Raw genomic sequence first — 72089 nt, 5'->3', positions numbered from 1 at the left:
CCCATCATTGGTGTCAGTAGGAGAAATAGTTCCTCATCATTGGTGTCAGTGGGAGGAATAGTGCCCCATCATTGGTGTCAGTGGGAGGAATAGTTCCTCATCGTTGGTGTCAGTGGGAGGAATAGTGCCCCATCATTGGTGTAAGTGGGAGGAATAGTTCCTCATCGTTGGTGTCAGTGGGAGGAATAGTGCCCCATCATTGGTGTCAGTGGGAGGAATAGTGCCCCATCATTGGTGTCAGTGGGAGGAATAGTGCCCCATCATTGGTGTCAGTGGGAGGAATAGTGCCCCATCATTGGTGTCAGTGAGAGGGATAGTGCCCCATCATTGGTGTCAGTGGGAGGAATAGTGCCCCATCATTGGTATCAGTGGGAGGAATAGTGCCCCATCATTGGTGTCAGTGGGAGGAATAGAGCCCCATCATTGGTGTCAGTGGGAGGAATAGTGCCCCGTCATTGGTGTCAGTGGGAGGAATAGTGCCCCATCATTGGTGTCAGTGGGAGGAATAGTGTCCCATCATTGGTGTCAGTGGGAGTAATAGTGACCCATCATTGGTGTCAGTGGGAGGAATAGTGCCCCATCATTGGTGTCATTGGGAGGAATAGTGCCCCATCATTGGTGTCAGTGGGAGGAATAGTGGCACATCGTTGGTGTCAGTGGGAGGAATAGTGGCCCATCGTTGGTATCAGTGGGAGGAATAGTGCCCCATCATTGGTGTCAGTGGGAGGAATAGTGCCCCATCATTGGTGTCAGTGGGAGGAATAGTGCCCCATCATTGGTGTCAGTGGGAGGAATAGCGCCCCATCATTGGTGTCAGTGGGAGGAATAGAGCCCCATCATTGGTGTCAGTGGGAGGAATAGCGCCCCGTCATTGGTGTCAGTGGGAGGAATAGTGCCCCATCATTGGTGTCAGTGGGAGGAATAGTGTCCCATCATTGGTGTCAGTGGGAGTAATAGTGACCCATCATTGGTGTCAGTGGGAGGAATAGTGCCCCATCATTGGTGTCATTGGGAGGAATAGTGCCCCATCATTGGTGTCAGTGGGAGGAATAGTGGCACATCGTTGGTGTCAGTGGGAGGAATAGTGGCCCATCGTTGGTGTCAGTGGGAGGAATAGTGCCCCATCATTGGTGTCATTGGGAGGACAAGTGCCCCATCGTTGGTGTCATTGGGAGGAATAGTGCCCCATCATTGGTGTCAGTGGGAGGAATAGTGCCCCATCATTGGTATCAGTGGGAGGAATAGTGGCCCATCGTTGGTGTCAGTGGGAGGAATAGTGCCCCATCATTGGTGTCGGTGGGAGGAATAGTGGCCCATCGTTGGTGTCAGTGGGAGGAATAGTGGCCCATCGTTGGTGTCAGTGGGAGGAATAGTGCCCCATCATTGGTGTCAGTGGGAGGAATAGTGCCCCATCATTGGTGTCGGTGGGAGGAATAGTGCCCCATCATTGGTATCAGTGGAAGGAATAGTGCCCCATCATTGGTGTCAGTGGGAGGAATAGTGCCCCATCATTGGTGTCAGTGGGAGGAATAGTGCCCCATCATTGGTATCAGTGGAAGGAATAGTGCCCCATCATTGGTGTCAGTGGGAGGAATAGCGCCCCATCATTGGTATCAGTGGAAGGAATAGTGCCCCATCATTGGTGTCAGTGGAAGGAATAGTGTCCCATCATTGGTGTCACTGAAGAGAATAGTGCCCCATCATTGGTATCAGAGGGTGGAATAGTGTCCCATCATTGGTGTCAGTGGGAGGAATAGTGCCCCTTCATTGGTATCAGGTGAAGGAATAGTGGCCCATCGTTGGTGTCAGTGGGAGGAATAGTGGCCCATCGTTGGTGTCAGTGGGAGGAATAGTGGCCCATCGTTGGTGTCAGTGGGAGGAATAGTGCCACATCATTGGTGTCAGTGGGGGGAATAGTGTCCCATCATTGGTGTCAGTAGGAGAAATAGTTCCTCATCATTGGTGTCAGTGGGAGGAATAGTGCCCCATCATTGGTGTCAGTGGGAGGAATAGTTCCTCATCGTTGGTGTCAGTGGGAGGAATAGTGCCCCATCATTGGTGTCAGTGGGAGGAATAGTGCCCCATCATTGGTGTCAGTGGGAGGAATAGTGCCCCATCATTGGTGTCAGTGGGAGGAATAGTGTCCCATCATTGGTGTCGGTGGGAGGAATAGTGCCCCATCATTGGTATCAGTGGGAGGAATAGTGCCCCATCATTGGTGTCAGTGGAAGGAATAGTTCCTCGTCATTGGTGTCAGTGGGAGGAATAGTTCCTCGTCATTGGTGTCAGTGGGAGGAATAGTTCCTCATCATTGGTGTCAGTGGAAATGCTACTAATTCACCAGGAGCAACTCTGGGAACACAGAATAAATGTCATGTATTGCACCGTGCCCAACCTTGGCGGGGGGGGGTTGCATTTGTTTTCTTTCTTTTTAAGACTTTTTTTCCTTTATTTTCACCTGGTGAACCTGCCAGTAACACATTTCCCATTCCTGGGGTGACAACACTCCCTCACTGTACTGTATCCAAAGGGGAGTGGCGTTGTCACTCTAGGACAGGAAGTGTGTCAGGACTACAGAACACCTCCTCTTCTCTTCAGACCGCACCGGAAGAGGGATACAATGTAACAAATATCCATACATCCACATCAGAGTCCCCCCCTTACATCAGGTTCCCCTTTAGAGTCCTCCCCTGCATCTGGGTCATGATAAGAGTGATAAGAGTCCCCCCTTTACATCGGGGTTCCCTTTTGATCCCCTCCTTACATCAGGTTCCCCGTCAGAACCTTCCTTATATCAGGTACCCCATCAGAGTCCCCCTTATATCGGGTTCCCTTTAGAGTAACAATAAATATATAAAATAAATATATGAAATAATAAACAAAAATATCAGATAAATATATAAAATAATAAATAAATAAGAAAATACAGTAAATATATAAAAAAATGATAACATAAAACATAACTTATTTTAAATATAAATACACCACCGGCATACTGCTGGATGATAACAATAATATAAAATAAATATACAAAAATATAAAATACATATATGAATAATAATGAATAATAATACACACAAATGAAAAAAATAAATATGTAAATTAATAAATATATTAATAAAAAAAAACAAGTATATAGAAAATATATAAATAAATATATAATAATAAATAAATAAGCAAATATATAAAATAATATATAAATTATATTAAATATAAATACGCCGCTGCCGTACTATTGGATGATCACAAATTATAAAATAAATATATGCAATAAAAAATAAATAATGATATAAAATAATGCATAAATAAGCAAATAAAATGAATATCTAAAATAATAAATAGATTGAAAATAAGTACCACCATACTATTGAATGATAACATAAATGTAAAATAAATATATACTATAATAAATATGTCAAATAAATGTATAAACTAATAAATATATCAAATACACCACCACCGTACTATTGGATGACAACAAAAAATGTAAAATAAATATATAATATTAATAAATCTGTCAAATAAATGTATAAAATAATAAATATATAATATTAATTGATAACATAAATGTAAAATAAATATATAATATTAATAAATCTGTCAAATAAATGTATAAAATAATAAAAATATAAAATAAACCACCACCATACTATTGAATGATAACATAAATGTAAAATAAATGTATAAGATAATAAATATATCAAATACACCACCATACTATTGGATGACAACAATAAAATGACATATATAAAATAATAAATAAATACACAAAATAAATCGGTAAAACAATAAATATATATAAATATATTTTAAAAAGCCTCAGGGCTCCAGTGCCTTTCCTTCACTTTCACAAACAATAAACACCTGACAGGGGTTCTAATCCTTTCACGCTCCACATAAAACAACAACAACAAAACTTTTAACTCTCCACCCGCCCTGATCCCAGGTCTTGTTATAACACACAGTTGGGGGGGGGGGGTGTTATTTACTAAAGCTAGAGAATGCAGAATGCAGGTCTGCATAGAGACCAATCAACCAATCAGCTTGCAGGTTTCATCCTCATAGCTTCATGGAACAAGTTGAAGTTCAAAGGTGATTGGCTCCCATGCAGAGCTGCACCGGATTCTGAGTGCTCTAGGCAGGGGCGGACTGACAACTCATGGGGCCCCCGGGCAATAGGGGATCATGGGGCCCCTGTGTCCTTGCCCAAACTCAAAGCCAGGGGTGGACTGACAACTCATGGGGCCCCCGGGCAATAGGGGATCATGGGGCCCCTGTGTCCTTGCCCAAACTCAAAGCCAGGGGCGGACTGACAACTCATGGGGCCCCCGGGCAATAGGGGATCATGGGGCCCCCAGGCAATAGGGGATCATGGGGCCCCCGGGCAATAGGGGATCATGGGGCCCCTGTGTCCTTGCCCAAACTCAAAAAAGCCTAAGAAAAAGGTACCAGGGGCATCTCATGGGGCCCCCTACTGACCCCGGGCCCTCGGGCAGTGCCTGAGTTTCCCAATGGTCGGTCCACCCCTGGCTCCAGGTTTAGTAAATCTCCCCCAAAGTGTATTTCTCCTTCTCATCGCTGAGATTTCCATCTGTCGGCTCTCAGCATCACCAGACAGTCCCGGCAATAGATACATTCCATCACATCCTCCTCATTTCCTGCAGAAACAAACAAACGATCGTCCGCGCACAACGAGCAGCCTGACACCCAACCAGAGATCGCTCCGAAAAGGTGTCACTGGGGTGCAGGAAATGTGCAGAACTCTCGGTGGAAGCTCAGAGATCGCTGCATCCAACCCCCCATCACACAAAACTCTCATTGGAAACACATGCGCCAGGAAGATTCACCTGCAGTGAATGTTTGGTGAATGTCACATTCGCTGCTTTATAAATAAGCCCCCAATAATAATTGCGCCCCCCCTCCCCCGTCCCAGCGATCCCTTCACCTCCAGATCCGGAGGATCGATCTTCCTACAAGCCGCCGTTACAAATTTTCAAACCTTTTCAGAATATTGGAGACTAAATGTCACTTTTAGATGAAGAGTTAAATCTCGTCTCACCGTTATTCCCGCCGATCGATCGATCTCCCGCCGTCGCCTCCCTCCGCCTCCCTCCGGCTCCCTCCGGCTCCCTCTCTCTCCTCTCTGCCTCAAACTAATTTTTGGAAACCGAGAAAAAAGAGAAAAAAAAAAAATTGCAAAGACAGGAAGTGGGGACAAGCCGAGATGAATGTGAAACACTAAACCCAAACCGCCAGGAAAGAGGCTGAAGAGGGAAGGGGGGTGATGGGGGGGGGGGGGGGGCAGGACTGGGAAAACTGCCACTTTGGTGAGGTCCAGACGTGCCACGGGGCAAAATCAGGGCACGCTGGATTCACCGGGGGGGAACGAAAAAAAAATTGGCAAGGAGATCAGATGGCTGTGAATGTTCTGGAGGAATTTCTAAAGAAAATTCTGCGAATGGAGACAATGGAAAAAGAGATAAAGTTCAGATGGAGAAGAGGGGGGGGGGGGGTAAAAGCTGAAGTTCATTCCACTTATATTTTGCCTTCCCTGGTTCCCCCTCCTCCCATCATCATCAGGATAATGACATTTTTAAATAAAACTATTCCATTTTTACTACTTACTTTATCATCACTGGGTCTCTGTGCTTCTCTATGCAATGAAGGCAGATTATGGCTGGTGGGAGGGTCCGGCAGGGGGCTGTACATAGCTTCCTGAAACACATTCCAGCACCCCACCTCAGTACACTTCTCAAGAGCCCTCAGTCCTGGTGCAAGCGGTGGGCTGGCTAGTGGGAAGACTTATGGAAAGATCAAAATGCCTCGCTGGGCTGTTGCCGGGTTGCAGGTGTGAGTGTTGCCGGGTTGCAGGTGTGGCAAAGTCACTGGGGGAGGGGAGATTGAGGAAATGCCCCCTCCTGCCTGCAGCAGACCAATGGCATCATCTCAGCCTAGGCAAAGTCACTGGGGGAGGGGAGACTGAGGAAATGCCCCCTCCTGCCTGCAGCAGACCAATGGCATCATCTCAGCCTAGGCAAAGTCACTGGGGGAGGGGAGACTGAGGAAATGCTTCTTCCTGCCTGCAGCAGACCGATGACATCAACTGAGCCTAGGCAAAGTCACTGGGGAAGGGGAGACTGAGGAAATGCTTCTCCCTGCCTGCAGCAGACCGATGGCATCATCTCAGCCTAGGCAAAGTCACTGGGGGAGGGGGGACTGAGGAAATGCTCCCCCCTGCCTGCAGCAGACCGATGGCATCATCTCAGCCTAGGCAAAGTCACTGGGGGAGGGGGGACTGAGGAAATGCTCCCTCCTGCCTGCAGCAGACCAATGGCATCATCTCAGCCTAGGCAAAGTCACTGGGGGAGGGGAGACTGAGGAAATGCTTCTTCCTGCCTGCAGCAGACCGATGACATGAACTGAGCCTAGGCAAAGTCACTTGGGGAGGGGAGACTGAGGAAATGCTCCCTCCTGCCTGCAGCAGACCGATGACATCAACTGAGCCTAGCTCAACGATGGCTTTATTATGGAAAAATGATGGCCCTAAAATTTGTTCCTTCTGCTGCAGATTGTGATATCGGGAAGCCTTTTGCAGAAAGATACATTAGGATTCTACTCCTGGATGGGTCTGCAGCCTCCTGTCACATGGTGCCGCATTGTATAAACTCCTCCTCCATTGTATGCGTTGGCCTTGGTAGCGCAGTGGGTGGAGCTTGAACCCGGGAACACGCGGCGGTCCCCATTGTTTGTATTCAGTGAGGATAGCGGCAGCCATCAGGACCGGCAGCTGCAGCAGATGAATGCCAGTGTAGCGCTACCCTTGTAGGAGCCGCTGGACAGGGAGGTTCCTCGACCTTCTCCAGATCCTCAGCCCTTCTGACGCACCAGACTGAGCGCAGAAACGTCGCAGGGAATCACTGGAAGTCATACCTAGTGCCCAGCGCTGCATCAAAGAACAAACCGCGCCGATTCCAGGCGCAAGCAATGACAAGCAGACCCCTAAATATGATCGATCCCCTTCATGTGCAGCACTTCTGCCGATCCCAAACTCTAAGGTACCAAATCTCTCTCAGGGCAGAGAAGAACGGCAGTTCATAGTGCAGTGAGAGCGCAAACTGCCATTTATTCACGGCAATGCACTTACATTCCTCAGTATGAAAGACAGCATGTCAATACAATGTCTCCAGCCAACAAGATGGCTGTGGTCCGTGACGCTGCGTGATGACTTCACTACACCCTACGTGTTTCGTCACTCCGACATCTTTTTGATGACCCCTAAGAATCCTGCATCACCCAGTGACCCCTGAGAACCCTGCATCACTCAGTGACCCCTGAGAACCCTGCATCACTCAGTGACCCCTGAGAACCCTGCATCACCCAGTGACCCCTGAGAACCCTGCATCACCCAGTGACCCCTGTGCATCCTGTGTCACCCAGTGAACCCTGAGAATCCTGTGTCACCCAATGACCCCTGAGAATCCTGTGCCACTCAGTGACCCCTGAGAATCTGCATCACCCAATGACCCCAGAGAATCTTGTGTCACCCAGTGACCCCTGAGAGTCCAGAGTCACTCATTGGCCCCTGAGAATCTGCATCACCCAGTGACCCCTGAGAATTCAGTGTCACCCAATGACCCCTGAGAATCCAGTGTCACTCAATGACCCCAGTGCATCCTGTGTCACCCAGTGACCCAACAGGTACAGGAGACACAAGCAAAGTCAGCCACAGGCACAAAAGACACAGAGAGAGTCAGTAACAGGTACAGGAAACACAGAGAGAGTCAGTAACAGGTACAGGAGACAGGGGAGAGTCAGTAACAGGTACAGGAAAGAAGGGGAGAGTCAGTAACAGGTACAGAAGACACAGAGAGAGTCAGTAACAGGTACCGGAGACACAGAGAGAGTCAGTAACAGGTACAGGAGACACAGTGAGAGTCAGCAACAGGTACAGGAGACACAGTGAGAGTCAGCAACAGGTACAGGAGACACAGTGAGAGTCAGTAACAGGTACAGGAGACACAGAGAGAGTCAGTAACAGGTACAGGAGACACAGAGAGAGTCAGTAACAGGTACAGGAGAGAAGGGGAGAGTCAGTAACAGGTACAGGAGACACAGGGAGAGTCAGTAACAGGTACAGGAGACAGGGGAGAGTCAGTAACAGGTACAGGAGACACAGTGAGAGTCAGAAACAGGTACAGGAGAGAGTCAGCAAAAGGTACAGGAGACACAGTGAGAGTCAGTAACAGGTACAGGAGACACAGTGAGAGTCAGTAACAGGTACAGGAGACACAGTGAGAGTCAGAAACAGGTACAGGAGAGAGTCAGCAAAAGGTACAGGAGACACAGTGAGAGTCAGTAACAGGTACAGGAGACACAGTGAGAGTCAGTAACAGGTACAGGAGACAGGGGAGAGTCAGTAACAGGTACAGGAGACACAGTGAGAGTCAGTAACAGGTACAGAAGAGAAGGGGAGAGTCAGTAACAGGTACAGAAGACACAGAGAGAGTCAGTAACAGGTACAGGAGAGAAGGGGAGAGTCAGTAACAGGTACAGGAGACACAGGGAGAGTCAGTAACAGGTACAGGAGACAGGGGAGAGTCAGTAACAGGTACAGGAGACACAGTGAGAGTCAGAAACAGGTACAGGAGAGAGTCAGCAAAAGGTACAGGAGACACAGTGAGAGTCAGTAACAGGTACAGGAGATGGGAGAGTCAGTAACAGGTACAGGAGACGGGAGAGTCAGTAACAGGTACAGGAGACAGGGAAGAGTCAGTAACAGGTACAGAAGACACAGTGAGAGTCAGCAACAGGTACAGGAGACAGGGGAGAGTCGGGAATAAGTACAGGATACACAGGAACAGTCAGTGACAGGTAAAAGAAACAGGGTGATAGTCAGCAACAGGTACAGGAGATACAGCAGAGAATCTGCATCACCCAGTGACCCCTAAGAATCCTGTGCCACCCAGTGACCCAACAGGTACAGGAGACACAATCAGAGTCAGCCACAGGCACAAGAGACACAGGGAGAGTCAGCAACAGGTACAGGAGACACAGAGAGAGTCAGCAACAGGTACAGGAAAGAAGGGGAGAGTCAGTAACAGGTACAGGAGACACAGGGAGAGTCAGTAACAGGTACAGGAGACACAGTGAGAGTCAGTAACAGGTACAGGAGACACACAGAGAGTCAGTAACAGGTACAGGAGACACAGAGAGAGTCAGTAACAGGTACAGGAGACACAGTGAGAGTCAGTAACAGGTACAGGAGACACAGTGAGAGTCAGCAACAGGTACAGGAGACACAGTGAGAGTCAGCAACAGGTACAGGAGACACAGTGAGAGTCAGTAACAGGTACAGGAGACACAGAGAGAGTCAGTAACAGGTACAGGAGAGAAGGGGAGAGTCAGTAACAGGTACAGGAGACACAGAGAGAGTCAGTAACAGGTACAGGAGAGAAGGGGAGAGTCAGTAACAGGTACAGGAGACACAGTGAGAGTCAGTAACAGGTACAGGAGACAGGGGAGAGTCAGTAACAGGTACAGGAGACACAGTGAGAGTCAGTAACAGGTACAGAAGAGAAGGGGAGAGTCAGTAACAGGTACAGAAGACACAGAGAGAGTCAGTAACAGGTACAGGAGAGAAGGGGAGAGTCAGTAACAGGTACAGGAGACACAGGGAGAGTCAGTAACAGGTACAGGAGACACAGTGAGAGTCAGCAACAGGTACAGGAGAGAGTCAGTGACAGGTAAAAGAAACAGGGTGATAGTCAGCAACAGGTACAGGAGATACAGCAGAGAATCTGCATCACCCAGTGACCCCTAAGAATCCTGTGCCACCCAGTGACCCAACAGGTACAGGAGACACAATCAGAGTCAGCCACAGGCACAAGAGACACAGGGAGAGTCAGCAACAGGTACAGGAGACACAGAGAGAGTCAGCAACAGGTACAGGAAAGAAGGGGAGAGTCAGTAACAGGTACAGGAGACACAGGGAGAGTCAGTAACAGGTACAGGAGACACAGTGAGAGTCAGTAACAGGTACAGGAGACACACAGAGAGTCAGTAACAGGTACAGGAGACACAGAGAGAGTCAGTAACAGGTACAGGAGACACAGTGAGAGTCAGTAACAGGTACAGGAGACACAGTGAGAGTCAGCAACAGGTACAGGAGACACAGTGAGAGTCAGCAACAGGTACAGGAGACACAGAGAGAGTCAGTAACAGGTACAGGAGAGAAGGGGAGAGTCAGTAACAGGTACAGGAGACACAGAGAGAGTCAGTAACAGGTACAGGAGAGAAGGGGAGAGTCAGTAACAGGTACAGGAGACACAGGGAGAGTCAGTAACAGGTACAGGAGACACAGTGAGAGTCAGCAACAGGTACAGGAGAGAGTCAGCAAAAGGTACAGGAGACACAGAGAGAGTCAGTAACAAATCAGGAGACACAGAATCAGTAACAGGTACGGGAGACACGGGGAGAGTCAGCAACAGGTACAGGACATTTCGGGGGGGGGCGGGGGGGGGAATACATTGTAACATGACAACATGGGAGACATTTCAGGGGGGGACATACAATATAACATGACAACATGGGGGGGGGGGAAATACATTGTAACATGACAACATGGGGGACATTTCGGGGGGGGGATACATTGTAACATGACAACATGGGGGGGAATATATTGTAACATGACAACTTGGGGGGAAGGAATACATTGTAACATGACAACATGGGGGGCATTTCAGGGGGGAGGGGAATACATTGTAACATGACAACATGGGGGGCATTTCAGGGGGGAGGGGAATACATTGTAACATGACAACATGGGGGGCATTTCAGGGGGGAGGGGAATACATTGTAACATGACAACATGGGGGGCATTTCAGGGGGGAGGGGAATACATTGTAACATGACAACATGGGGGGCATTTCAGGGGGGAGGGGAATACATTGTAACATGTACCTGTCCCGCTCGGGCCGCTCGGACGCCCCCCAAAAAAGGCCGCCGCATTACTCATAGTACTAATGTTTGTGTCCCAGCTGAGTCCAGGATCCGCTGCTGGCTGTTCGGTTGCTAGGACCACCTGGTGTCTAGCAACCAGTGATGCCAGCTTCTGCGGCAGCAGCTGCCCAGAAAGGGGAGGCGGGAACTGGATTTGAGTCTGTGGGGGGAGACCAGGGAAAGAACCAGTTGGGCTGTCATGAGGGAGCTGCCGATGCGGGGGACAGAGAGGACGGCAGCTGAGCTGGTGTTGGACAACAGAGTGCCCTCAGAGGGGGCGGAGGAGGCCACGTCCTTAGATCTCAGAGGTTCAGGCTGGGACTTGTGGTCCTTCACTTTTGGTGGATGCGACCTCTCTAAAAGTTAAGAACTACAAGTTCCAGCATGCACCCCTGAGAGCTGAGGACACCCCCCCCCCAACTCCTGAGATCTAAGGGGTCACATGCTTGGATCTCAGATGTTCATGCTGGGACTTGTGGTCCTTCACTTTTAAAGGTCGTGACTCCCCCAAAATTGAAAGTCTAGAAGTCACAGCATGAGCCCCTCAGAGCTGAGGAAGTGACTCCCCCCCCCCAGTAGCATGAACAGTACCAGCAGAAGGGACTCGGAGTGCTAACAGTCCATGACATGCCCTGGGTGCTGACAACCCAATCTAGAGGAAAATTTGGGGATCTCTTGATACCACGCCAAGGTCAGGGAGACCAAGAATGATCGCAGCCACAACTTCCAGAAGAATTGTCCCGGATACAAAGAAAACCCCCCACATGTCACCTCAGGAGAAATCCAGGCTCCTCTGGAAAAAGATGGTGTGGTTGTCTCAAGGAGCCCAATACGACGGTACGTGAACAAAAATGAGCTGCATGGCCGAGTTGCCAGAAAGAAGCCTTTACTGCGCCAATGGCACAAATTATTATTATTTGTATATTAGATTTATTATTTAAATAATACACATCTAGTTTATGTTATATTGTCTATATTTACTATTATTATATTTGTATTATATTATTTTACTTATCGATTTTCATCCATTTTTGTATATTGTTATATTATTATTTTTATATTATATTTATTACTTAAATAATATGCCTCTAGTTTATGTTATATTATTTATATTAACTATTGGTATATTTTTTATAATATTAGTAAATTTTATTTATAGATTTCCATCCATTTTTATTATCATATTTGTGTTCATTATATTTAGTTTATATGTTGAGCTATTTACCATCATTATGTTTTTATTATAATATTGTATTATATTATTCATCAAAGTTCATCCTTTTGTAAATCCCCATCTTCCTCTTTATATATCTATATTGTACAGTATATACATCTTGTCTTTTGCTATAGATTCATTTTTTCTGCAATAAATAACCCGCTGGGTTTGCGCTCCTCGTCACGTTGCAGTTTTTCCTCCTCCACAACACGCCGGGCCATAAACTGACGCCAATCCCCGCCGGGAGGAACCTTTAATGGTTTAATCCGACCTTTTCCCTTATACGGCCATCAGGAGGTTTTATGGATCCTTATAAAATAAAAGCCATTATCGTCCGATTGATAAAACATCTGCATTCCAGCTGCGGGGGTGGAGGCGGGGGGGGGGGGTGCAGAGAATGTAAAGCGCAGAGGCGTTGCACAGAGGACGCCACAGAGAGGTGAGGATCGTCTGTCCGGAGACGGGCCGGGAGAGGGAGGAAAAACAAGACGTCCCGGCTGGAGGACGGAGGAAGACGGTGAAGCCGAACAGCAGGAAACGCTCTGCGAACTCTAAAATAAATACGCTGCGCATGATCTCATCGCATGGAATGTGCCGCCGCCGCGATATAGAGGAGCCGCCGGATTATAGAGTGTGCCGCCGCTGACCGCCGCATTGTAGAGTGTGCCGCCGCCGACCGCCGCAATATAGAGTGTGCCGCCGCCGACCGCCGCAATATAGAGTGTGCCGCCGACCGCCTCAATATAGAGTGTGCCGCCGACCGCCGCAATATAGAGTGTGCCGCCGACCGCCGCAATATAGAGTGTGCCGCCGACCGCCGCAATATAGAGTGTGCCGCCGCTGACCGCCGCAATATAGAGTGTGCCGCCGACCGCCGCAATATAGAGTGTGCCGCCGACGACCGCCGCAATATAAAGTGTGCCTCCGCCGCCCGCCGCGATATAGAGGAGTCGCTGCAATATAGAATGTGCCGCCGCCGCCGACCGCTGCATTATAGAGGCTCATCGCCTGCATCATATCTTTGATCTGTTACTACCAATTCTATCTATATTTAAATCCCCCTTCTAACCTCCCCTTCGGTCTTGCACAGGTGTACTGGCTCCTCCCCTTCAGTCTTGCACAGGTGTACCGGCTCCTCCCCTTCGGTCTTGCACAGGTGTACCGGCTCCTCCCCTTCAGTCTTGCACAGGTGTACCAGCTCCTCCCCTTCAGTATTGCACTGGTGTATCGGCTCCTCCCCTTCAGTCTTGCACAGGTGTACCGGCTCCTCCCCTTCGGTCTTGCACAGGTGTACCGGCTCCTCCCCTTCAGTCTTGCACAGGTGTACTGGCTCCTCCCCTTCAGTCTTGCACAGGTGTACCAGCTCCTCCCCTTCAGTATTGCACTGGTGTATCGGCTCCTCCCCTTCAGTCTTGCACAGGTGTACCGGCTCCTCCCCTTCAGTTTTGCACAGGTGTACCGGCTCCTCCCCTTCAGTACTGCAGATGTATCTGCTCCTCCCCTTCAGTACTGCACAGGTGTATCGGCTCCAACCCGTCCAGTATTGCACAGGTATATTGGCTCCTCCCCTTCAGTCTTGCATAGGTGTACAGGCTCCTCCCCTTCCAGTCTTGCACAGGTGTACTGGCTCCTCCCCTTCAGTACTGCACAGGTGTATCGGCTCCTCCCCTTCAGTATTGCACAGGTGTATCGGCTCCTACCCTTCCAGTCTTGCACAGGTGTACTGGCTCCTCCCCTTCAGTATTGCACAGATGTATCTGCCCCTCCCCTTCAGTCTTGCACAGGTGTACCAGCTCCTCCCCTGGACTGAAATGTCTTCCTCTGATGTCACTGCACACTGGGAGCATCTCACAGTGTGCATTAGAAGCTGCAGCCAGTCAGATAGATCTCCACCCCATTTCCTGGCTGGAGGACATCCAGTATCATCAAGCTCTCCCCTCCCCCAGCCTGACTGTGCCTGGCCCCGCCCTTTTCATTAATTGGATTTCAGTTATTTCAATCATGGACAGTCAAGGTTACTTGGGGGGGTAAGCAAGCATATTTGCATAACTCCTCCCAAAAGCCCACCCACTGCTTGTATCAGGACTGAGGGCACTTGAGAGTAGCACTGAGTCGGGGTATTGGCATGTTTTCAGGAAGCTATGTACAGCCCCCAGCTGGCCCCTCCCACCAGCCATGACCTTGTATTGCATAGTGAAGCGCAGGGACCCAGTGATGCCATCAGCACACAGTAGAGTGGCTGCTAACAGACCAGCACAGTAATGCACATCTGTCTCTGTGTAGTGTCATGCAGTGCAGTTGGGGCAGGGGAGGTAAAATATAAGCAGCTTCAAAGTCTACATGGCAGCCCCTGCTGCAGCCTCTAACCTTGTGCCTACAAAGTTACAATGTACAGTCTGATCACTGGGGGAGGGGAGACTGAGGAAATACTTCCTCCTTCTTCTACAGAGTTACAATGTACAGTCTGATCACTGGGGGAGGGGAGACTGAGGAAATGCTTCCTCCTCCTTCTACAAAGTTACAATGTACAGTCTGATCACTGGGGGAGGGGTGACTGAGGAAATGACTCTTCCTCCTTCTGCAAAGTTACAGTGTACAGTCTGATCACTGGGGGAGGGGACTGAGGAAATGCCTCCTCCTCCTTCTACAAAGTTACAGTGTACAGTCTGATCACTGGGGGAGGGGAGACTGAGGAAATGCTGCCTGCAGAGTGACCCCCCCCCCCCTCTGACTTTTCCCCCCAAAGTAGTGAATTCCCTGGTGCAGATTCCTCTCTGTATCTCCGGCGCTCTTGTTTAGGAAGTGAAGCCGAAACGCGATGAGGAGTATTATTACCTCCTCTGGATATCGGGGAGATGTTTGAAATTCCACGTTTGCTGCTTTCCAGACGTTTCCGCTGAGAAGATTTGTGTCCCGGAGCGTGAATATGGAGATGTGCGGCCATTGTTGTGGAATTGTCAGAATGCAGAATGGAAAATCCTGCGACTCTGGCGGTGCACAGTACGAGGTGCGAGATGTGCGGTGCGGGGTGCGAGCTGGGAACTGTGCGGTGCGAAGTGTGAGATGTGCGGTGCGAAGTGTGCAGTGCGAGGTGCAAGGTGCGATGTTCGCGGTGTGAGATGTGCGGTGCGGGGTGCGAGCTGGGAACTGTGCGGTGCGAGGTGTGAGATGTGCGGTGCGAAGTGTGCGGTGCAATTTACGTGGTGGGAGGTGCAAACTGCGTGTTGCGAGGTGTGAGATGTGCGGTGCAAGGTACGAGGTTGCGCGGTGCGAGGTGCACGGTAACTGGTGCGAGGTGCACGGTAACTGGTGCGAGGTATGAGGTGCGCAGTGCGAGGTGCAAGGTGCACGGCGCGCAGGACGGAGGTTTTTGCCATTTACAGCTGAACTCTGGGAGCAAAAAAATTTCACACAAACATACTCAATAGCCACAAAGGACAGAAATATGTTTTCTGTGCCCCAAATTCCTTTGCAAACCCAGATTTTACTTTGTAAAAGTAGCAAACATCATCACTGAGCTGTACATAGGCTGTGCAGAAAGTGAAGCTGTGGGAGGGGCCCAACAGGCCCCACCCACTACAGAAAACTACATGAGGGGGCAGAGACAAGCCCGGTCACTCGGAGGCGGTCTTTATTCCAGGAGCTCCTGCACGCCTCCTTCTTCCGACACCCATCTCCTGCACTCCTCCTTCTCCCGACACCCATCTCCTGCACTCCTCCTTCTCCCGACACCCATCTCCTGCACGCCTCCTTCTTCCGACACCCATCTCCTGCACTCCTCCTTCTCCCGACACCCATCTCCTGCACTCCTCCTTCTCCCGACACCCATCTCCTGCACTCCTCCTTCTCCCGACACCCATCTCCTGCACTCCTCCTTCTCCCGACACCCATCTCCTGCGCTCCTCCTTCTCCCGACACCCATCACCTGCACTCCTCCTTCTCCCGACACCCATCTCCTGCACTCCTCCTTCTCCCGACACCCATCTCCTGCACTCCTCCTTCTCCCGACACCCATCTCCTGCGCTCCTCCTTCTCCCGACACCCATCTCCTGCGCTCCTCCTTCTCCCGACACCCATCACCTGCACTCCTCCTTCTCCCGACACCCATCTCCTGCACTCCTCCTTCTCCCGACACCCATCTCCTGCACTCCTCCTTCTCCCGACACCCATCTCCTGCGCTCCTCCTTCTCCCGACACCCATCTCCTGCGCTCCTCCTTCTCCCAACACCCATCTCCCCATCCGCCTGTTTTTGGTGTAGAGGATCGAATCAGATGCCGGTGGGTGTCACCGGTCACTTAACGCTGACACCCACCGGTCCATAGAGGTGCATGGATGGTCCGATCGAGTCCGTCTTAAAAACTGACATATGGACCCAATCGGGCCGTCAGTATGAAAGGGGGCTTATTATACTGGGATATATCTTGCTGCATTTTGTTGCATCTCATTGTATCTTCTTGTGTCTTGTATTATCTTGTGGTATCTTTTGCATCTGGTTACATATAATTACATAGTTAGTCCGGCTGAAAAAAGACAAAAGTCCATCCAGTTCAGCCATTAAAACAAAAAAAGTTATAATCCTACACCCACAGTGGATCCAGAGGAAGGCAAAAAACCCAGCAAAGCACGATCCAATCTGCTCCTGCAGGGAAAATTCCTTCCTGATCCCCCGAAAGGCAATCGGATATTCCCTGGATCACCTTTCCCTATAAATGTTATATCCAGTTATATTCTGTGTATCCAAGAAAGAATCCAGGACTTTCCTACAGCAATCCACTGACCTGGCCACAACCAACTCTGGAGGGAGTCTATTCCACATTCACACAGCTCTTACTGTGAAGAAACCTTTCCGTGTTTGGAGATTACATTTCTTTTCCTCCAGACGTAAAGAGCGCCCCCTTGTCCTCTGTGATGACCTCGGGGGGAATAACTCTACACCGAGTTAATTATATGAACCACTGATGTATTATACATGGAGATCATATCCCCCTTATGTATTATACATGGAGATCATATCCCCCCCTTATGTATTATACATGGAGATCATATCCCCCCTTATGTATTATACATGGAGATCATATCCCCCCTTATGTATTATACATGGAGATCATATCCCCCCTTATGTATTATACATGGAGATCATATCCCCCCTTATGTATTATACATGGAGATCATATCCCCCCCTTATGTATTATACATGGAGATCATATCCCCCCTTATGTATTATACATGGAGATCATATCCCCCCTTATGTATTATACATGGAGATCATATCCCCCCTTATGTATTATACATGGTGATCATATCCCCCCCTTATGTATTATACATGGAGATCATATCCCCCTTATGTATTATACATGGAGATCATATCCCCCCTTATGTATTATACATGGAGATCATATCCCCCCTTATGTATTATACATGGAGATCATATCCCCCCTTATATATTATACATGGAGATCATATCCCCTCTTATGTATTATACATGGAGATCATATCCCCCCCTTATGTATTATACATGGAGATCATACCCCCCCTTATGTATTATACATGGAGATCATATCCCCCCTTATGTATTATACATGGAGATCATATCCCCCCTTATGTATTATACATGGAGATCATATCCCCCCCTTATGTATTATACATGGTGATCATATCCCCCCTTATGTATTATACATGGAGATCATATCCCCCCTTATGTATTATACATGGAGATCATATCCCCCCTTATGTATTATACATGGAGATCATATCCCCCCTTATGTATTATACATGGAGATCATATCCCCCCCTTATGTATTATACATGGAGATCATATCCCCCCTTATGTATTATACATGGAGATCATATCCCCCCTTATGTATTATACATGGAGATCATATCCCCCCTTATGTATTATACATGGTGATCATATCCCCCCCTTATGTATTATACATGGAGATCATATCCCCCTTATGTATTATACATGGAGATCATATCCCCCCTTATGTATTATACATGGAGATCATATCCCCCCTTATGTATTATACATGGAGATCATATCCCCTCTTATGTATTATACATGGAGATCATATCCCCCCCTTATGTATTATACATGGAGATCATATCCCCCCCCTTATGTATTATACATGGAGATCATACCCCCCCCCTTATGTATTATACATGGAGATCATATCCCCCCCTTATGTATTATACATGGAGATCATATCCCCCCCTTATGTATTATACATGGTGATCATATCCCCCCTTATGTATTATACATGGAGATCATATCCCCCCCTTATGTATTATACATGGAGATCATATCCCCCCTTATGTATTATACATGGAGATCATATCCCCCCTTATGTATTATACATGGTGATCATATCCCCCCCTTATGTATTATACATGGTGATCATATCCCCCCTTATGTATTATACATGGAGAACATATCCCCCTTATGTATTATACATGGAGATCATATCCCCCCTTATGCATTATACATGGAGATCATATCCCCTCTTATGTATTATACATGGAGATCATATCCCCCCTTATGTATTATACATGGAGATCATATCCCCCTTATGTATTATACATGGAGATCATATCCCCCCTTATGTATTATACATGGAGAACATATCCCCCTTATGTATTATACATGGAGATCATATCCCCCCTTATGTATTATACATGGAGATCATACCCCCCCTTATGTATTATACATGGAGATCATATCCCCCCTTATGTATTATACATGGAGATCATATCCCCCTTATGTATTATACATGGTGATCATATACCCCCTTATGTATTATACATGAAGATCATATCCCCCCTTATGTATTATACATGGAGATCATATCCCCCCTTATGTATTATACATGGAGATCATATCCCCCCTTATGTATTATACATGGTGATCATATCCCCCCTTATGTATTATACATGGAGATCATATCCCCCCTTATGTATTATACATGGAGATCATATCCCCCCCTTATGTATTATACATGGAGATCATATCCCCCTTTATGTATTATACATGGAGATCATATCCTCCTTATGTATTATACATGGAGATCATATCCCCCCCTTATGTATTATACATGGAGATCATATCCCCCCCCCTTATGTATTATACATGGAGATCATATCCCCCCCCTTATGTATTATACATGGAGATCATATCCCCCTTATGTATTATACATGGAGATCATATCCCCCTCTTATGTATTATACATGGAGATCATATCCCCCCTTATGTATTATACACGGAGATCATATCCCCCCCTTATGTATTATACCTGGAGATCATATCCCCCTCTTATGTATTATACATGGAGATCATATCCCCCCTTATGTATTATACATGGTGATCATATCCCCCCATTATGTATTATACATGGAGATCATATCCCCCCTTATGTATTATACATGGAGATCATATCCCCCCTTATGTATTATACATGGAGATCATATCCCCCTTATGTATTATACATGGAGATCATATCCCCCCCTTATGTATTATACATGGAGATCATATCCCCCCTTATGTATTATACATGGAGATCATATCCCCCCTTATGTATTATACATGGAGATCATATCCCCCCCTTATGTATTATACATGGTGATCATATCCCCCCTTATGTATTATACATGGAGATCATATCCCCCCCTTATGTATTATACATGGAGATCATATCCCCCCTTATGTATTATACATGGAGATCATATCCCCCCTTATGTATTATACATGGAGATCATATCCCCCCCCTTATGTATTATACATGGAGATCATATCCCCCTCTTATGTATTATACATGGTGATCATATCCCCCCCTTATGTATTATACATGGTGATCATATCCCCCCCTTATGTATTATACATGGAGATCATATCCCCCCTTATGCATTATACATGGAGATCATATCCCCTCTTATGTATTATACATGGAGATCATATCCCCCCTTATGTATTATACATGGAGATCATATCCCCCTTATGTATTATACATGGAGATCATATCCCCCCTTATGTATTATACATGGAGATCATACCCCCCCCCCTTATGTATTATACATGGAGATCATACCCCCCCTTATGTATTATACATGGAGATTATATCCCCCCTTATGTATTATACATGGAGATCATATCCCCCTTATGTATTATACATGGAGATCATATCCCCCCTTATGTATTATACATGGAGAACATATCCCCCTTATGTATTATACATGGAGATCATATCCCCCCTTATGTATTATACATGGAGATCATACCCCCCCTTATGTATTATACATGGAGATCATATCCCCCCTTATGTATTATACATGGAGATCATATCCCCCTTATGTATTATACATGGTGATCATATACCCCCTTATGTATTATACATGAAGATCATATCCCCCCTTATGTATTATACATGGAGATCATATCCCCCCTTATGTATTATACATGGAGATCATATCCCCCCTTATGTATTATACATGGTGATCATATCCCCCCTTATGTATTATACATGGAGATCATATCCCCCCTTATGTATTATACATGGAGATCATATCCCCCCCTTATGTATTATACATGGAGATCATATCCCCCCTTTATGTATTATACATGGAGATCATATCCTCCTTATGTATTATACATGGAGATCATATCCCCCCCTTATGTATTATACATGGAGATCATATCCCCCCCCCTTATGTATTATACATGGAGATCATATCCCCCCCCTTATGTATTATACATGGAGATCATATCCCCCTTATGTATTATACATGGAGATCATATCCCCCTCTTATGTATTATACATGGAGATCATATCCCCCCTTATGTATTATACACGGAGATCATATCCCCCCCTTATGTATTATACCTGGAGATCATATCCCCCTCTTATGTATTATACATGGAGATCATATCCCCCCTTATGTATTATACATGGTGATCATATCCCCCCATTATGTATTATACATGGAGATCATATCCCCCCTTATGTATTATACATGGAGATCATATCCCCCCTTATGTATTATACATGGAGATCATATCCCCCCTTATGTATTATACATGGAGATCATATCCCCCTTATGTATTATACATGGAGATCATATCCCCCCCCTTATGTATTATACATGGAGATCATATCCCCCCTTATGTATTATACATGGAGATCATATCCCCCCTTATGTATTATACATGGAGATCATATCCCCCCCTTATGTATTATACATGGTGATCATATCCCCCCTTATGTATTATACATGGAGATCATATCCCCCCCTTATGTATTATACATGGAGATCATATCCCCCCTTATGTATTATACATGGAGATCATATCCCCCCTTATGTATTATACATGGAGATCATATCCCCCCCCTTATGTATTATACATGGAGATCATATCCCCCTCTTATGTATTATACATGGAGATCATATCCCCCCCTTATGTATTATACATGGTGATCATATCCCCCCTTATGTATTATACATGGAGATCATATCCCCCCCTTATGTATTATACATGGAGATAATATCCCCCTCTTATGTATTATACATGGAGATCATATCCCCCCTTATGTATTATACATGGAGATCATATCCCCCCTTATGTATTATACATGGTGATCACATCCCCCCTTATGTATTATACATGGTGATCATATCCCCCCTTATGTATTATACATGGAGATCATATCCCCCCCTTATGTATTATACATGGAGATCATATCCCCCTTATGTATTATACATGGAGATCATATCCCCCCTTATGTATTATACATGGTGATCATATCCCCCCTTATGTATTATACATGGCGATCATATCCCCCCCTTATGTATTATACATGGAGATCATATCCCCCTTATGTATTATACATGGAGATCATATCCCCCCCTTATGTATTATTCATGGAGATCATATCCCCCCCTTATGTATTATACATGGAGATCATATCCCCCTTATGTATTATACATGGAGATCATATCCCCCCTTATGTATTATACATGGAGATCATATCCCCCTTATGTATTATACATGGAGATCATATCCCCTATTATGTATTATACATGGAGATCATATCCCCCCTTATGTATTATACATGGTGATCATATCCCCCTTATGTATTATACATGGAGATCATATCCCCCCTTATGTATTATACATGAAGATCATATCCCCCCTTATGTATTATACATGGTGATCATATCCCCCCTTATGAAATTATACATGGAGATCATATCCCCCCCTTATGTATTATACATGGAGATCATATCCCCCCCTTATGTATTATACATGGAGATCATATCCCCCCCTTATGTATTATACATGGAGATCATATCCCCCCCCCTTATGTATTATACATGGAGATCATATCCCCCTTATGTATAATACATGGAGATCATATCCCCCCTTATGTATTATACATGGAGATCATATCCCCCTCTTATGTATTATACATGGAGATCATATCCCCCCCCCCCTTATGTATTATACATGGAGATCATATCCCCCCTTATGTATTATACATGGAGATCATATCCCCCCTTATGTATTATACATGGATATCATTTCCCCCCTTATGTATTATACATGGAGATCATATCCTCCCCTTATATATTATACATGGAGATCATATCCCCCCTTATGTATTATACATGGAGATCATATCCCCCTTATGTATTATACATGGAGATCATATCCCCCCTTATGTATTATACATGGAGATCATATCCCCCCCTTATGTATTTTACATGGAGATCATACCCCCCCCTTATGTATTATACATGGTGATCATATCCCCCCTTATGTATTATACATGGAGATCATATCCCCCCTTATGTATTATACATGGAGATCATATCCCCTCTTATGTATTATACATGGAGATCATATCCCTCTTATGTATTATACATGGAGATCATATCCCCCCCCCCTTATGTATTATACATGGAGATCATACCCCCCTTATGTATTATACATGGAGATCATATCCCCTCTTATGTATTATACATGGTGATCATATCCCCCCTTATGTATTATACATGGAGATCATATCCCCCCTTATGTATTATACATGGAGATCATATCCCCCCTTATGTATTATACATGGTGATCATATCCCCCTTATGTATTATACATGGAGATCATACCCCCCTTATGTATTATACATGGAGATCATATCCCCCCCCTTATGTATTATTCATGGAGATCATATCCCCCCCTTATGTATTATACATGGAGATCATATCCCCCTTATGTATTATACATGGAGATCATATCCCCTATTATTTATTATACATGGAGATCATATCCCCCCTTATGTATTATACATGGAGATCATATCCCCCCCTTATGTATTATACATGGAGATCATATCCCCCTTATGTATTATACATGGAGATCATATCCCCCCTTATGTATTATACATGGAGATCATATCCCCCCCTTATGTATTATACATGGAGATCATATCCCCCCTTATGTATTATACATGGAGATCATATCCCCCTTATGTATTATACATGGAGATCATATCCCCCTTATGTATTATACATGGAGATCATATCCCCCTTATGTATTATACATGGAGATCATATCCCCCCTTATGTATTATACATGGAGATCATATCCCCCTCTTATGTATTATACATGGAGATCATATCCCCCCCCCCCTTATGTATTATACATGGAGATCATATCCCCCCTTATGTATTATACATGGATATCATATCCCCCCTTATGTATTATACATGGAGATCATATCCCCCTTATGTATTATACATGGAGATCATATCCCCCTTATGTATTATACATGGAGATCATATCCCCCTTATGTATTATACATGGAGATCATATCCCCCCTTATGTATTATACATGGTGATCATATCCCCCCTTATGTATTATATATGAAGATCATATCCCCCTTATGTATTATACATGGAGATCATATCCCCCTCTTATGTATTATACATGGAGATCATATCCCCCCTTTATGTATTATACATGGAGATCATATCCTCCTTATGTATTATACATGGAGATCATATCCCCACCTTATGTATTATACATGGAGATCATATCCCCCCCTTATGTATTATACATGGAGATCATATCCCCCCCTTATGTATTATACATGGAGATCATATCCCCCCCTTATGTATTATACATGGAGATCATATCCCCCCCTTATGTATTATACACGGAGATCATATCCCCCCTTATGTATTATACACGGAGATCATATCCCCCCCTTATGTATTATACACGGAGATCATATCCCCCCTTATGTATTATACACGGAGATCATATCCCCCCCTTATGTATTATACATGGAGATCATATCCCCCCTTATGTATTATACATGGTGACCATATCCCCCCTTATGTATTATACATGGTGACCATATCCCCCCTTATGTATTATACATGGAGATCATATCCCCCCCTTATGTATTATACATGGAGATCATATCCCCCTTATGTATTATACATGGAGATCATATCCCCCCTTATGTATTATACATGGAGATCATATCCCTCCTTATGTATTATACATGGAGATCATATCCCCCTTATGTATTATACATGGAGATCATATCCCCCCTTATGTATTATACATGGATATCATTTCCCCCCCTTATGTATTATACATGGAGATCATATCCTCCCCTTATATATTATACATGGAGATCATATCCCCCCTTATGTATTATACATGGAGATCATATCCCCCTTATGTATTATACATGGAGATCATATCCCCCTTATGTATTATACATGGAGATCATATCCCCCCTTATGTATTATACATGGAGATCATATCCCCCCCTTATGTATTTTACATGGAGATCATACCCCCCCTTATGTATTATACATGGTGATCATATCCCCCCTTATGTATTATACATGGAGATCATATCCCCCCTTATGTATTATACATGGAGATCATATCCCCCCTTATGTATTATACATGGAGATCATATCCCTCTTATGTATTATACATGGAGATCATATCCCCCCCCCCTTATGTATTATACATGGAGATCATACCCCCCTTATGTATTATACATGGAGATCATATCCCCTCTTATGTATTATACATGGTGATCATATCCCCCCCCTTATGTATTATACATGGAGATCATATCCCCCCTTATGTATTATACATGGAGATCATATCCCCCCTTATGTATTATACATGGAGATCATATCCCCCCTTATGTATTATACATGGAGATCATATCCCCCCTTATGTATTATACATGGAGATCATATCCCCCCTTATGTATTATACATGGTGATCATATCCCCCCTTATGTATTATACATGGAGATTATATCCCCCCTTATGTATTATACATGGAGATCATACCCCCCTTATGTATTATACATGGTGATCATATCCCCCCTTATGTATTATACATGGAGATTATATCCCCCCTTATGTATTATACATGGAGATCATATCCCCCTTATGTATTATACATGGAGATCATATCCCCCTTATGTATTATACATGGAGATTATATCCCCCCCTTATGTATTATACATGGAGATCATATCCCCCCTTATGTATTATACATGGAGATCATATCCCCCCTTAATCTCCTCTTCTCAGTAGAGAATACATTCAGTTCCTCTAATCTTTCCTCATAGCTGATCTCCTCCATGCCTCGTATCAGTTTGGTTGCCCTTCTCTGTACTTTCTCCAGTTCCTCAATGTTCTTTTTGTGAATTGGAGCCCAAAACTGAACTGCATATTCCAGATGAGGTCTTACTAATGATTTGTACCCGGGGGGGGGGGGGGTGATATCTCTCTCTCTGGAGTCTATACCTCTCCTAATACTAGAGAGGATTTTGCTTGCTTTAGCACCCTCGGCTTGTGAACCCCCCAGATCCTTCTCTACCACTGAACCCCCCAGATCCTTCTCCACCATTGACACCCCTAGTTGTACCCCCCCTAGTATGTATGATGCATATTCTTAGCCCCCACGTGCAGACCTTACATTTATCAACATTAACCCTCATTGGCCCCATAGTCCCCCAATCACACAGAGCATTGAGGTCGGCTTGTAAGTTGGAGACATCCTGTAAGGACGTTATTCCCGGCACAGCTTGGTGTCATCTGCAAAGACTGGAATGGGATTTATAATCTCACACCCCATATTGTTTATATATATATGAAAAAGTAAGGGTCCCAACACTGAACCTTGGGGTACCCCACTAATAACACTGAACCTTGGGGTACCCCACTAATAACACTGAACCCTGGGGTACCCCACTAATAACACTGAACCCTGGGGTACCCCACTAATAACACTGAACCTTGGGGTACCCCACTAATAACACTGAACCTTGGGGTACACCACTGACACCCCCAGACCATTCAGAGTATGAATCATTAACCACTACTCTCTGAATACAATCTTTTAGCCTTTTCTATCCATTTACATCCAGATTTTACACTTTACCTTACACATTAGCCATGTGTGGGGAACTGTGTCATCGCTTTTGCAAAATCCAAGTATACCACGTCCACCGCCACCCCTCTGTCCAAGTATACCACGTCCACCCCTATGTCCAAGTATACCACATCCACCGCCACCCCTCTGTCCAAGTATACCACGTCCACCGCCACCCCTCTGTCCAAGTATACCACGTCCACCACCGCCCTCTGTCCAAGTATACCACATCCACCGCCACCCCTCTGTCCAAGTATACCACATCCACCGCCACTCCTCTGTCCAAGTATACCACGTCCACCACCGCCCTCTGTCCAAGTATACCACGTCCACAGCCACCCCTCTGTCCAAGTATACCACGTCCACCACCACCCCTCTGTCCAAGTATACCACGTCCACCGCCACTCCTCTGTCCAAGTATACCACGTCCACAGCCACCCCTCTGTCCAAGTATACCACGTCCACAGCCACCCCTCTGTCCAAGTATACCACGTCCACCACCACCCCTCTGTCCAAGTATACCATGTCCACCGCCACCCTCTGTCCAAGTATACTACATCCACCCCTCTGTCCAAGTATACCACGTCCACCGCCACTCCTCTGTCCAAGTATACCACGTCCACAGCCACCCCTCTGTCCAAGTATACCACGTCCACCACCACCCCTCTGTCCAAGTATACCATGTCCACCGCCACCCTCTGTCCAAGTATACTACATCCACCCCTCTGTCCAAGTATACCACATCCACCGCCACCCCTCTGTCCAAGTATACCACATCCACCGCCACTCCTCTGTCCAAGTATACCACGTCCACCACCACCCTCTGTCCAAGTATACCACGTCCACAGCCACCCCTCTGTCCAAGTATACCACGTCCACCACCACCCCTCTGTCCAAGTATACCACGTCCACCACCACCCTCTGTCCAAGTATACCCCGTCCACCATCTTGCTGTATCTTGTTGTGTCTTCTTACATCTTGTGGTATTTTCTTGTATCTTGCTGTAAGAGGTTTACACTTATAAGTGACACATAAATGTTGATTCCTGATGATTTTGATGAATTGCTAGAAGAGGGTGTCATCCTGTCTGTTGTAATACGCAGTGTGGACGTTCTCAGGAATATGTGGAAGGTCCCCAGAGTCATTGTCCCTTCTCTGACAACACGGGGGTCACTGACCCCAATTTCAGCACAACCTCTTCTAACAGGAACTGATAACATTCCACAAGTGTCTCTGCATCCTCAGCTTCACAAGTGTCCATCACCCGCCTGTGGGAAAGCGGACACAGTGCTGCCAGAAGCCAAATTCATTCAAGTGAAGGAACAGGAATGAATCTGAAACATTCTATATGGCCAATGGTGGAAGTGTCCAATTCAGGGAAATGTGTATGTGCGCATGCGTGGGTGAGCACAGATACAATGAGGGATTGGGGTTTCCACAAGTCCAGGGGTTTCCAAGCAATCACTTCTATGACCGGCTGTGTGCCCCATCTACGGCTCCCCAGTGACATAAAAACACAGACTGCAGGCTTCACCCCGATGACGTCGCTTCTTTGTAAATACTTTACTCAACCAAAAACAGTGTACAGCATGAGAGTTGCCTGCGACCCAAGGGATGAAACATGCTGGACCTTTCTCAGGCAGGGATATACTGTGCACTGTTTGTGGTTGAATAAAGTTTTACCAAAGATGTGACATCATCGGTGAGTAGCCTGCTTGGTATTAGGAGCATGGATGGGCTCCATTTGCCAGTGACCCCATTATCTTCAGGACCCCAGTTTTCATGTCTCCAGTGTCCCCCAGTGTCTTCAGTGACTCTATTATCTTCAGTGACCCCAGGATGCTTGTGACCTCAATGTCTCCAATGACCCCAATATTTTCAATCACCCCCATTATTTCCTGTGACCCCCCCAATGACCCCTATTATTTAGCGTCACCCAAGTGCTTCTGAGTCTCCAGTGACCCCTATTATCCCCAGTGATCCCAGTGCTCCTCTAGTGACCCCATTATCTTCTGTGACCCAGATGACCCCCATGATCTTCAGAGCCCCAGCTCTCCTCTGTCTTAAGTGTCCCCTAGTGTCTTCAGTGACAGCATTATCTTCAGTGACTCCCCATTAACCCCAGTGCTCCTGTTTCTCTAGTGTCCCCTTTAGCGGTCCCAGCATTCTTGTGTCTCCAGTGACTCTTGGTGCTCCTTTGTGTCCAGTGTGTCCCTCTTATTTCAGTGACCCCGGCTCTCCTGTGACCCTGATGACCTTGAATAGAACAAGTGACCCCCGTGTTTCCTGTAGCTCCCAGTGTTTCCATGACCCAGACGCTCCTGTGAGCCCAATGACCCCCATTACCTTGAGTGACCCCAGTGCTTCTGTGTCTCCAATGTCTCCTGTGATCCCAATGGCCCTCAGTATCTTCAGTGATATTAGCACTCCTGTTTCTCCAGTGATCCCAGTGATCCTTCAATGACCCTCATTATCTCCAGTGATCCCAATGATCGTCTAATGACCCCCATTATCTCCAGTGACCCTCTAATGACCCCCATTATCTCCAGTGATCCCAATGATCGTCTAATGACCCCCATTATCTCCAGTGACCCTCTAATGACCCCCATTATCTCCAGTGACCCTCTAATGACCCCCATTATCTCCGGTGATCCTTTAATGACCTCCATTATCTTCAGTTACCCCAGTGACCGTCTAATGACCCCCATTATCTCCAGTGGCCCCAGAGATCCTCTAATGACCCCCATTATCTGCAGTGACCCTCTAATGACCCCCATTATATCCAGTGACCCTCTAATGACCCCCATTATATCCAGTGACCCCAGTGACCCTCTAATGAACCCTATTATCACCAGTGACCCTCTAATGACCCCCATTATCTCCATTGACCCTCTTATGACCCCCATTATCTACTGTGACCCTCTAATGACCCCCACTTTTTACAGTGACCCCAGTGATCCTCTAGTGATCCCCATTATCTCCTGTGACGCTCTAATGACCCTCATTATCTCCAGTGACCCCCCAGTGACACTCTTGTGACCCCCATTATCTCCTTTGACCCCAGACTGTCTCGGTGTCCCTGGTATTCTCCTGTATTTCTTGTCTCTCTCCGTGGCTCCTGGTCTGTGACATGTCATTGGTATGAATACATTTTAATCCTGAAAGCAGAGGACACGTGACCCCAATCCTTCTCCTCCTTCTGCATGGCCCGGCGCGGTGGGCGGGGTTAAACTGCAGTATGTCCTGTTGACGTAATAAATCGCCATCCCATGTCTGACATATTCCCCCTGTTTGGGGAGGGGATCCTGACTGACCGGTCTGGCCACACCCCTGAGGAGCGCATCGCCCGCCCACAGAAGAGGTATAAAACGAATCCAGAGAATACGATGTCCGGGGTTCTGATCAATATTAATGTGGTGTGTTGAATCTGATTGGAGGTTGCTGACCGGACCATCCCAGGAGGAGCCTCTGTGAGGTGAAAGGTGGAGGTGCGTCCAGGTAATGTCACCACCCTATACCGTTGCGTTGTATTTAGCGACTGTCATGAAATACATTATATATACATAGACCCTATTTACTAAACATATCTGGGAGGGCGGATCCGTAATCACATATATTCTATCTGCAGGCAGAGTTCGGGACTCAGTCAGGCCCCTCCCACCGCCCCACTTCCGGCAGCCGCCATCTTGTGTGTGGAACGCTCAGCCCGACAACCACGCACGGCCGGACGGAGGGAGGCGGGGCCTAGTGACGCCAGACAACTCGGAACGCTCCTGGTCCCAGCGAATAGGCGGGGCAGGGCGGGGTCATTAGTCCGCCCGAGAGGCACGTGACTGGAGGCGATACATTGTATCGGAGGTGAGAGGGAGGAGCCGGCTGTGCGGTAAAGGCAGTAATTGGACCCCCCAACTCTACACAGGACAACTCCCCCCCATCTTCAGCTCAACCATTGGACCCCTCAGGCGTGTTAGCCCTGCCCCCCCCCTCCCCGAGTGTGTTAGCCCTGCCCCCACACACTCCTATCACCAGCCCCCCCAATCCCCAGTTAACCCATTGGACACCCCCAAGTGTGGTAGCCCAGACCCCCCCCAATACTTTTATCACAAGCCCCTCCAATTTCCAGCTTAACCAATGTACCCCCCCCCCAGGTGTGTTAGCCCAGCCCCCCCCCCAACACTTCTATCACCAGACTCCTCTAATCCCCAGTTTAACCATTGGAGCCCCCCAAGCGTATTAGCCCAGCCTCCCCCAGGTGTGTTAGCCAAGCCCCCCCCAGGTGTGTTAGCCCAACACTCCTATCACCAGACCCCCCCCCCCATTTCCCAGGTTAACTATTGGACCCCCAAGGTGTGTTAACTCTGCCCCCCTTTAGGTGCTTTAACCCTACCCCCCCAGGGGTGTTAACCCTCCCCCCAGCACTCCTATCACCAGCCCCCCCTTCCCCATATCCCCAGTTTACCATTGGACCCTCTAGGTTTGTTAGCCCTTTCCCCCAACACCCCTATCACCAGCCCCCCCTCACCATCCCCAGTTAAACTATTGTGCCCCCCAGTTGTGTTAGCCCAGCGCCCCCCTTTCCTCCAGGTGTGTTAGCCCTTCCCCCAACACTCCTATCACCAGCCCCCCCCCCATCCCCAGTTTAACCACTGGTCTCCCCAGGTGTATTATCCCTGCCCCCCACCCCCCGGTATGTTGCCCCCCCCCTCCCTCAGCTCCCCCCCCTGGTATGTTACCCCCCCCGCCCGTATTGGGTGTATTTATCATCCTGGGTATAGAATCCTAAGCTGGACTGTAGGGATGTGATGTCTGTGGATCCCCCCCCCCGGTCACAGGCCGCCTTCCCCGGGAATATTCACCTTCCAGTGTTGCGGCCATTTCCTGGGGGGACTGGGGAGGTATTTGGTGCCTCGTGCCTCCTCCATGTGACCTCCCTCTGTCTCCATAGGACATGGTGGATGGCGGCTCAGTACAGGCGGATGGAGGAGTCTCTGCGGAGGACCTCTGAGCGGTCCAGGGAGGTTCTGGAGAGAGCCAGGCGCCGGGAGGTGGACTGGGGGGCCCCACACAGACAGGAGGGGATCCGGACGCAGGACGCTGAGGTATGACCAGACATAATGAAGTCTGTAGGGAAGCCGGTGACCCGGGTCCTCGGTGTGTAATCGACGATCTGTACAATGTGTGTTCTGTGTGTTGTCTCTGCAGGACGATGGGGATCCGGTCACCCTGGAGGAAGCCTTCACCGCCATGTCACACTTCATGCGTCACACCACACAGCTCTGCAAGGTAAGCCGCTGCCAGTCACATGACGTCCACAGAGATCTGACATTCCTTATTTTACACCCAGTGGAGTCATAACTGGGTATCTGTGCTTCTCTATGCAGTCCAGGCAGATCATGTCTGGATCAATTGCTAAATGTCCCCCAATATGTATTCCCTAGGTGCCTTATCTGTGACTGCAGTACCGGTATTCATCAGCAGAGGGCAGTCTGATGACCCATTTGATAAATGTCTTCCAATGTATATTTCTTGTAATATAATATGCTGCCTCGTATATCACTGCAGTACCGGTGTTCATCAGTAGAGGGCAGTCTGGAGGTACAATTGATAATTGATCCCCAATATGTATTCCCCATAATATGACGTATAGTATATTACTGCAGTACCCATAATTACCAGCAGGGGGTATCATGATATCACAGAATTAGTAAATGACCCCCAATGTGTATTCTCCATAATAGGTTTCAGTGCCTCATGTCACTGCAGTACTGGTAATCATCAGCAGGGGGCAGCGTTGTCACATTGGATGTTCCCTATAATAATTACAGAGCCTTGTACAGTCTGTCCTGCAGTCCTGGCATCCATCAGTAGAGGGCAGTCTGAGGGTAACATTAACCCCTTGCCCTCCAGAGGATTTGCCCCCACTTCATGACCTGACCATTTTTTGCGACATGGCGCTGCATTAATTTAACTGACAATTGCGCAGTCATGCAACGCTGCTCCCAAATTATATTTACGTCCTTTTTTTCCCCCCCCCCACAATTAGAGCTTTCTTTCGGTGGTATTGGATCTCCTGTGTGTTTTTTATGTTTTGCGCTATAAACAAAAAGACCGACAATTTTGGAAAAAAAAATATTAAAAAATATTTTGGACTTTTTGCTATTAAACATGTCCAGTAAAAAAATTTAAAAAAATAAAATTTCATCATAAATTTTCGCCAAAATGTATTCTGCTAAAAAAAAAATCCCGATACGTGTAAATTAAATGGTTTACGTGAAAGTTATAGCGTCTACAAATGGCGGTATAGATACTGGGATTTTTTTTGTATACTAGTCATGGCGGCGATCAGCGACTTATAGCGGGACTGCGGTGGACATTCTTACACTGCGGAGAACTGACTAACTGCCACTGACATCCCCAGTGACACCAATACAGTGATCTGTGCTAATACAAAGCACTGACACTGTACTAATGGCACTGGGCAGGAAGAGGTTAACATCTGGGGCGATCAAAGGGTTACCTGTGTGTTGGGAGACATGCTGCTGTGCAGAGAGATACAAAGCAGCATGTCCATGCTGGCAGGAGAGAGATCTGTGTTGTGTACATACAGACCTCTCCCCTGTCAGTGTTACTATGTGTATTCTATATATCAGGCCTTGCATGTCACTGCAGTACCAGTAATCACCAGCTGGGGGCAGTGCGACGTCACAATTCATAAATGTCCCCCTATGTGTATTCTATAGATCAGTCCTCATATGTCACTGCAGTACCAGTAATCACCAGCTGGGGGCAGTGCGACATCACAATTGATAAATGCCCCCCCCTCCCCATTTGTATTCTATATATCAGGCCTTGCATGTCACTGCAGTACCAGTAATCACCAGCTGGGGGCAGTGCGACGTCACAATTCATAAATGTCCCCCTATGTGTATTCTATATATCAGGCCTCCTATGTCACTGCAGTACCAGTAATCACCAGCTGGGGGCAGTGCGACGTCACAATTGTATCTATTTGGGCTCCTGATGATGTCCGTGTTGTTGATCTATCAGGCGTATCACAGCTGTATACCACCCCGGGGGATCGATGAACAGGAAAAGCAGCATATTGGCCGATTTCACGTCAGAAGATCGCAGTGGGCGGAGCAGAGGACGGGATCACGCCCGGTGAGCAGCGCCGTCTCAGAAAATTATTAAAACCCAAATAAAAATGTCAGACACGCCCTCCACCCGTGTCCCTCCAATCCCATGAGGTCACATGACGTGTCTTTCCTTTTTCATTCTCATCTGAAGGGGCCCTACGCCAGGAACAATGGAGGAAGTGTTGGGGGCCGAGCCATTGTTTAGGTGGACGTCGGATATGCTTGTGTTTCAGGCACTGGGGGAAGATGAGAGAGGTGTGTGTAAGGCGGGTGTACGAGGGCGACAAAGAGGAATAAATGTACTTGGTCTTCTTGGTAAAGGATTAGATATGAGGTAGGTGGTCACAGTGACCTTCAAATGGTGAGGTGGTGTGACCGGTCCTCTTCACCGCAGTAGGGATTATCATGTGACCGATCCTCTTCACCACGGTAAAGATTAAGATCATGTGACCTGTCCTCTTCACTGCGGTAATGATGAAGGTCACGTGACCGGTCCTCTTCACCACAGTAATGATGGTCACGTGACCGGTCCTCTTCACCACAGTAATGATGGTCATGTGACCAGTCCTCTTCACTGTGGTACTGATGAAGGTCATGTGACCAGTCCTCTTCACCACAGTAATGATGGTCACGTGACCGGTCCTCTTCACCACAGTAATAATGAAGATCATGTGACTGGTCCTCTTCACCGCAGTAATGATGGAGGTCATGTGACCGGTCCTCTTCTCCGCAGTAATGAAGAAGGTCATGTGACCGGTCCTCTTCGCAGTAATGAAGAAGGTCATGTGACCGGTCCTCTTCTCCACAGTAATGAAGGTCATGTGACCGGTCCTCTTCTCCACAGTAACGAAGGTCATGTGACCGGTCCTCTTCACCACAGTAATGATGAAGATCATGTGACCGGTCCTCTTCACCACGGTAATGATGATCATGTGACCGGTCCTCTTCACTGTGGTACTGATGAAGGTCATGTGACCGGTCCTCTTCACCACAGTAATGATGGTCACGTGACCGGTCCTCTTCACAGTAATGATGATCATGTGACTGGTCCTCTTCACCGCAGTAATGAAGAAGGTCATGTGACCGGTCCTCTTCACCACAGTAATGATGAAGATCATGTGACTGGTCCTCTTCACCGCAGTAATGATGAAGCTCATGTGACTGGTCCTCTTCACCGCAGTAATGAAGAAGGTCATGTGACCGGTCCTCTTCTCCGCAGTAATGAAGAAGGTCATGTGACCGGTCCTCTTCTCCGCAGTAGAGAAGAATGTCATGTGACGGGTCCTCTTCTCCGCAGTAATGATGAAGGTCATGTGACCGGTCCTCTTCACCGCAGTAATGATGAAGGGAATGTGACCAGTCCTCTTCGCAGTAATGTTGAAGATCATGTGACCTATCTTTCTCACTGCGGTACTGATGAAGGTCATGTGACCGATCCTTTTCACTGTGGTACTGATGAAGGTCATGTGACCGGTCCTCTTCACTGTGGTACTGATGAAGGTCATGTAACTGGTTCTCTTCACCGGGGTACTGATGAAGGTCATGTGACCAGTCCTCTTCCCCACGGTACTGATGAAGGTCATGTGACCGGTCCTCTTTACTGCTGTAATAATGAAGGTCATGTGACCGATCCTATGATGACATTGTACCATTCTCCACAGAACTTGCCATCCAACCCCCTACCACCGCCTGGCAAGAAGAGGACGGACCCCCGGGACATCTACATCGAGGTGGCCCCTGGAACGTACCGCATATCCGCCGGCTCTCCGGACTGTCAGGCACAGACTCAGATTGTGAACGTCACCCCCGGGCAGAGTGTTGACTTGACTTTTCATGTCTAGCCGGGATTGGCCGATCACTGGGGATCCCCGCGGTGCCATGCTCCGCCCTTCTCCTGTAGGAGCGCCCTGATTGGGCCGTACTGCTGATGGCGCTGTGTGATTCTACAGTTATCCTTGCCTGGGGGGGGGACGGGGTTTCACTGGCTCTTAATGTATCACCCAGGCATGCTAGAACGGCATACAATAACCGAGAGACCGGCTTAGCCTGCCGTGAGTGCTGCTTCCAGTGTAATGAATTGGGACCTTTTTCTGTTCTCTGCATCTGACAATCACTTTATTTATCGTCCTCTGAACAGATCTGACCAATAGCGGCTGAGAGGGGGAGGAGTTTGTTGGTGGAATGAATGTTTTTAGTAACCGTTTGGGATTGTATTAGTAATAGAGTGTAATTTGTGCTGCTGGCCAGCGGGGGGCGACACCTGTGAAGATCTCCTTTTCTGTAATTTATAATAAACATTTTATACTTTTATCTGAGCCGAGTCTAACAGTGAAAATGATTGTATAATGCACAGAGACACGCCCCCGAGGAACCTTCCCCTCTCCTCGTCCTTCCTCCACTGAAAGGTAAAAGTTATTCTGCTTTTAATTTGCCTTCCCTGGTTCCTCCCCCACCCTCCATTTTTAGATAAAACCTTTCTGTTTTTGTTACAATCTCTATTTTTGATACATTGATGTCACTACTGGGTCTCTATGCTTCTCTATGCAATGCAAGCAGATTGTGGACAGTGGGAGGGGCCGGCAGGGTGCTGTACATAGCTTCTTGAAAACATCCCAGCACCCTGTCTCTGTACTCCTCTCAAGAACCCTCGGTCCTGATGCAGGCAGTGGGAGGAGTTATGCAGATATTAAAATGCCTTAATGGGTGGAGTCAGCTTGGAGGAGTGAGCTTTCCTAGGTAGTCTGTATTTGCATAAGTAACACCCACATGCTGAGCCTCCATGAAGGGGAGGAGCTGGTACAGTTGTGCAAGAGTGGAGGGGAGGAGCCGGGACACCTGTGCAAGCCTGAAGGGGAGGAGCCGGGACACCTGTGCAAGACTGAAGGGGAGGAGCCGGGACACCTGTGCAAGACTGAAGGGGAGGAGCCGGGACACCTGTGCAAGACTGAAGGGGAGGAGCCATGACACCTGTGCAAGCCTGAAGGGGAGGAGCCGGGACACCTGTGCAAGCCTGAAGGGGAGGAGCCGGGACACCTGTGCATGACTGAAGGGGAGGAGCCGGGACACCTGAAGATGGAGGTCGGATTTAAGTGTAAAATAAAACTTTATTTGTATTGATATTTCATTCATTTTATATTCTAGAAGAATTGCAGAGAAATCTCGAGGAGGATCTTCAGAATCAGAATATTTGGGATCCGTCGTTCCCGCGGAAACATCCGAATTATTATTAATGTCGGGAACGTTACAGCTCATCTATTGAAGAATCAGATTTACATGGAGTGATCCTCGAAGGAACAATGTGGGCGGGAACATGAGGACCCCCACATGCTGTGCTGGATATCTTCATCATCCAATTGATGCAATTCTACTCCTCCAACTCCCGAGATCTTCCCCTCCCCCCCTGCTCCGCCAGGAGAACCTTCTCCGCCACTTGTCTGTAGTGATCCTCCGTCCTCCTGCGCTGGGCTGCCTGTGAGAGACCGAGTACATAGACACCGAGATCATACAATGTTACATTTTTACAGGAAATATCTGTTCTCTGTACAGCACTGCGGTATATGTCAGAGCTATATAAACGTATAATAATAATGGTGTGTCACTGTGGGGGAGGGGACATTAGAGTGTAAGCTCCTCTGGTGCACAGACTGATGGGACTGTGGGGGAGGGGACATTAGAGCGTAAGCTCCTCTGGTGCACAGACTGATGGGACTGCGGGGGAGGGGACATTAGAGTGTAAGCTCCTCTGATACAGAGACTGATGTGACTGTGGGGGAGGGGACATTAGAGCGTAAGCTCCTCTGGTACAGAGACCGATGTGACTGTGGGGGGAGGGGACATTAGAGTGTAAGCTCCTCTGGTACAGAGACCGATGGGACTGTGGGGGGAGGGGACATTAGAGCTTAAGCTCCTCTGGTACAGAGACTGATGTGACTGTGGGGGAGGGGACATTAGAGCGTAAGCTCCTCTGGTACACAGACTGATGGGACTGCGGGGGAGGGGACATTAGAGCGTAAGCTCCTGTGGTACAGAGACTGATGGGACTGCGGGGGAGGGGACATTAGAGCGTAAGCTCCTCTGGTACACAGACTGATGGGACTGCGGGGGAGGGGACATTAGAGCGTAAGCTCCTGTGGTACAGAGACTGATGGGACTGCGGGGGAGGGGACATTAGAGCGTAAGCTCCTGTGGTACACAGACTGATGGGACTGCGGGGGAGGGGACATTAGAGCGTAAGCTCCTGTGGTACAGAGACTAGTGTCAGTATATAGCGGTGATTTCACGCTCACCAGTTGCTCGATCTCCTTCTGCTCGCTCGTCGCACATTTCTCGAACTCCCTCTGGTCGATCTTCTCTCGCACTCTCCTCAGGTGATCGATCCTTCGCTGTTCTCTCTTCTTCTCCTCGGCAGCCACCGTCTGGTTGCGCTCTTTGCACTCCTCGCTGGCGGCCATCTTGGCCTTTATACTGGTGATCTCCTCTGTCTCTCGCTCCTTCGCCTTCCGCTCCTCGTTCTGCAGGCGCTGCAGCGTCTTCTTCCTGCGCACAGACATTGCTGTCAGATGATGTCATCGGGAAAGATTGGAAAGTCTAGCGATGTCTCTGGATTGTTTCGGGGGGGGGAGAGGATTTTCTCCACCATGCTTCACATTATGGATTCATGGGCGTTGTTGCTTTTGCAGTGCAGCCACATGACACTGAACTGGACAAAGAAAACTCAGAGCTCGTGACTCTAAAGCAGGCCATACACTGTACAATCTGTGACTGCAGACGGAGCAGGGTGGATTTGAGGTCTGGTGTAATGTTCTGCTGTCAGCAGGGGGCGCAAATCAAATCTGCAACCTATGCTGCTGAAGCAGTCTGCAGCTCATGGATGGGCGGGGCTGCATGGCCTTTTCACCTTGACAGCGAAAGGGCATTCCTCTAGCCCCGCCCCCCGGACAGTAATTTTAGTATAATGGGGAGGAGCAGAAAGTTTCCACAATGGCGGTACCTGTGCGCCTCTTGGCTCCGGCTGTACTTCTTCCCAGACTCCTCTTCTCTCTTCTCCTCCCACTGCAGATGTCTCTCCTTCTGCTCCTGCTGCTTCTCGAGGATCGCCTGCTTACGGCGCAGCTTCCCTGCTTCTGATTCGCCCAGGCGCTCAGCGACAGGTCGTGACGGTTGCTGAGAAAAAAAATTTGTTGGGGAATATTTGTAAAGTGTAATTTCACTCTCTCCATCTCCATGAACTCTCCTGACGCTGCCAAGATCGGTACATAGATAGGAAGGGAGATTGGATTTACTCGATTGAAACTTTTTTTTCAAAATTTTTTTCAGTGACTTCCTGGTTTCTGGCCTAGGCCACAATGATGTCATACATCCCAGGAGTCTTCAGGAGGAGAGGAGGGGCTTTCACAGTTAAGCACACCCTCCTACCTGCGATAAGGGCAGATGGACTCCAGGAAGTAAATGCTACATGAATCGTCTGCCCTTATTCAAGATGGCCGCAGATAGAAATACTAGTGGAGGGGTAAAGTGAATTTTTAATACCTCGTCAGCACAAATAAAATCAAACAATGAAAACCCGGCTACCGAAATAATATAAAACACGAGTATGAACCGCACTTCAAACCGAACCGAACCAGGCGAGGAAAGGTCCATCAAGAGAACAGAATGATTCAGTCTGCGGCTCTTCTTAACCGCCAATCAATGAATAACACCCTCCCAACCCCCACCAATATAGATATGTCTCCCTATAGCCAAACGTTACTCTGAACTGAGAAAACTGGGGAGCAGGAAGTCCTTTTGGACACTAGATGGCAATAAATGTCATAGGAATTTGCTATTATACTTGGCACCATCTACTGGACAAGTGTGGTATTTTCCTTGGCACCATCTACTGGACAAATGTGGTATTTTCCTTGGCACCATCTACTGGACAAATGTGGTATCTTCCTTGGCACCATCTACTGGACAAATGTGATATCTTCCTTGGCACCATCTACTGGACAAATGTGGTACTTTCCATTTTTAAGTATAACTAAGGGCAAAACATTTTTTTATTTTTGAACTGAGGAGCAGGAAGTCCTTTTGGCCACTAGATGTTGATAAATGTCATACGAATTTGCTATTATACTTGGCACCATCTACCGAACAAATGTGATAATTTCCTTGGCACCATCTACTGAACAAATGTGGTATTTTCCTTGGCACCATCTACTGGACAAGTGTGGTATCTTCCTTGGCACCATCTACTGGACAAGTGTGGTATCTTCCTTGGCACCATCTACCGGACAAGTGTGGTATCTTCCTTGGCACCATCTACTGGACAAGTGTGGTATCTTCCTTGGCACCATCTACTGGACAAGTGTGGTATCTTCCTTGGCACCATCTACCGGACAAGTGTGGTATCTTCCTTGGCACCATCTACTGGACAAATGTGGTATCTTCCTTGGCACCATCTACCGGACAAGTGTGGTATCTTCCTTGGCACCATCTACCGGACAAGTGTGGTATCTTCCTTGGCACCATCTACGGGACAAGTGTGGTATTTTCCTTGGCACCATCTACCGGACAAATGTGGTATTTTCCTTGGCACCATCTACTGGACAAGTGTGATATCTTCCTTGGCACCATCTACCGGACAAATGTGGTATTTTTCATTTTAAAGTATAACTAAGGGCAAAACCTTTTTAATTTTTTAGGTTTTTTTTGTTTTTTTTTTGCCAAATTCGTGAGATTCATCCTCTCTACTTTTCCTGTTACCACAGAGAGTGAGAAAAAAGGGCAACAATTAATGTTGTCACCAGAACAGGAATAGAGGGGAAACCCTCCAATGGGGACACTAGTTCAGGGATTCCCTCACTTCGGAAGGATTTTCCCTCGCTTCCTGTTTTGGCCATTGGGACAGGAAGTGAAGGAAAATCTCCCCAATGGAAAAGATGGTAAAAAAAAAAAAAACAGATGGGGTTATAGCCCCTCCCCCTTACTCTATACAAAATGCCTTTAATTCTACTGTAACTGTTGATTGGTGACAAAAGTCCTCAGAAACCCTCCTGATCCTCCAATGTAAATCTTGCTTTCTCAAAGTGAAAGGTTGCCAATATGGGGTGTATTTATAAAAAAAAAAATGCATTGTAATTCGCCCATTAAAAGGACAAAATAAAAAAACAAACAAAAATATAAAAAAACAAATGTTAGGTTATGTCCTGGGCTGGTTGATTTGATCTTAAAATGAAGAATACTGCATTTGGCCATTAGATGGCGCTAAGTATCATTGGAATTTCCTATGATACTTGACACCATCTAATGGCCAATCGTGGTATTTTCCATCTTGGATTGAATCTCTGGACTGAATCTGATCCCCTCCGGGTCTTCCCTCCATACAATCACTAGGATTTCATATTCTTTACCATAGCGGGCCTTTCACTTACCCTCTCAGCTGGGACAAAATCGGTGTGGACCAAAACGTCTTTCACCGTGAGGCGCCTGACTGGTGAATCCACGATGGTATCAAACAGAGCGCTCCGATTGGTGGACTGGAAAGCATCCGACACGGGAGCTCGTGAATCCTCCGGGGACTGTTTACCTTTTGACTTTATAATTCCTGAGACAGAAAATTATATGAGATTCTCCAACCTGATTATATCCGACATCTGCTACAGTGAGCTGGGAGATGCCTCTACTACAGGAGTGACATCACCGCCCTCCAGATATAAGATATATTATACAGAGTGACATCACCGCCCCCCGGATATAAGATATATTATACAGAGTGACATCACCGCCCTCCGGATATAAGATATATTATACAGAGTGACATCACCGCCCTCCAGATATAAGATATATTATACAGAGTGACATCACCGCCCTCCGGATATAAGATATATTATACAGAGTGACATCACCGCCCTCCGGATATAAGATATATTATACAGAGTGACATCACCGCCCTCCGGATATAAGATATATTATACAGAGTGACATCACCGCCCTCCGGATATAAGATATATTATACAGAGTGACATCACCGCCCTCCGGATATAAGATATATTATACAGAGTGACATCACCGCCCTCCGGATATAAGATATATTATACAGGAGTGACATCACCGCCCTCCGGATATAAGATATATTATACAGAGTGACATCACCGCCCTCCAGATATAAGATATATTATACAGGAGTGACATCACCGCCCTCCAGATATAAGATATATTATACAGAATGACATCACCGCCCTCCAGATATAAGATATATTATACAAGAGTGACATCACCGCCCTCCAGATATAAGATATATTATACAAGAGTGACATCACCGCCCTACAGATATAAGATATATTATACAGAGTGACATCACCGCCCTCCGGATATAAGATATATTATACAGGAGTGACATCACCGCCCTCCAGATATAAGATATATTATACAGAGTGACATCACCGCCCTCCAGATATAAGATATATTATACAGAGTGACATCACCGCTCTCCAGATATAAGATATATTATACAGGAGTGACATCACCGCCCTCCAGATATAAGATATATTATACAGAGTGACATCACCGCCCTCCAGATATAAGATATATTATACAGAGTGACATCACCGCCCTCCAGATATAAGATATATTATACAGAGTGACATCACCGCCCTCCAGATATAAGATATATTATACAGGAGTGACATCACCGCCCTCCGGATATAAGATATATTATACAAGAGTGACATCACCGCCCTCCAGATATAAGATATATTATACAGAGTGACATCACCGCCCTCCAGATATAAGATATATTATACAAGAGTGACATCACCGCCCTCCAGATATAAGATATATTATACAGGAGTGACATCACCGCCCTCCAGATATAAGATATATTATACAGAGTGACATCACCGCCCTCCAGATATAAGATATATTATACAGAGTGACATCACCGCCCTCCAGATATAAGATATATTATACAAGAGTGACATCACCGCCCTCCAGATATAAGATATATTATACAGAGTGACATCACCGCCCTCCAGATATAAGATATATTATACAGAGTGACATCACCGCCCTCCAGATATAGGATATAATACGCTGGCACGGTGACACACCCGGTTTTCGGTAGGAGGGTTCCGGTTGTCCGCGTTTCCAGTACTTCCAGTCCGGTCGGTCGCCGGCGTCTGATTTCGGCTTCTCCCATAGGCTAGAATCTGTGTTGACCGCGCTGTCCACCAGGGTGCGATATGTGGTCTCTGACAGGCCCGTCTCATCATCTGTGTCCTCATCCTCCAGGAGATCTTCATCCTCGCTCTCAGAGGTCGATGAGAAACGGCGGCCGCGGCTCCTGGGACTTCTCCTCCCTCCGATGATTGAACGTTCATCCTTCTCAGGTTCCTTCTTGTTCTGGATGTAGACGGTGGTCCTGGGTGTCAGCGCCCACCAGTCCTGGCACTTGGGGTCCCAGCAGCAGGTGCAGGTCGGGTGGCTGGGGAAGCAGCAGCAGTTGCAGTGTTGGTGGGGGAGGGGGGCGTGGTGGGGGAGGTGGGGATGGACGGCGTGATGGCGCCATCCATGGTGGAGATCTGTGGTGCACACAGGGACGGGAACTGTGGTACAGCGGTCGGTGATGACGTAGGTGGTGCTGCTCGGGGGTTGGTCCTCCCGGAGTTGGCGACCGGTGATAGGTCGATGCAGCTTGTCTACGATCCTATGGTGAACCGTCGGCGAAATCCACACAGCCACGCCCAGTGGGACCTTGACTTTCTTCCCATTCCAGAAACAAACCGTCAGCTCCTCGTCCTCAGTCACTGCGAGAGATACGTTTAGTTTTTAATAAAATATATAAATGAACAAAAAGGAAATAAATCAATTTACCTAAATTTTATATATATTAATATTAAGTACAGAAATTATTATTATTATTATTATTATACAGTATTTATAAAGCGCCAATAGTTCGCTCAGCGCTGTACATTACAGAGGGGGACAGAACATGTGACAGAACAATACCAATACAATGTGATACATGAGGGGATCGAGGTCCCTGCTCCTTGGAGCTTACAATCTAGGAGGGAGGGGGTGGTGGCACAGGAGGAGATAGCTGTGGGGGATGGAGTGGTAGGAAGAGTGGAGGAGGTCGGCAGGTTAGCAGGGGGTGGGGTAGGCTTCCCTGAAGAGATGGGTTTTCAGGGTGCGCCTAAAGGAGAGGAGAGTAGGTGATAATCTGATGGGTTGGGGCAGGGAGTTCCAGAGGATGGGTGACACCCTGGAGAAGTCCTGGAGGCGGGCATAGGAGGAGGAGACCAGGGAACTAGAGAGAAGGAGGTCTTGTGAGGAGCGGAGTGTGCGTGTTGGGCGGTACTTGGATATTAGGTCAGTGATGTAGTTCGGGGCAGTATGGTGGACGGCTTTGTACGTCAGTGTTAGGATTTTGAATTTGATCCGTTGGGCAATCGGAAGCCAGTGAAGGGATTGGCAGAGGGGGGTGGAGGACACTGAGTGGAGGTCAGTGGAGGGATTGGCAGAGAGGGGTGGAGGACACTGAGTGCAGGCGAGTGGAGGGATTGGCAGAGGGGGGTGGAGGACACTGAGTGGAGGCCAGTGGAGGGATTGGCAGAGGGGGGTGGAGGACACTGAGTGGAGGTCAGTGGAGGGATTGGCAGAGGGGGGTGGAGGACACTGTTGTGGAGGTCAGTGGAGGGATTGGCAGAGGGGGTGGAGGACACTGAGTGGAGGTCAGTGGAGGGATTGGCAGAGAGGGGTGGAGGACACTGAGTGGAGGCCAGTGGATCAATTGGCAGAGAGGGGTGGAGGACACTGATTGGAGGTCAGTGGAGGGATTGGCAGAGGGGGATGGAGGACACTGAGTGGAGGCGAGTGGAGGGATTGGCAGAGGGGGGTGGAGGACACTGAGTGGAGGCCAGTGGAGGGATTGGCAGAGGGGGGTGGAGGACACTGTTGTGGAGGTCAGTGGAGGGATTGGCAGAGGGGGGTGGAGGACACTGAGTGGAGGTCAGTGGAGGGATTGGCAGAGGGGGGTGGAGGACACTGTTGTGGAGGTCAGTGGAGGGATTGGCAGAGGGGGGTGGAGGACACTGAGTGGAGGTCAGTGGAGGGATTGGCAGAGAGGGGTGGAGGACACTGAGTGGAGGCCAGTGGATCAATTGGCAGAGAGGGGTGGAGGACACTGATTGGAGGTCAGTGGAGGGATTGGCAGACAGGGGTGGAGGACACTGAATGGAGGTCAGTGGAGGGATTGGCAGACAGGGGTGGAGGACACTGAGTGGAGGCCAGTGGAGGGATTGGCAGAGGGGGGTGGAGGACACTGAATGGAGGCCAGTGGAGGGATTGGCAGAGGGGGGTGGTGGCCAGTGGAGGGATTGGCAGAGGGGGGTGGAGGCCAGTGGAGGGATTGGTAGAGGGGAGTGGTGGACACTGAGTGGAGGCCAGTGGAGGGATTGGCAGAGAGGGGTGGAGGACACTGAATGGAGGCCAGTGGAGGGATTGGCAGAGAGGGGTGGAGGACACTGAGTGGAGGCCAGTGGAGGGATTGGCAGAGAGGGGTGGAGGACACTGAGTGGAGGCCAGTGGAGGGATTGGCAGAGAGGGATGGAGGACACTGAGTGGAGGCCAGTGGAGGGATTGGCAGAGAGGGGTGGAGGACACTGAGTGGAGGGATTGGCAGAGGGGGATGGCGGAAACGGAGTGGTTGGAAAGGTGAATGAGTCTGGCAGCCGTATTCAGGATGGACTGAAGCGGGGATAGCCAGCGGTGAGGCAGGCCAGTGAGGAGGGAGTTGCAGTAGTCGAGTCGTGATATGATGAGGGAGTGGATGAGCTGTTTAGTGGTTTCTGGGGTTAGGAATGTGCGGATTTTGGCGATGTTGCGGAGGTGGAGTCTGCATGAAGCGGAGGCGGAGTCTGCATGTTGCGGAGGTGGAGTCTGCACAAGTTTGTTAAAGATTGGACTTGGGGCTGGAAGGATAGGTTGTAGTCCAGAATGACACCAAGTACTCTGGCCTGCGGGGCGGGTTTGATGGTGGCATTGCTGGATGTGATGGAGAAGTCAATGGGGGGGGGGGGGGTCCGGGCTGGGGGGGGGGGGGGGAAGACAAGAAACTCGGTTTTGGAGAGGTTCAGTTTAAGGAAGTGGAGCGACATCCAGTCTGATATGTCGCTCAGTAGGTGTGTGATTCGGGCGGAGACCGAGGGGGTGAGGTGGGGGGCGGAGACCGAGGGGGTGAGGTGGGGGGTTGAGAGATAGGTTTGTGTGTCGTCGGCATAGAGGTGATAGTTGAAGCCGTGGGAGTGTATGAGTTGGCCAAGGGAGGAGGTGTAGATGGAGAAGAGAAGGGGCCCGAGGACAGAGCCTTGAGGGACCCCAACAGAGAGGGGGAGTGAGGGGGAGGTGGTAGCATAATAGGTAACGCTGAAAGAGCGTTGTGATAGGTAGGATGAGAGCTAGGAGAGGGCGGAGTCTCTGAGGCCGAGGGAGTGTAGTTTTTTGAGGAGGAGGGGGTGGTTGACTGTGTCGAAGGCCGCAGAGAGGTCAAGGAGTAGGAGCACTGAATAGTGTCCATTAGCTTTGGCGGTTAGCAGGTCGTTGGAGAGTTTGAGTAAGGCTGTTTCGGTGGAGTGTAGGGGACGGAAGCGGACTGGAGGGGGTCGAGGAGGTGGTTGTCGTTGAGGTGGGCGCTCAGGCGGGTGTAGACTAGGCGCTCAAGGAGTTTAGATGTAAATGGGAGCAGGGAGATGGGTCTGAGTTTGTTCGGGTCGGAGGGGTCCAGGCAGGGCCTTTTAAGTATGGGGGTGATGTGTGCATGTTTCAGAGGGGAGGGGAAAGTGCCGGAGGAGAGGGAGAGAATAAAGATGTGGGTGAGGGAGCGTAGGATGGAGGGGGAGGGTGACCGGAGGAGTTGTGAGGGGACAGGGTCAAGGGGGCAGGTGGTGAGGCGGGCTACATAAATCAATTTACCTACATTTTTGATTAAATAAAAAAAATAATAAATAATTTTTTTATATCTATCCATATATATATAAATAAATGGTTTCATTTTTTTTAATTTAATAAAAAATACACACACATATGTGTGTATTTTTGATTAAATTAAAATAATAATGGAATAAAAAAAATATACATAAAATAATTTAAGAATATTAATTAACCAAAAAAGAAATTTATATTAGTTTATAAAAGTAAAAAGTTTTTATTATTTTCATTAAAAATAAGAAGGAGAAGAAATATTAATTAAATAATTAAATTATTAAATTAAATCAATACATTTAGAAATTACTTTAAGATAAGTAAATATAACATATAATAAATCAAATTAACTATTTAAATTAATTCAAATTAACTATTAAATAATAAATTAATATATAGTAAATAAAATATATAGAAGTATTATTATTATACAGGATTTATGGCACCAACAGTTTGCTCAGCACTTTACAATATAAAGGGAGACAATACAGCAACAATACAGATCAATACAAGAGTGTAAGAGAAGTAAACATAAACTAAAGTGTATAATATTATACAAAATAAAAATTATTATGATTATATAATAAAATAGTCATTAAGCAATAAAAAAAAATAACTAAAAAATTAAATATATTTAAAAATGACTTTAAAATAAATTTAAATAAATAAATGAACAAGCCTATAATAAATCAATTAAGTAAAGTCATTATTAAATAATTTATAAATATATGAAAAACAATAAAATAAAATATATAAAAGTAAAAACAAAAGTAAATTGATGATATTAAATAATAAAATGTTGTTGCTGTTGTTGTTATTAGTAGTATTTAATAAAAAAATTGGAATTAAACATTAAAAATAAATAATTTAAAAATAATGTCCTTTAGGAGAATAAAATAGTCATTAAGCAATAAAAATAAATAACTAAAAAATTTAATATATTTAAAAATGACTTTAAAATAAATTTAAATAAATAAATGAACAAGCCTATAATAAATCAATTAAGTAAAGTCATTATTAAATAATTTATAAATATATGAAAAACAATAAAATAAAATATATAAAAGTAAAAACAAAAGTAAATTGATGATATTAAATAATAAAATGTTGTTGCTGTTGTTGTTATTAGTAGTATTTAATAAAAAAAATTGGAATTAAACATTAAAAATAAATAATTTAAAAATAATGTCCTTTAGGAGAATAAAATAGTCATTAAGCAATAAAAAAAAAATAACTAAAAAATTAAATATATTTAAAAATGACTTTAAAATAAATTTAAATAAATAAATGAACAAGCCTATAATAAATCAATTAAGTAAAGTCATTATTAAATAATTTATAAATATATGAAAAACAATAAAATAAAATATATAAAAGTAAAAACATAAATAAATTGATGATATTAAATAATAAAATGTTGTTGCTGTTGTTGTTATTAGTAGTATTTAATAAAAAAAATTGAAATTAAACATTAAAAATAAATAATTTAAAAATAATGTCCTTTAGGAGAATAAAATAGTCATTAAGCAATAAAAAAAAATAACTAAAAAATTTAATATATTTAAAAATGACTTTAAAATAAATTTAAATAAATAAATGAACAAGCCTATAATAAATCAATTAAGTAAAGTCATTATTAAATAATTTATAAATATATGAAAAACAATAAAATAAAATATATAAAAGTAAAAACAAAAGTAAATTGATGATATTAAATAATAAAATGTTGTTGCTGCTGTTGTTATTAGTAGTATTTAATAAAAAAAATTGAAATTAAACATTAAAAATAAATAATTTAAAAATAATGTCCTTTAGGAGAATAAAATAGTCATTAAGCAATAAAAAAAAATAACTAAAAAATTAAATATATTTAAAAATGACTTTAAAATAAATTTAAATAAATAAATGAACAAGCCTATAATAAATCAATTAAGTAAAGTCATTATTAAATAATTTATAAATATATGAAAAACAATAAAATAAAATATATAAAAGTAAAAACAAAAGTAAATTGATGATATTAAATAATAAAATGTTGTTGCTGTTGTTGTTATTAGTAGTATTTAATAAAAAAAATTGAAATTAAACATTAAAAATAAATAATTTAAAAATAATGTCCTTTAGGAGAATAAAATAGTCATTAAGCAATAAAAAAAAATAACTAAAAAATTAAATATATTTAAAAATGACTTTAAAATAAATTTAAATAAATAAATGAACAAGCCTATAATAAATCAATTAAGTAAAGTCATTATTAAATAATTTATAAATATATGAAAAACAATAAAATAAAATATATAAAAGTAAAAACATAAATAAATTGATGATATTAAATAATAAAATGTTGTTGTTGTTATTATTAGTAGTATTTAATATAAAAAAATTGAAATTAAACATTAAAAATAAATAATTTAAAAATAATGTCCTTTAGGAGAATAAAATGGTCTTTACCACGCAGGGGGTCTCGGGTCTCCAGGCCCAGGATGACGGTTCCGGGCCCATAGCGGGTAAGTTCCGGCTCCCACGGGGCTAGAACATTGTCACCGGGTATTATGGGATGTCTGCTCGCTTCCTCGTGCTGGATGATGTCACCGGAGCTCGTCTTCTGCAGCATGGCCGGGTACCGATCGCTCTGCACAGATGGCCGATTGAACTCAATGAGGAAGACCCCCGGCTCCTCCTACAGGGGGAAAAAAATTACAGTTTGACTTGCTGTACCGGAACAAATGGGCGGGGTTATTGAAAACGCAAAAATTGTACGAACTGGATTAAAGTTAGGTTTGTTCCGCTACTTGCCGAGTACATAGTTACATAGTTACATAGTTAGTCTGGCTGAAAAAAGACAAACGTCCATCCAGTTCAACCATTAAAAAAAAAAAAAAAAAAAACTCAAATTTAATATTTTCAATACAATTTTCTGTCACATCTGAAAATGCTGCAACCAGGTGATGCTGAATTTTTATTTTTTTTTTTATTTTTAATTTTTTTTTATGTAAAGTCAATTTCCTTGCCCTTCTGCCACAAAATAGAAGACGAGTTGGAGAGACCGTTCGGTCCACGTAGGACTGATATAGATATCCGCTTATCTAGTTTAAAAATATACAGACCAGGATATCATTTTGTAAATATTTTATTTAACTAAAATAAATGCATTTAAAAAAATTACAATTGTATTTTTATAATAGAAAAAACTATTTTTATTTAAAAAAAAAAAAACATTGCATATGCAAGTTTTTTTTATTCTCGTTTTTATCCAGCAGATGGAGCTGTGGGCTACTTTTCATATGTTTTTCAGTCTTCTTTTCTGCTTTGTTATTTAAAAAAAAATGTCTGCTGTTCAGAGAGCTCTATAGTTCAAGCTGAATTTTTACATACCCCCCCCCCCCAACCTTCCTTCCTAAAGTCTTAACAAAAATATCACTGTCATTTTTGTATGTTTGATATAAATACAAAATAAGTCATAAAATATTTTAAAAACTATAATAATGTTTTGGGTCATATTTATTTTAATTGCACATTTTAAACTATTTTTTTATGTATTTTTTGTATTCTATATATTTTTATATTTTATTATATTTTATAAAAATACAAAATAAGTGATAACATTTTTAACAATACAATTTTATTTCAGTTATTTTTCATTTCTACCTTTTTTTTAACAATTTTCATAATTTTTCATGTATTTTTATATTCTATATATTTTCATATTTTATATAAATACAATATAAATTATAAAATATTTTTTTAATTCTTTTTAATTAATACATTTTGAAACTAACGTTTTATATTTTTTATGTATTTTTATAGTCTATATATTTTCATATTTTTTTTATTTTATATAAATTCAAAATAAATTATAGAATATCTTTACAATTACAATAATGGTTTTGGGTCAAATTTATTTAATTTTTTAAATTGATTAAACATTTTTTAAAAAAATTTTAAAATTAATTTTCTAACGAATCTTTATATTCTATTTTTTTTTAATATACTGTAGGGGACTGTTCATAAAACATTTGTTGCATGAATGTAAATTGTATTCATTGCATGCATTTGTGAAAGCCTAATTAAACATCAAAATGCGGTATAGTTTTCTCATTGAGGTGTTTCAAAAAACCGTACAGCTTGCTTCTGGCATTCATACAACAAATGTTTTATGAACAGACCCCTACAGTATATAAAAATAAATAGAATATAAAGATTTGTTAGAAAATTAATTAAAAAAATTGTTAAAAAATGTTTAATCAATTAAAAAAATTAAATAAATTTGACACAAAACCATTATTGTAATTGTAAAGATACTCCATCATTTATTTTGAATTTATATAAAATAAAATATGAAAATAGATAGACTATAAAAATACATAAAAAAATATATAAAACGTTAGTTTCAAAATATATTAATTAAAAAGAACTGAAATAAAATTATATTTAAAAAAATATTTTATCATTTATTTTGTATTTATATAAAATATGAAAATATATAGAATATAAAAAAAATAAAAATTAGTTTAAAAATGTATAAATGAAAAAGAACTGAAATAAAATTGTATTGTTAAAAATGTTATCATTTATTTTGTATTTTTATAAACTATAATAAAATAGGGAAAAATATAGAATATAAAACTACATTTAAAAATATAAAACATTAGTTTAAAAATGTATAAATAAAAAAGAACTGAAATAAAATTGAAATTTTAAAAAATATGCTATTGTTGTTTTTGCATTTGTATAAAATATATAAAATACAATAAAATCTGAAAATGTATAGAAAATAAAAATACATTCAAAAATATAAAACATTTGTTTCAAAATGTATTCATTAAAAATAATTTATATTGTATTTATTTAAAACACGTAAAAATGTATGGAATATAAAAATACATTAAAAGTTATGAAAATAGTTGAAAAATGTAAAAATGAAAAAGAACTGAAATAAATTTATTTTATTAAAAAAGTTATAATTTATTTTGTATTTGTATAAAATATATAAAATACAATAAAATCCAAAAATATATAGAAAATAAAAATACATTCAAAAATATTAAACATTCGTTTTGAAATGTATTCATTAAAAATAATTTATATTGTATTTATTTAAAACACGTAAAAATGTATGGAATATAAAAATACATTAAAAATTATGAAAATAGTTTAAAAATGTAGAAATGAAAAAGAACTGAAATAAAATTGTATTATTAAAAAAGTTATAATTTATTTAGTATTTTTATAAAATATATAAAATATAATAAAATATGGAAATATATAGAATATAAAAATAAAACATGAAAAAATGTATAGAATATAAAAATACATAAAAAATTACGAAAATAGTTTAAAAATATAGAAATTAAAAAGAACTGAAATAAAATTGTATTATTAAAAATGTTATAATTTATTTTGTATTTTTATAAAATATATTAAATATAATAAAATCCGAAAATATATAGAAAATAAAAATACATTCAAAAATATAAAACATTCGTTTTGAAATGTATTCATTAAAAATAATTTATATTGTATTTATTTAAAACACGTAAAAAATGTATGCAATATAAAAATACATAAAAAATTATGAAAATAGTTGAAAAACGTAGAAATGAAAAAGAACTGAAATAAAATTGTATTATTAAAAAAGTTATAATTTATTTTGTATTTTTATAAAATATATAAAATATAATAAAATATGGAAATATATAGAATATAAAAATAAAACACGAAAAAATGTATAGAATATAAAAATACATAAAAAATTATGAAAACAGTTTAAAAATGTAGAAATGAAAAAGAACTGAAATAAAATTGTATGATTAAAAATGTTATCATTTATTTTGTATTTGTATAAAATATAATAAAATATGGAAATATATAGAATATAAAAATACATTTAAAAATATAAAACATTAGTTTAAAAAATGTATAAATGATAAAGAATTGAAATAAAATGAACCTCGTTAATGTCTTCTATGACCTCACTGACCTCATGCCGCACTACGCCGAGGTAGTAGAATCCGTCGGGGTCCCTGCGTGCCAGCGCGGTTTCACGCCGGATGATGGCGGTGAGACATGGAGGAGTTGGGGACAAGTTCAGCTTCTTGCACCTCACACTGGTATAGCGGGGGAAGGGCTCCATCCACGGACATCTGTGCAAAATAAAATTTTATTTCAGTTCTTTTTCATTTCTACATTTTTAAACTATTTTCATAATTTTTTATTTATTTTTATATTCTATATATTTTCATATTTTTAAATACAGTATAAATTCTTTTTCATGAATACATTTCGAAACTAATGTTTTATTTTTTTTATGTATTTTTATTTTCTATATATTTTTGGATTTTATTGTATTTGATATATTTTATACAAATACAAAATAAATAATAGCATCTTTTTAAAAGTACAATTTTATTTCAGTTCTTTTTCATTTCTACATTTTTAAACTCATTTTTATATTTTGTCGTGTATTTTTATATTTTATATATTTCTATATTTTATTATATTTCATAAAAATACAATATTATAACATTTTTAATAATACAATTTTATTTCAGTTCTTTTTCATTTCTACATTTATGAACTATTTTCATAATTTTTCATGTATTTTTATATTCTATATATTTTTTGTATTTTAAATAAATACAATATAAATTCTTTTTAATGATTACATTTTGAAACAAATGTTTTATATTTTCTTATGTAGTTTTATTTTCTATATATTTTCGGATTTTATTGTATTTTATATATTTTATACAAACACAAAATAAATGATAGCATATTTTTTAAAATACAATTTTATTTCAGTTCTTTTTCATTTCTACATTTTTAAACTCATTTTTATAATTCTGGCTGTACTGACCGGCTGGTGTGCCTGAATCACAGAACTGGCTGAACAGAAATATTCTGCCCCACTTTTTTGTAAATTTCCTGCGTTCTGTTGAACTGCATCAGGTTATGGTGGATTTGTAGTATGCTGACATCTAGTGGAGGATTTTGGCCACTACAACTTGTTTACTTTTTGAATTTGGTATGTCCCCCTGTCCCTCCCCTTGTAGTTCGTTCGTTCCTTCCTGTTCCCTCAGTGCTGTGTTAGTATTTTGCAGAGACAGAGCTTGTCTTTATAATTCGTCCTCTGCACTGCGTCAGATTCCACCACTGCAGAATGTTGACTCAATAGAGCTGACATGCAAATGTTGACTTTTTTTGTAAAAAGTCAGCAGTTAGGCCCTCCTCTCCATCTCTAACTCCTCCCCTAATCCTGCAGTGACACCTTGTACAGGAAGTGGTGGAGGTGTGCTGTATGTGACAGCTTAGCTTCATATTCCCTGTGCTGTATGAGAGGTGGGATGGCGCCACCCGATGGTGGGGAATAGGCAGGTCTCCAGGGACAGACTGCAGTTTTTGTTCAGCGATTATACTGGTTACATCCATTCTCAAAAAATAGGTGCAGGAACTCCTCCCTTCTGAGACACTTCTTGTCTCCGCCCCCTATCCACCTCCAAGCACCATCACATGGTTCCACCCTCCACCCACCTCCGCACAGTCACATGGTTCCACCTCGTACCCTACCCCGAGCAAGGTCACATGGTTCCACCCCCTAGCCACCTCCGAGTACTGTCACATGATTCCACCCCCTACCCACCCCCGAGCACCGTGACATAATTCCCCCCCTACCCACCTCCGCAGTCACATGGTTCCACCCCATACCCACCCCCAAGCACTGTCACATGGTTCCACCCCCTACCCACCTTCAAGCGCCATCACATGGTTCCATCCCCTACCCATCCCCCAAGCACCACCACATGATTCCACCCCCTAGCCACCTCTGAGCACTGTCACATGGTTCCACCCCCTACCCACCCCCGAACACGGTAACATGGTTCCACCCCCTACCCACCCCCGAGCACGGTCACATGGTTCCACCCCCTACCCACCTCTGAGCACCTTCACATGATTCCACCCCCTACCCACCCCCGAGCACCGTCACAAGGTCCCACCCCCTACCCACCCCCGAGCATCGTCACATGGTTCCACCCCCTACCCACCTCCGAGCACATTACATGGTTCCACCCCCTACCCACCCCCGAGCACCGTCACATGGTTCCATCCCCTACCCACCCCCAAGCACCGTCACATGGTTCCATCCCCTACCCACCCCCAAGCACTGCCACATGGTTCCACCCCCTACCCACCTCCGAGCACCATCACATGGTTCCACCCCCTACCCACCTCCGAGCATCGTCACATGATTCCACCCCCTAGCCACCCCCGAGCTCCGTCACATGGTTATGTCTGGTAGGAGGTGACATAATACGTACCGCCCATGGATTGGATGATGGTGGGGGCCACATGGGTGAGATCCACATCCCCACAGAGGGTCCAAGCGTGCGTTCAGACAGCCATGCGCAGCGGGGGGAGGAGTGACGCTGCAATACTTGTGGTCCAGACACAGCGACCCAACACAGTGATCCATCCTGAAGAGACAACACTCTGCACAACACAGACAGACAGACGCATTTCATTCAGAATTGTCGCATTTCCTGATGACCTTCAAAACCTCAAAGATATCATAAAAACAATTAGATTCCAGACAATCCATGTATTTCCCACCCATCACATGACGGGGGAGTAGCTGGATGCTTCCAGATTCCAATAGGACCCCCCTCACCCCCCCCATCACCACCGCGCCAGGGTTGTCCTCACCAACATGGGAACAAGGTGCTTCGCTGGGGGGGGGGGGGGAGTGGGGCCCTCGGCCGATCAAAAAAATGTAAACCATGTATGGCCAGCTGCAGATACACTAACAAATCGCAGCTGTCTGGAAATGTCCTGCAGTGTTGCTGAGTCTCGGGATTGTTACATTGTACCCCAGTGTTGCTGAGTCCCGGGACTGTTACATTGTACCCCAGTGTTGCTGAGTCTCAGGATTGTTACATTGTACCCCAGTGTTGCTGAGTCCCGGGACTGTTACATTGTACCCCAGTGTTGCTGAGTCCCAGGATTGCTACATTGTACCCCAGTGTTGCTGAGTCTCGGGATTGCTACATTGTACCCCAGTGTTGCTGAGTCTCGGGATTGCTACATTGTACCCCAGTGTTGCTGAGTCCCGGGATTGCTACATTGTACCCCAGTGTTGCTGAGTCCCGGGATTGCTACATTGTACCCCAGTGTTGCTGAGTCCCGGGATTGCTACATTGTACCCCAGTGTTGCTGAGTCCCAGGATTGCTACATTGTACCCCGGTGTTGCTGAGTCCCGGGATGGCTACATTGTACCCCAGTGTTGCTGAGTCCCGGGATTGCTACATTGTACCCCAGTGTTGCTGAGTCCCGGGATTGCTACATTGTACCCCAGTGTTGCTGAGTCCCGGGATGGCTACATTGTACCCCAGTGTTGCTGAGTCCCGGGATTGCTACATTGTACCCCAGTGTTGCTGAGTCTCGGGATTGTTACATTGTACCCCAGTGTTGCTGAGTCCCGGGATTGTTACATTGTACCCCAGTGTTGCTGAGTCTCAGGATTGCTACATTGTACCCCAGTGTTGCTGAGTCTCAGGATTGCTACATTGTACCCCAGTGTTGCTGAGTCTCGGGATTGTTACATTGTACCCCAGTGTTGCTGAGTCCCAGGATTGCTACATTGTACCCCAGTGTTGCTGAGTCTCAGGATTGCTACATTGTACCCCAGTGTTGCTGAGTCTCAGGATTGTTACATTGTACCCCAGTGTTGCTGAGTCTCGGGATTGCTACATTGTACCCCAGTGTTGCTGAGTCTCGGGATTGTTACATTGTACCCCAGTGTTGCTGAGTCTCAGGATTGCTACATTGTACCCCAGTGTTGCTGAGTCCCGGGATTGTTACATTGTACCCCAGTCTGGCTGAGTCTCAGGATTGTTACATTGTACCCCAGTGTTGCTGAGTCCCGGGATTGCTACATTGTACCCCAGTGTTGCTGAGTCTCAGGATTGTTACATTGTACCCCAGTGTTGCTGAGTCCCGGGATTGTTACATTGTACCCCAGTGTTGCTGAGTCCCGGGATTGCTACATTGTACCCCAGTGTTGCTGAGTCTCGGGATTGCTACATTGTACCCCAGTGTTGCTGAGTCCCGGGATTGCTACATTGTACCCCAGTGTTGCTGAGTCTCGGGATTGCTACATTGTACCCCAGTGTTGCTGAGTCTCGGGATTGCTACATTGTACCCCAGTGTTGCTGAGTCCTAGGATTGCTACATTGTACCCCAGTGTTGCTGAGTCTCGGGAATTTTTACATTGTACCCCAGTGTTGCTGAGTCCCGGGATTGCTACATTGTACCCCAGTGTTGCTGAGTCCCAGGATTGCTACATTGTACCCCAGTGTTGCTGAGTCTCGGGAATTTTTACATTGTACCCCAGTATTGCTGAGTCTCAGGATTGCTACATTGTACCCCAGTGTTGCTGAGTCTCGGGATTGTTACATTGTACCCCAGTGTTGCTGAGTCTCAGGATTGCTACATTGTACCCCAGTGTTGCTGAGTCCCGGGACTGCTACATTGTACCCCAGTGTTGCTGAGTCCCGGGATTGTTACATTGTACCCCAGTGTTGCTGAGTCCCGGGATTGTTACATTGTACCCCAGTGTTGCTAAGTCTCGGGATTGTTACATTGTACCCCAGTGTTGCTGAGTCTCGGGATTGCTACATTGTACCCCGGTGTTGCTGAGTCTCGGGATTGTTACATTGTACCCCAGTGTTGCTAAGTCTCGGGATTGTTACATTGTACCCCAGTGTTGCTGAGTCCCGGGATTGTTACATTGTACCCCAGTGTTGCTGAGTCCCGGGATTGCTACATTGTACCCCAGTGTTGCTGAGTCCCGGGATTGCTACATTGTACCCCAGTGTTGCTGAGTCTCAGGATTGTTACATTGTACCTCAGTGTTGCTGAGTCCCGGGATTGTTACATTGTACCCCAGTGTTGCTGAGTCCCGGGATTTTTACATTGTACCCCAGTGTTGCTGAGTCCCGGGATTGTTACATTGTACCCCAGTGTTGCTGAGTCTCAGGATTGTTACATTGTACCCCAGTGTTGCTGAGTCTCGGGATTGTTACATTGTACCCCAGTGTTGCTGAGTCCCGGGATTGTTACATTGTACCCCAGTGTTGCTGAGTCCCGGGATTGTTACATTGTACCCCAGTGTTGCTGAGTCCCGGGATTGTTACATTGTACCCCAGTGTTACTGAGTCCCGGGATTGTTACATTGTACCCCAGTGTTACTGAGTCCCGGGATTGTTACATTGTACCCCAGTGTTACTGAGTCTCGGGATTGTTACATTGTACCCCAGTGTTACTGAGTCTCAGGATTGTTACATTGTACCCCAGTGTTGCTGAGTCCCGGGATTGTTACATTGTACCCCAGTGTTACTGAGTCTCAGGATTGTTACATTGTACCCCAGTGTTGCTGAGTCCCGGGATTGTTACATTGTACCCCAGTGTTACTGAGTCTCGGGATTGCTACATTGTACCCCAGTGTTGCTGAGTCCCGGGATTGCTACATTGTACCCCAGTGTTGCTGAGTCTCGGGATTGCTACATTGTACCCCAGTGTTGCTGAGTCTCGGGATTGCTACATTGTACCCCAGTGTTGCTGAGTCCTAGGATTGCTACATTGTACCCCAGTGTTGCTGAGTCTCGGGAATTTTTACATTGTACCCCAGTGTTGCTGAGTCCCGGGATTGCTACATTGTACCCCAGTGTTGCTGAGTCCCAGGATTGTTACATTGTACCCCAGTGTTGCTGAGTCTCGGGAATTTTTACATTGTACCCCAGTATTGCTGAGTCTCAGGATTGCTACATTGTACCCCAGTGTTGCTGAGTCTCGGGATTGTTACATTGTACCCCAGTGTTGCTGAGTCTCAGGATTGCTACATTGTACCCCAGTGTTGCTGAGTCCCGGGACTGCTACATTGTACCCCAGTGTTGCTGAGTCCCGGGATTGTTACATTGTACCCCAGTGTTGCTGAGTCCCGGGATTGTTACATTGTACCCCAGTGTTGCTGAGTCCCGGGATTGTTACATTGTACCCCAGTGTTGCTGAGTCCCGGGATTGCTACATTGTACCCCAGTGTTGCTGAGTCCCGGGATTGCTACATTGTACCCCAGTGTTGCTGAGTCTCAGGATTGTTACATTGTACCTCAGTGTTGCTGAGTCCCGGGATTGTTACATTGTACCCCAGTGTTGCTGAGTCCCGGGATTTTTACATTGTACCCCAGTGTTGCTGAGTCCCGGGATTGTTACATTGTACCCCAGTGTTGCTGAGTCTCAGGATTGTTACATTGTACCCCAGTGTTGCTGAGTCTCGGGATTGTTACATTGTACCCCAGTGTTGCTGAGTCCCGGGATTGTTACATTGTACCCCAGTGTTGCTGAGTCCCGGGATTGTTACATTGTACCCCAGTGTTGCTGAGTCCCGGGATTGTTACATTGTACCCCAGTGTTACTGAGTCCCGGGATTGTTACATTGTACCCCAGTGTTACTGAGTCTCAGGATTGTTACATTGTACCCCAGTGTTGCTGAGTCCCGGGATTGTTACATTGTACCCCAGTGTTACTGAGTCTCAGGATTGTTACATTGTACCCCAGTGTTGCTGAGTCCCGGGATTGTTACATTGTACCCCAGTGTTACTGAGTCCCGGGATTGCTACATTGTACCCCAGTGTTGCTGAGTCTCGGGATTGTTACATTGTACCCCAGTGTTACTGAGTCTCGGGATTGTTACATTGTACCCCAGTGTTACTGAGTCTCAGGATTGTTACATTGTACCCCAGTGTTACTGAGTCTCGGGATTGTTACATTGTACCCCAGTGTTGCTGAGTACCGGGACTGTTACATTGTACCCCAGTGTTGCTGAGTCCCGGGATTGCTACATTGTACCCCAGTGTTGCTAAGTCTCGGGATTGTTACATTGTACCCCAGTGTTGCTGAGTCCCGGGATTGTTACATTGTACCCCAGTGTTGCTGAGTCCCGGGATTGTTACATTGTACCCCAGTGTTGCTAAGTCTCGGGATTGTTACATTGTACCCCAGTGTTGCTGAGTCTCGGGATTGTTACATTGTACCCCAGTGTTGCTGAGTCTCGGGATTGTTACATTGTACCCCAGTGTTGCTGAGTCTCGGGATTGTTACATTGTACCCCAGTGTTGCTGAGTCTCGGGATTGTTACATTGTACCCCAGTGTTGCTGAGTCTCTGGATTGTTACATTGTACCCCAGTGTTGCTGAGTCTCGGGATTGTTACATTGTACCCCAGTGTTACTGAGTCTCGGGATTGTTACATTGTACCCCAGTGTTACTGAGTCTCAGGATTGTTACATTGAAACATTTTTCTAGAAGTTTGAGAAGTTTTTTTAAAACTGAGACTATAGAAGGAAGAGCAGAGGGAAGAACCAGCCTGGGGGTGGGAGTCATGTGACTGGGGGGGGGCTGATCTAGCAGTTACAATGTATCAGGCTGATCAGTAATAATTGCCCGTCTATGGGGAGATATTTCCCGGATCCGGGTTCTTACCAGAGGCAGCAGCCGTGCCGGGATCTGTCAGGTGTCCTCTATCCACAGAGTTTACTGGTTCCTAGGCAACATGTTTCCTGGTTACCACTATGGTTGCCATGGAGGCACTGGGAATGAGACCTGCAGTTGGAGCATGCTCAGTGCACCATCCCCGCCGAGAATAGGAGGAATACATCCCGGCCTGAAACTTCATCATTCTACGAAATGAGGGCGATTTTACCCCCCCCCCCCGAGATACAGAACATCCTATATATATACATTGTATACAGTCCGGGGGAGGGGGGCTCACTTCTGGGGGATCCTGTATATATATATATACATTGTATACAGTCCGGGGGAGGGGGGGACTCACTTCTGGGAGATCCTGTATATATATATATACATTGTATACAGTCCGGGGGAGGGGGGCTCACTTCTGGGGGATACTGTATATATATATATACATTGTATATAGTCCGGGGGAGGGGGGGGCTCATTTCTGGGAGATGCTGTATATATATATATATATACATTGTATACAGTCCGGGGGAGGGGGGCTCACTTCTGGGGGATACTGTATATATATATATATACATTGTATACAGTCCGGGGGAGGGGGGGCTCATTTCTGGGAGATCCTGTATATATATATATATATACATTGTATACAGTCCGGGGGAGGGGGGCTCACTTCTGGGAGATCCTGTATATATATATATACATTGTATACAGTCCGGGGGAGGGGGGCTCACTTCTGGGGGATACTGTATATATATATATACATTGTATATAGTCCGGGGGAGGGGGGGCTCATTTCTGGGAGATCCTGTATATATATATATATACATTGTATACAGTCCGGGGGAGGGGGGGCTCACTTCTGGGGGATCCTGTATATATATACATTGTATACAGTCCGGGGGAGGGGGGGCTCATTTCTGGGAGATCCTGTATATATATATATATACATTGTATACAGTCCGGGGGAGGGGGGGCTCACTTCTGGGGGATCCTGTATATATATACATTGTATACAGTCCGGGGGAGGGGGGGCTCACTTCTGGGGGATACTATATATATATATATATATACATTGTATACAGTCCGGGGGAGGGGGGCTCATTTCTGGGAGATGCTGTATATATATATATAGAAATGATACAAAGTTTCTGCATAATATCCTCTTTATCCTTCACACGAGTGTCAGCTCTTGGTCTCTCTTGGCGTTCAGCGGCACGTGGAAGGAACCGCCCTCAGCGCTCCTCGTCGTCGTATTTCTGTTCACAATGGAAGATGTAACAAGTCGTTCAGCAGATCACATGACATTCTCCTGCGCTGCGGATGCTGAAAAGCTTTTCCTCGCCAAGGTCGGATTGTCGGCGGCGAGCTCACAGCGCAGGGCGGAGAGCGTTTCATTGTGTGGTGGAGTGGCATGGGGGGGGGGTTGTAGAGAGTCGGCATGTGTCTGTGAAGTACGGGGGTCACGTGTCCCCCCCCCCCATGTCACACTCCGATCATTTATTGATTTATTTTATAGTGGAAAACAAAAGTCCGTCTATTATTTTATATACAAGAAATTCAGCGGGGGAGGGGATTCTGCAATAACGTTTCCTCTTCCCTGTAAATGAACAGAAAGCCGGCGAGATGCGCTGCACGGTGCGAATGAGACGTTACATTGTGTACATCTCGGAGTTACATCGTGTACATCCAGGAGTTACATCGTGTACATCCAGGAGTTACATTGTGTACATCCCGGAGTTACATCGTGTACATCCCGGAGTTACATCGTGTACATCCCCGAGTTACATTGTGTACATCCCGGAGTTATATTGTGTACATCCAGGAGTTACATTGTGTACATCCCGGAGTTACATCGTGTACATCGCGGAGTTACATCGTGTACATCCCCGAGTTACATCGTGTACATCCCGGAGTTACATCGTGTACATCCCGGAGTTACATCGTGTACATCCCCGAGTTACATCGTGTACATCCCGGAGTTACATCGTGTACATCCCCGAGTTACATCGTGTACATCCCGGAGTTACATCGTGTACATCCCGGAGTTACATCGTTTACATCCCCGAGTTACATTGTGTACATCCCAGAGTTATATTGTGTACATCCCGGAGTTACATTGTGTACATCCCAGAGTTACATCGTGTACATCCCGGAGTTACATCGTGTACATCCCGGAGTTACATTGTGTACATCCCGGAGTTACATCGTGTACATCCCCGAGTTACATTGTGTACATCCCCGAGTTACATTGTGTACATCCCCGAGTTACATAGTGTACATCCCCGAGTTACATAGTGTACATCCCCGAGTTACATCGTGTACATCCCCGAGTTACATCGTGTACATCCCCGAGTTACATCGTGTAGATCCAGGAGTTACATTGTGTACATCCCGGAGTTACATCGTGTACATCCCCGAGTTACATCGTGTACATCCCGGAGTTACATCGTGTACATCCCCGAGTTACATCGTGTAGATCCAGGAGTTACATTGTGTACATCCAGGAGTTACATCGTGTACATCCCTGAGTTACATCGTGTAGATCCAGGAGTTACATTGTGTACATCCCGGAGTTACATCGTGTACATCCTGGAGTTACATCGTGTACATCCCGGAGTTACATCGTGTACATCCCGGAGTTACATCGTGTACATCCCGGAGTTACATTGTGTACATCCCGGAGTTACATCGTGTACATCCCCGAGTTACATTGTGTACATCCCGGAGTTACATAGTGTACATCCCCGAGTTACATCGTGTACATCCCCGAGTTACATCGTGTACATCCCCGAGTTACATCGTGTAGATCCAGGAGTTACATTGTGTACATCCCGGAGTTACATCGTGTACATCCCGGAGTTACATCGTGTACATCCCCGAGTTACATCGTGTACATCCCCGAGTTACATCGTGTACATCCCGGAGTTACATCGTGTACATCCCCGAGTTACATCGTGTAGATCCAGGAGTTACATTGTGTACATCCAGGAGTTACATCGTGTACATCCCTGAGTTACATCGTGTAGATCCAGGAGTTACATCGTGTACATCCCGGAGTTACATTGTGTACATCCCGGAGTTACATCGTGTACATCCAGGAGTTACATCGTGTACATCCCGGAGTTACATTGTGTACATCCCGGAGTTACATCGTGTACATCCAGGAGTTACATCGTGTACATCCCGGAGTTACATCGTGTACATCCCGGAGTTACATCGTGTACATCCAGGAGTTACATCGTGTACATCCAGGAGTTACATCGTGTACATCCCCGAGTTACATCGTGTACATCCCCGAGTTACATCGTGTACATCCCGGAGTTACATTGTGTACATCCAGGAGTTACATCGTGTACATCCCGGAGTTACATCGTGTACATCCCGGAGTTACATCGTGTACATCCCGGAGTTACATCGTGTACATCCAGGAGTTACATCGTGTACATCCCCGAGTTACATCGTGTACATCCAGGAGTTACATTGTGTACATCCAGGAGTTACATCGTGTACATCCCGGAGTTACATCGTGTACATCCCGGAGTTACATCGTGTACATGCCGGAGTTACATCGTGTACATCCCGGAGTTACATCGTGTACATGCCGGAGTTACATCGTGTACATCCCGGAGTTACATCGTGTACATCCCGGAGTTACATCGTGTACATCCAGGAGTTACATCGTGTACATCCCGGAGTTACATCGTGTACATCCCCGAGTTACATCGTGTACATCCCCGAGTTACATCGTGTACATCCCCGAGTTACATTGTGTACATCCCCGAGTTACATCGTGTACATCCCGGAGTTACATCGTGTACATCCCGGAGTTACATCGTGTACATCCCGGAGTTACATCGTGTACATGCCGGAGTTACATCGTGTACATCCAGGAGTTACATCGTGTACATCCCGGAGTTACATCGTGTACATCCAGGAGTTACATCGTGTACATCCAGGAGTTACATCGTGTACATCCCGGAGTTACATCGTGTACATCCCGGAGTTACATCGTGTACATCCCGGAGTTACATCGTGTACATCCAGGAGTTACATCGTGTACATCCAGGAGTTACATCGTGTACATCCCGGAGTTACATCGTGTACATCCCGGAGTTACATCGTGTACATGCCGGAGTTACATTGTGTACATCCCCGAGTTACATTGTGTACATCCCCGAGTTACATCGTGTACATCCCCGAGTTACATCGTGTACATCCCGGAGTTACATCGTGTACATCCCCGAGTTACATCGTGTACATCCCGGAGTTACATTGTGTACATCCCGGAGTTACATCGTGTACATCCCGGAGTTACATCGTGTACATCCAGGAGTTACATCGTGTACATCCCCGAGTTACATCGTGTACATCCCCGAGTTACATCGTGTACATCCCGGAGTTACATCGTGTACATCCCCGAGTTACATCGTGTACATCCCGGAGTTACATCGTGTACATCCAGGAGTTACATCGTGTACATCCCGGAGTTACATCGTGTACATCCCGGAGTTACATCGTGTACATCCCGGAGTTACATCGTGTACATCCCGGAGTTACATCGTGTACATCCCGGAGTTACATCGTGTACATCCCGGAGTTACATCGTGTACATCCAGGAGTTACATCGTGTACATCCCCGAGTTACATCGTGTACATCCCGGAGTTACATCGTGTACATCCCGGAGTTACATCGTGTACATCCCCGAGTTACATCGTGTACATCCCGGAGTTACATCGTGTACATCCCGGAGTTACATCGTGTACATCCCCGAGTTACATCGTGTACATCCCGGAGTTACATCGTGTACATCCCGGAGTTACATCGTGTACATCCCCGAGTTACATCGTGTACATCCCGGAGTTACATCGTGTACATCCCGGAGTTACATCGTGTACATCCCGGAGTTACATCGTGTACATCCCCGAGTTACATCGTGTACATCCCGGAGTTACATCGTGTACATCCAGGAGTCACATCGTGTACATCCAGGAGTTACATCGTGTACATCCCGGAGTTACATCGTGTACATCCCCGAGTTACATCGTGTACATCCCGGAGTTACATCGTGTACATCCCCGAGTTACATCGTGTACATCCCGGAGTTACATCGTGTACATCCCGGAGTTACATCGTGTACATCCCGGAGTTACATTGTATTCTGATGTCGCTTTGTATCCTTAAGAGTTTGTGGTAAAACAAGGAGGCAGAAAGCCGTGTAGTACATTGAGACCCCAGACGCAGTGGCTGTGGCTTGTCATGCGACTCGCAAATCGCATTCCGAGTCGCACCCTACTGTCCGCAATGACAGCGGTCCAATCGGTGCGGTTCTGACTTGGTCTGACATTCTAAAGTAACGCGTGCGCTAGTTTTGCAGACATCTACATTTGTGTCTTGAAAATCGCAACTCAAATCGCCGCGTCGTCCACACTTTGAAATCGTGCGACTTACAGTGAAGTCAAGATCAGGGGCGGACTGACAACTCATGGGGCCCCCGGGCAATAGGGGATCATGGGGCCCCTGTGTCCTTGCCCAAACTCAAAAAAGCCTATGAAAAAAGGTACCAGGGGCATCTCATGGGGCCCCCTACTGACCCCGGGCCCTCGGGCAGTGCCCAAGTTTCCAAATGGTCAGTCCGCCCCTGGTCAGGATCGATGTGACCGGAGGTGTAAAGCGGTAACAAACCCAAAATGATCCGTTTCTTATATCGCAGCTCACCAACTCTTAGGTGTGGCGGCTGCTTTCGTTTTCTTTTTTTTAGACTTTTTTTGTTTCTTCTATTGTCATCCGGTGATCCAGCCATTAAGTCTGTTGTTTTTTTTTTTTGTTTTTTTTGTTTTTTTCAAGAGAACAAGCTCTCCTGCAGATGTGACAAACCATTTCGCACTGACAGTTGTGCTTACAAGGATCAGCTCTGAAAACGCAGCCGAGGTTCCCAGTGCGGTTGCGTTTTCCAGTGCGGGTGGTGTGGCGTTAGAACTAATGGCCCCCGCCCACGGGTCCGCATTTCTCTGTGCGGGGGGTGCGGCTGCACAGATTGTCATGCTGATCCGCAGCTGCACCACCCGCACAGATGTGAACCTAGCCTAACGTGTGAGCTGGAGTGTTAGTGTATCTAAATCTGCTAGTTCACCTAACGCTTTCCCCCTCCCCCCACTCATACTGACAATACTGCTGTCCAAAGGTGTCCCCTGTGCTCCTTCCTCCAGAGTGGGGGCGCTCTAAGTACAGTTTGCGTTTAGAGTCGTTTCTGCAGTGCTTTTTGCGGCGCATTTTGTTTTTTTTGCACATATATACGTTTTTCTGATGCGTTTTGCAGTTTTATGGCGAGTTTTTTTGCCGACTTGTTGCTGAGCAGATTAAAATGCATCAAAAACGCACTTCGTGCGTCTCTGCAGCGTCTCCATTGAAGTCTATCGAACCAAAACGCCACGTTTTGCGTTTACGGCTTGGTTCACATCTATGCAGATTGCATCTGATGCATTTCTGCCGTGCGTTTTTGACACATTTTGCGTTTTTAGGGGGGGGTTTGCCAACTTGTTGCTGGGCAGATTAAACCGCAAAATGCATCAAAAACACACTTAATGCATTTCTGCAGCGTCTCCATTGACGTCTATTGAACCAAAACGCCATGTTATGCGTTTACAGATTGGTTCACATCTATGCAGATTGCGTCTGATGCATTTCTGCCGTGCGTTTTGCGTTTTTGACCCATTTTGATGCCTTTTGCGTTTTTAAAGGGGGTTTTGCCAACTTGTTGCTGGGCAGATTAAAACGCATCAAAAACACACTACATGCATTTCTGCAGCGTCTCCATTGAAGTCTATTGAACCAAAATGCCATGTTATGCGTTTACGGCTACAATCACATCTATGCAGATTGCGTTTGATCCGTTTCTGCCATGCGTTTGACACATTTTAATGCGTTTTGCTTTTTTGGGGGGGGGGGTTGCCAACTTGTTACTGGGCAGATTAAAACACAAAATGCATCAAAGACACACTACATGCGTCTCTGCAGCATCTCCATTGACGTCTATTGAACCAAAACGCCACGTTATGCGTTTACGGCTACGTTCACATCTATGCAGATTGCATCTGATCCATTTCTGCGGTGCGTTTTTTCGTACATGCATTTTTTTATGCGTTTTGATGGGGGGTTTGTTGCCAACTTGTTGCTGGGCAGATTAACCTCTTCACGCCAGCGCCTCCCGGCCCTTTAATAGTTTCAGAAGCCAGGAGGCGGGGCGGGGTGTAGGGTCATGTGACATGATGTGGTCACATGATCGGGAAAAGTCGATCGGGACCTTTCCGTGAGTACTGGACATGCGTGCTGGGAGCGCGCAGGGTGCACACAATGTATCGTATCATTCATACCGCGCACACGTCTCCGGCTTTCTGTTCACCGCTGTGATTGCGGCCAATAGGGTGCGGCTTGGCATACGATTTGCAAGTCGCACCCGAAGTGAGCGCGGTGTTGACGAATATTAATGTGATGCGGTCTCGCTGTGTCCGTACTGAGCGCGCTCTGTAACAATTCTGAGATCTCTGCGCTCTGGACACGTGCGCCTCACTCCTCCCTTCGCACGTCGATTCCATTGCCGCCTCATTACAGAGCGATCGTTGGACTCCATCAATGGCGCCTCCATCCCGCGTCTCGGAGATGCCACTTCAGAGCCGCGTCTTTTCCTGGCGCTGCGACGGATCCGACCTCATATAATGATTTCCAGTAACAATGTAACATGAAGGACCACAAAGTGTAAATCTCTGTGTTACGAATGGATGGAAACTAACAGAAAGCCGTTACCGTCACGTGTTATCAGAGCGCCCGGCGGCGGGAGAATCACTCGATGAGTCGCATGTAATGGCCACGCGTTTCGACTGACTCCTTCAATGGAGCCGCTGAAGGCGGAATGTTTTTTGTACGGAATTAATTTCGAAGTGTTTGTTGTGGAAGAAGCCGTTTTATCATTTATTTTGTAGAATTGTTTCCATGGTGACTCAAATTTAACCGCTTGCAGGTGTACTGTGGACGGGCGACTCCGGTAGGCTGTGATTGGACACAGCAGATCTGCAGCTGTGGATGGGCGGCCTGTACAGGCTCAGAGAGTTACCTATGTGTCGCTGGCCTCTTTCTGGTACAGGGTGCGCGCCGGTTCCCGCAGCGGGAGTTTGTCAGCAGGTCCCGGCCAGAGATTTGTTGACTGGGACCTGCTGACAAAACTCCCGCTGCGGGGGGCACGCACAGGCACAGAACGGTACCTGGACGTCGCTGGTCTCTTCTGGGTACAGGGCGCGCGTGCCCGCCCGCCCGCCCCCGCAGCGGGAGTTTGTCAGCAGGTCCCGGCCAGAGATTTGTTGACTGGGACCTGCTGACAAAACTCCCGCTGCGGGGGGCACGCACAGGCACAGAACGGTACCTGGACGTCGCTGGTCTCTTCTGGGTACAGGGCGCGCGTGCCCGCCCGCCCACTCCCGCAGCGGGAGTTTGTCAGCAGATCCCGGACAGGAATTTATGTGCTGGGACCTGCTGACAAAATTCCCACTGTGGGGGGCACGTACAGGCACAGAACGGTACCTGGACATCGCTGGTCTCTTCTGGGTACAGGGCGCGCGTGCCCGCCTGCCCACTCCCGCCGCTGCAGGAGTTTGTCAGCAGGTCCCGGCCAGGGATTTGTTGACTGAAACCTGCTGACGAAACTCCCGCTGCGGGGGGCGCGCACAAGCACAGAACGGTACCTGGACGTAGCTGGTCTCTTCTGGGTACAGGGAGTGCGTGCCCGCCCGCCTGCCCACTCCCGCAGCAGGAGTTTGTCAGCAGGTCCCGGCCAGGGATTTGTTGACTGGGACCTGCTGACATAACTCCCGCTGCGGGGGGCGCGCACAAGCACAGAACGGTACCTGGACGTCGCTGGTCTCTTCTGGGTACAGGGCGCGCGTGCCCGCCCGCCCACTCCCGCAGCGGGAATTTGTCAGCAGATCCCAGAAAGGAATTTATTGGCTGGGACCTGCTGACAAAATTCCCACTGCGGGGGGCACGTACAGGGACAGAACGGTACCTGGACGTCGCTGGTCTCTTCTGGGTACAGGGCGCGCGTGCCCGCCCGCCCGCCCAGTTTGTCAGCAGATCCCAGACAGGAATTTATTGGCTAGGACCTGCTGACAAACTCCCTCTGCGAGAGCCGGCGGACAGGCAGGCATGCGCACCCTGTACCCGGAAGAGGCCAGCAACGTACAGGTTACCTCTCTGTGCCTGTACAGGCCGCCCATCCACAGCTGCAGATCTGCGGTGTCCAATCACATCCTAGAGCGCTGTGTTGACAAACAAGCAAGAGCTCTGTACCAAGGGAACGATCTCTCTGTTTCTTCTCCCTGCAAAGCACTAAAAATCAGCACACTGTACACAGATCAACACTTGTTAGGCATACAGTTAACCCTTTGAGTACCCGAAATGTTAACCCCTTCCCAGCCAGTGTCATTAGTACAGTGACAAGTGTATAGTTTAAGGGTCACTGGTGATGTCAATGGCAGTTAGTTCCCAGTGAGTGTCAGATTGCCTGCCGCACTATCACCACTATAAGTCGCTGGTCACTGCCATTAGTAGTATGAAAACAAAAATTCCAGTGTATATTACATAGGCGCCAGGGGCGGACTGGCCATTCGAGCACTTGGGCACTGCCCGAGGGCCCAGGATCAGTAGGGGGCCCCATGAGATGCCCCTGGTACCTTTCATTGGCTTTTTCATAGGCTTTTTTGGGTGTGGGCAAGGACACGGGCCCCCATGATCCCCTATTGCCCGGGGGCCCCATGAGTTGTCAGTCCGCCCGATAGGCGCTACAACCTGCATGCGCTACGGACGATTGCAAGGACATTGCTGCTAGGCCAAGAATTCCTTGAGGGAGGCTTCTTCCTTGGAGGGTCCTGAGAGAGGTGTACCCACGGAGGAGGTGACTACAGAGAGCCCAGTACTGCGAGTACTACATTTCCCCAGTTGGAGAGAGACTGTTAGAAGGAGCTGGCTGCTTAAAGTGCTGCATATGCTTTCACACGTGACTACTGCGGTCCGTCCACTAAATGTGATTGACTGTGTGATGTCAAGTGACCCCCCCCCATCCTGTGACTGGACAGTGAAAGGAGGAGCAGCCCAGTGATGAGCTCACCTGTCACTCTGCTCTCTCCTCCTATCAGCATGCTTTCTCAACTACAGCACAGCTAATTGTCGCCTTGTGCTGCTTCACCTTTTTCCCCAGTCTGAGCTCTGCTGTACAGGGATTGCAAGAAGACTGAAGCCAAAACAAAGTCAGGCACCTCCACTGCTTGTATGAAACAGATTTATTGATCGATTGCCGATTACAGAGCTGCGTTCGCGTCTTTTATATCAGCCCGCAGTTCCCGGTTCTGTCCATTCTGAGCAGTTTAGCTCTCAAGGTGGTAAATCGTTCTAAGGAATCGTTGGCGGTTATCAATATTGGCGCCCGATCGCCGTCTCAGCGCCGAGGCCTTTTCAGAAAGTCGCAGGAGTCGTGTCTGCGGTGGGTGTCATTCCTCCTAGTCTTGCCGGTTGGTTGTAGAGAGTCTGTGGCCTCCTCTCCGCCCCCCCAGCGCAGCGCCTCCTGCAGGTGGACGATGTAACGGATGGCCGCCCTGAGCGTCTGCACCTTACTAAGCCTCTTCTCCGTGTATTCCTGAGGAAGGTGGTGCCGCAGCTTGGCGTAGCCCTCGTTCACGCACTTCACCCGCTGCCGCTCCCTCTCGTTCCTCTTCCGGATGTACGCCGGACCGTAGAACTCCTCGCAGGTCCCGAATTTCTGGCCGTTGGTCGGGGTTGGGAGGCCGTAGAGGGCGCCATAGTAATAGTCCATCCTGGTCGGGTCATAATACGAGAGAAGAGCCAGATCCTGAGAGAGGGGGAAGGGAGACACCTCCCGGGGGAAGGGGAACATCGTCGATGTATCCAAACCGAACCACTGCATCGAATTTAAAGGGTCATTGCCCGGCGCCGCCATCTTCTGCAGGTGACTGTATACGTTCTCCATCCCGCCGATCAAACCTGCATACAGAACTGGAGTTATAGCAATACAGAATATTACAGACTGACTCCACCCATCATAACTCCTCCCACTGCTTGCATCAGGACTGAGGGCTCTTGAGAGGAGTACTGAGGCGGGGCTAGAAGGTTTTCAGGAAGCTATGTACAGCCCCCTGCTGGCCCTTCCCATCAGCCATGATCTGCCTGCATTGCATAGAGAAGTACAGAGACCCAGTGATGATGTCACTGGATCTAAAATAAGGTATTTAATGAAAACGAAAATTTTTTGTTAAGATGTCAATACAATGTTGCTAAGGGGAGGAGGAATCAGGGATATTATCAGATTTTATGATGAAAAGGCCATTCTTGAGCTCTAATCAGTGACTGTGCCTAGGCTGAGATGATGTCATCAATCTGCTGCAGCAGGAGGAAACGTTTCTTCAGTCTTCCCTCCCCCAGTGATCAGACTGTACATTGTAACTTTGTAGAAGGAGGAGGAGGCATTTCCTCAGTCTCCCCTCCCCCAGTGATCAGACTGTACATTGTAACTTCCTCCTCCTTCTACAAAGTTACAATGTACAGTCTGATCACTGGGGGAGGGGAGACTGAGGAAATGCCTCCTCCTCCAGTTTCCCCTCCCCCAGCGATCTTTTCAATAACTTTGTGATCAGACTGTACATTGTAACTTTAAGGAAATGCCTTCTCCCCCTTCTACAAAGTTACAATGTACAGTCTGATCACTGGGGGAGGGGAGACTGAG

The 72089-nt window shown here is 45.7% G+C and overlaps 3 protein-coding genes across 3 annotated transcripts; 1 reads left to right on the top strand and 2 right to left on the bottom strand.

The window, feature by feature from the left end:
* The first annotated feature begins 30391 nt into the window (after positions 1-30391).
* On the top strand, positions 30392-36128 carry AKIP1 (A-kinase interacting protein 1). The gene is made up of 5 exons (XM_089664634.1): positions 30392-30535; positions 31623-31776; positions 31880-31960; positions 33725-33838; positions 35475-36128. The coding sequence occupies exons 2-5, from the start codon at positions 31633-31635 to the stop codon at positions 35652-35654; spliced, it is 519 nt and encodes a 172-aa protein (XP_089520760.1). The 5' UTR covers positions 30392-30535; positions 31623-31632; the 3' UTR covers positions 35655-36128.
* Positions 36129-36897: 769 nt separating this feature from the next.
* Positions 36898-60478, bottom strand: LOC149433124 (uncharacterized protein C11orf16 homolog). The gene is made up of 9 exons (XM_089664629.1): positions 60307-60478; positions 55089-55260; positions 52754-52916; positions 49225-49453; positions 42903-43598; positions 41226-41398; positions 38804-38976; positions 38100-38349; positions 36898-37282 (listed from the first exon to the last, which is right to left on the bottom strand). The coding sequence occupies exons 2-9, from the start codon at positions 55241-55243 to the stop codon at positions 37178-37180; spliced, it is 1944 nt and encodes a 647-aa protein (XP_089520755.1). The 5' UTR covers positions 55244-55260; positions 60307-60478; the 3' UTR covers positions 36898-37177.
* Positions 60479-70617: 10139 nt separating this feature from the next.
* ASCL3 (achaete-scute family bHLH transcription factor 3) lies at positions 70618-71707 on the bottom strand. Its single transcript, XM_089664628.1, is given in 2 exon segments — positions 70618-70889; positions 70892-71707. Coding segments are annotated over 2 exon segments (486 nt in total). The 5' UTR covers positions 71337-71707; the 3' UTR covers positions 70618-70848.
* Positions 71708-72089: the final 382 nt, after the last annotated feature.

Source organism: Staurois parvus, unplaced genomic scaffold (assembly GCF_062004578.1).
Source record: "Staurois parvus isolate SC_StPar_1 unplaced genomic scaffold, SC_StPar_1.0 ptg001974l, whole genome shotgun sequence".
NCBI lineage: Eukaryota > Metazoa > Chordata > Amphibia > Anura > Ranidae > Staurois > Staurois parvus.
Note: the sequence above shows the minus strand (reverse complement) of the source record. Positions and strands in the feature narration are given on the sequence as shown.

Coding starts and splice junctions, on each gene's coding strand:
- AKIP1 (XM_089664634.1), top strand. CDS start 31,633: ATGGCGGCTCAGTACAGGCGGATGGAGGAGTCTCTGCGGAGGACCTCT. Junction 31,777..31,879: donor TCCGGACGCAGGACGCTGAG/GTATGACCAGAC, acceptor TTGTCTCTGCAG/GACGATGGGGATCCGGTCAC. Junction 33,839..35,474: donor AGAGGACGGGATCACGCCCG/GTGAGCAGCGCC, acceptor CATTCTCCACAG/AACTTGCCATCCAACCCCCT.
- LOC149433124 (XM_089664629.1), bottom strand. CDS start 55,243: ATGGATCACTGTGTTGGGTCGCTGTGTCTGGACCACAAGTATTGCAGC. Junction 38,977..41,225: donor ATTTTGTCCCAGCTGAGAGG/GTAAGTGAAAGG, acceptor TTTTTTTCTCAG/CAACCGTCACGACCTGTCGC. Junction 37,283..38,099: donor AGAAGGAGATCGAGCAACTG/GTGAGCGTGAAA, acceptor GGTCTCTCACAG/GCAGCCCAGCGCAGGAGGAC.